The sequence below is a fragment of the Aphelocoma coerulescens genome, chromosome 4 (genome assembly GCF_041296385.1).
Source record: "Aphelocoma coerulescens isolate FSJ_1873_10779 chromosome 4, UR_Acoe_1.0, whole genome shotgun sequence".
In the NCBI taxonomy this organism is placed as follows: Eukaryota; Metazoa; Chordata; class Aves; order Passeriformes; family Corvidae; genus Aphelocoma; species Aphelocoma coerulescens.
Window position 1 is genome coordinate 24,724,122 of NC_091017.1, and position 72,089 is coordinate 24,796,210.

At 39.8% G+C, this 72,089-nt stretch overlaps 1 long non-coding RNA gene across 2 annotated transcripts; it reads left to right on the forward strand.

Annotated features, from left to right (window-relative positions):
• The first annotated feature begins 4,310 nt into the window (after positions 1 to 4,310).
• Positions 4,311 to 41,460, forward strand: LOC138109524 (uncharacterized). Of its 2 annotated transcripts, XR_011150539.1 has the most exons (5): positions 4,311 to 4,395; positions 4,735 to 4,826; positions 9,011 to 9,168; positions 40,886 to 40,932; positions 41,385 to 41,460. It is a non-coding gene; the product is annotated as an uncharacterized lncRNA (long non-coding RNA). The 2 variants fall into 2 exon arrangements; XR_011150540.1 differs by lacking the exons at positions 40,886 to 40,932; positions 41,385 to 41,460 and adding an exon at positions 9,529 to 10,021.
• Positions 41,461 to 72,089: the final 30,629 nt, after the last annotated feature.

Genomic DNA, 72,089 nt, shown 5'->3' on the forward strand with positions numbered 1-72,089 from the left:
TACCCTCTGGAAATACAATGCTTTACAGACGTCATCTTTACCATTGATTTAATTGACTCAGCTGTCTTCAGATGTTAGAGCTGTGTACCAATGACTATGTCATTTAGATGTTTTTTCTTAGTTCAGAAGTTAAACAAATATAAACTATATTCCTTACCAATCATCAGGACAGATTATTAGATGCAGTGCTAAGCAACCATCCCTGCCTTTGAAGATCACAAGGTATGTGCTTTTTTCTTTTTTTCTGTTTTTTCCTGTGGGAAGTTTCCTTGCGTTTGAATTTGAATTTGCCAAATTAGGTAATCTCGTTACTTTTTTTTTTTCTTTCTTGAATTTAACTATGTTTTAGAAGCTAATGAAATATTAGAAAGTCTTGGGGATATTGGTTTCTGACTCCTAAGAATCTGCAATATCTGTGATGTTGAGGTGAAGAGCAGAGAAACTGAAGGAACATTGATGCTCCCTCAGGAGTGTGGCAACTTATATACATGTGCTATTCCCTATGGCTGTCCTCTGACATCTCCCTGGTGGTAATAGTGGCATCCTTTACATCTCACAGGAAATTCACAGTCATATACTGAGAAATTCTGAAGCCCAGTAATGATATGCAGGTAAAACTCAGTGTAGAATTCTCTATGCTAACATAGAGAGTAATCTAACATTTTTAAAACATGAGCTTATGAAATTGGACTTGCTGTGATTTCATAGAATCATAAAACAGCTTGGGTTGGAAGGGACCTTAAAGATCATCTGGTTTCAAACTGCTTGCCATGGGCAGGGGTGCCTTTCACTAGATCAGGTCTACTTCTTCCATTAAATTTGACAATCCTTTATCTTGGCCTTGTATTATGGGAAGTACATTTGAGTGAAAGAGTTAATCACCTCTCTCTAAAATGCACATGGACAAAATACAAACTACAAGCTGAACGGTGTTTGGCCAGTAGGAATCATAGGGTAAACCTGTCTTTTTGGTGCTTTTTGCTTGCCAAGACCCCTGCAAACCTCAGGCCTGTTGTTTTCTGCCAGTCAGCACCGCCACCACCATGTTAATGGTCATCAAATGTCAAGAATCACTTTCACCTTGGAAAATACTTGGAAGAAGAGGATAATGACTAAATAAGGCTGAATCTTAGGGATAAATATGTAATTTACGATGTGGCACAGAAGGAGGATTACCTGTATAGCACTTCCCTGGGTATTTGTATGCACACACAGAGAGGAGAATCTGTTCTCCTTGTCATGGTGCACATTTGTAAATGTTAAAGACAGGGAACAGATGACTGTTTAACATGGCAAAGAACTATAAAAGCATTACTGCCTCTCCTTTCTTTTTCAGTCATTTAAATTTTTTTTAATGAAGTATTGCAAACTGACTTCTGAAGTCATATGGTATTTTAAATACCTACCAAGGGAAGAGATTACTTTTATATATTGTATTTTAAGGCTCACAGGAGACAGTTTGTTATTCATTTCAACCTAATGCAAGCAATAACAAGCTTGCTGGATTAAGTGCCTACTTTCTGAAATAGTTTGACTCTCTAATGTCCATTATTAATTGTTTTAATATATAGAATTCACAGCAATTTATTGTACATGTCTGAACATTCTTTAGGAAATCAGGATAATAGAGTTTCTGGACATTAAAAATGCCCTGGACAATGTATTTTATTACTTCTCAGCTATCTTCTGTTTTGAAAATATAAATTCAAGGAACTCTTAGAAAGGAGGGATCATTAAGAGGGCAAAAATAGCAGGGTGGCAAAACAATAACATTCTTCAGCTACTAATAGTCTCTGAACTGCTAGAAATGCTTCCCGCCATCTGCATTTTAGCAACCAAGGTAATGCTATTGGTGTTTTGTATCCTCAGGATCCTCAGTAGTGTCATTAGTACAAACAAATCTCAGGAAGAGTTCTCGGGGTAGCAGAAGGAGCAGTCTGGGACCTGGCTGCTGCCACATCCCCCAGCTTGTGCAGTGGGGATGCTGCCTTTGTGTGTCCCATTGTGCCCTGTTTGTTCATAGTGTCACATGCTGAAGCTGCACCAAGGCCTTGCTGGGTGCAGGAAGAGGTTGTTATCATTAGAGCTGACTGAGCAAAACAGTGTTGCACATGACAAAGTCTGTGGAAGATAGGGAACATTTTACCTGCAGAATTTCCTCCTAATTATGGTAAATCAGAAAAGCACTTTAATTTGTTAACCATGGGGCTTTCTTGTGTCCAGGAGCTCTGGTTTTTCCTTATGTCTAAACAACTCTTAGCACAGCACAATGATGGCTCAGCACTTGAGCTCTCACAAGTTACAGTGACAGAAGTAGAAATAACTAATAAATATAGCAGTGCTCACAGCTCTCAAACTATTGATACTTGCTGATTTTGGAAGCCAAATTAAAAACAATTTCTCACATTTCAAGCACAATAAAATATTGGGTTTGTAAAACTTAGGGAGAAGTAAAACCCCTTGTTGACCTTTGTCCTTCTGGCACTGCTGAATTTAGTAAGCCTAATCTTGAGGCATCTGACTGGCTTAACCCTCCTGTTTTATTCTTCAAACACCACTGATTTACTTGGTAGTTTGCCTTAGACAGGGCAGTTGGGCTTTGATATTTGATCCCCATGGGAGTGTTGATTAATAAAGCCTGAGAGGAAAAGTTAAACCTGCAGAAAATGAGCAAGTGAGAGTCCTTTGTAAATGAGAGTCCTGGGATCTGCAATGATTTCAAATTACATTTCTGTGTATGGGGAGGGTGGGAGTGTAGTCACTTTGGCATGTCACTTTGGCTTTGGCATGTCAATAGCTCTGAGTGCACTTTAGAAAAGATGCTCTGAACATTAATAATCTGTAGAGCTAAGCTATCTTGGCTCAGGTGATTGTATAAAAATAGCACCATCACCGTGTTAGAATTGAAAAGAGAAAAAGAAAATAAACCTGCAAAAAAGGCACTGTAAAAGCAGGGGACTAAGGAAAACAAAAATTATAGATATTACAGCCAAGAACTAAGAAGTTTCTCCCTGAAGGCACAATAGCAAAAAATTAGTTCCTTTAAAAGGCAAGATCCAAATTTGGGGCATCAAGATATTTGAGAAGTAACCTGTAGGCTCGACACTGGGGCCAGGCACCTGACCTCATTGCTGTGGGCTGTTCGAGAGCAAACAGAACTTTCTGCATTTCCTGTATTCCAATTCTGAAAGGGTCACTGTGTGCTCTAATAGCCCTGGCTACACAAAGCATCTGACACTTTTTCATATGACCCCACATGGCCTTTCTTAGTGTGGAAAAGACTATGAATCTACCAATTACTACTGAAAACTAATAATTAGTTGTGTTACATGCATGTAATAAGACCTCCACTAAAATTTATTGATCAGTGTTTGTAACAAAAACGGTATCAAAATTTCAATAATGTCTCTAGAAATGAATGTCTTGAGAATTGTGGTATGCTCAGATTTTGCTGGTGACCTTCACTGAACTGACTGTAATTTGGAAATACTGTGAAATCTATAAAGGCTACACTTTGCAACCAGCCAAATGTTGAATGTGGGTTATGATTTCCACAGCATGTGAATAGCTTAATATTTTTATTTTATTTTACCTCTGATTAGTTGTACATGGAACATTAAAGCTGGCTTTTTACAGTCAGTGTAGCTAGGGGTATTGAAATCAGAACATAGATCTCTAAGTACAAATCAGAAGGACAGACACTTAATAGTTTTGAAACTTATGGTTAGTGGGCCTATATTTTTTATTTATAATTCTATGATTATATTTTATTTTTCAGTTTGTAGATATTGGGAAAAGAATCTTCAGATGGTCCTTAATTATTTTTAATTTAGCTAATGAGATATGTTGCCGCAGTCCAGACTCTGGGCTCATAATAAACAAAAGCCAAAAGAAGGAAATACACCCATTCTTGTTTTTTTACTGAATGTTATTTAGAAATCTTTTTTGTTTTTTCTAATTTTGCAACCACTGAGAGGGTTGGGTTGTTTTTTTTCTTAATGGTTGTTCTACATCTCCAAATTTCATTGCTGCTCTGTGCTGGGTTTTTGAGAGACCTCAGGTCTCATTCCTGCCAGAGCAATTGGTATGATTTGGTGAAAAAAAAGGCAAAGTAGCTCAATGTAGGAAGAAAAGGCTGACCAGAAGTAATCAGCTGTCAAAGCCAAGCCCTCACGCAGCCACTCTGACTGGCTGGGCAACATCGGTGTCGTGTTTGCCCTCATTATCCTGCAAGGCAGGGAAACAGGCCCATCTCATATTTCAGCTCAGGAGCTGAGGAGGGGAAAGGATTAGGGTGGGGCTATGCTTCAGGCTGAGCACCCATCCTGGATTCAGAGTTGCCCCTGTTCCCATTAGATGAGCCGCAAGCTAGATCTGCTGTGGTCCCTGGACAAGGTGGGATGGAATGCTGGCATGACAGACCCCAGGAGGAATATGTGATACATCAGTGCAGCCAGGGTCATCTCTAGTGCCACCACTGTGACTGAGGAATAGGGTCTTGGACCATGGGAGACAGATGGTTTGGAAGAGAGCAGGGATGATGCCTTAACTGGTGTTCCACTCCTGCTCCCAGGAAATGCCCACCCAGCAGATAAACTGAGTATCTTTCCCATGCTGCAGGGAGTGTCTGACAGAAACATAGGGTGATACGTGCTTAGGGCTGGTATCCTGTCTGCTGAACCACAGATCTTCTGTACTCACAGCACTGTAATTGCAATAATTTTCCTTTTCCAGTTCATTTAATGAAGATGGGATCTTGTGGACCATTCTTTATACTTCAGAAATGCTGCATCTCTCATGGACATAAGGCATTTGTGACCAGCCAGGTGAGTATGCCTCTAGCACAAAGCTGTCACTCAGAATTTAAGATAGATATCATATATGCACTGTATACTGCAATGCCTTTTTTTTTTTTCAATGTATGTTTTAAATGGTACAAGGAAAACATGGAACCCTGTCAACAGTGCAGCCAATTCCATTTCACCATAGCAGGTTTGCTTGTGGTTTGGTCACTGGCTGGACTTCTCCTGACAGTTTACCACAGCTCTGAGGGGTTCTTGGCTGTGTTGTTTGTGCTGTTCCTGGGGATTCTGTGAAAAACAGATTAAGGGATACAACAGGGAGAAAAGGGTAGGTTTTTTGTTTCCTTTCATTCACTGTTGACACTCTCCAAAGGAAAACTGGCAAGAAAGGGATGTAGGTAACACAGGACTTGGCAGAAAGCCAACACACAGGAGGGCTGCAGGGGTTGAACACTAAATCTTTTGTCCATTTCAAGTATCCCTATTTTATTCTGTGCAGTACAAGCTGTACAGGTCCTTATTTACAAAGGCCACTTATGCAAGCTGGACCAGCAAAATTTCATGTTTTCTGTTGTTCACATCAGTCCTGATGTGCACTTCAGGATCTCATCTGTTATCCTTGCCACTGGAATTGCTCAGTGTATCTCAAAGTAGTTTGAGGACAGCTGCTCAGCCTCACAGAAGACAGTGAATGTTAGATGTGATAGCTACTGCTCAGGTGTTACTGACTGACACTGGATTCACACCATGGTGCATGAACTGCAGTGGCAACAGTGACAACAGTGGTCTGATCCCTGAAGTCATCATTCTGTGTCATTTGTCCCATGTTTGGTGGCATTGCCAGGATCAGCACTTTTTAACCTCCCACCACCAGTCTTCCTTGTTCGCTTTGCTTCTCCTATGTGCATGTCTCCTTAATGCAACCTTCTGAATCCTTCAGGAGACACAGGACAGGCGCATGATTTTGTTTGTCCAAATGGCAACCACTTACCAGAGTGGGAACTTCCAAGTTTTTGGTAAAAGGCTCAATTACTGTAGCACCTGCCTTTTACAGGAGTTGTCATGTTCTCTCTCTGGGTTGCAAGTATGGGTAATTCTCATCTAGGCAGGTAATATGAGTCATTCCTGGAGCTAGGTCTTTTCAAGGATTTTGAATTTAACTGTATTTCCTTTCAATCTCCCAAATAATAGAAACGAAGGATAATATGTTGTTATGAATAAATTATCTTAGACACATATTTTGACTTAGACTTAAACAAACTCTACTAATAATATAGGAATGGGGAGAATGGGGTTTGACATGAATTCCAGCAAGGTATTTATAGAACTGTTAGAACAGATTTCACAATAATTAAAACAGAGTATAGGTTATGTTAAAGTAAATGAAGTCAATTTAGTTCATCATCATTTTTAGTGCTGCAAATTAACATAACAATGACAACTATGGTTGTCACTGACTTGAACAGCAGCAGTTAATCATTGCAGTTAATCATTATTAACACATAATTCATAATGATCAATCATGCTTGACTCTAAGATCATAGTGGGCTTGTATTAAATATTATATAAAAGTATAGGGCATTTAATAACTGTCCAAAACCTAGGAAAATCAGGCCCCCATTTTCCATTTTGATGTAGTGTTATGAGCTATTTCTGTCATGTCTCTGAGTTTGTTAGGACTTGTTAAGTTTGAGTTCATCTTGACAGGTAAGATTGCTGCATGTATGTGCAAATAGCATAAATGCCCCATATTTGTCTAAGGTAGTTGTGCTACTGTTCTGACTGCTGAGTCAGTCAGGCAAAACTCTTCTGCTCAGCATTGAACTGGTGCTTTGTCCTGGCAAGTGCCATCTAACTCTCTCCCCATGGCATACAGAACTTCATGAAAAGTAACCTGTGGTTTTCAAAATTACTCTCAGTTCCTCCTCAGCTGCTATGCTCAAAGTTGGTTGAGTAAGGGCTGGTTCCAAGGTGAGCACTGTGCTGTGGTTTATACCTACTTGCAGTACTGATGTCCAGGAGCACAAGAACCTCTGAAAAGTAGTTTTGCAGGCTGCCTGTATGGCTTAGCAGGCTGCAGATTACCTGTATTCTGAAAGGTCACGCTCTAGACCATGTTTAGGTTTAGGTTTTTTTAACAATCTCACTATTTATATGCTCATTTACCTCTCTGTGAAGGAGAAAAGCGGTGACATAAATTAAGTCCTTTGTCAAAAAGCTTTGGAGTACTACTTTTCAAGTTAAATGTGCCTGGACATTGTAATACATCTTCTTAGCATGAAGGCTAACCGGAGTGATGGTGTTTGTCTTCCCGAGTAACCTTTCCATGTGATGGAGCCCTGCTTTCCTGGGAGGGCTGAGCACCTGCCTGCCCATGGGATGTGCTGAGTGAATACCTTGTTCTGCTTTGCTTGTGTGCATGGCCTTTGCTTTACCTGCTAACCTGTCTTTTTCTCAACCCATGAGTCTTCTCAGGGTTACTGTCCTGATTCTCTCCCTGGTCCCACTGTGGAGGGAGGGGGTGAATTTAGTTGCCAGTTGGGGTTATTATAGAATCATAGAATATCCTGAGCTGGAAGGGACCCAGGAGGATCATTGAGTCCAACTCCTGGCTCTGCACAGGACACTCCAAGAATGATCCCAGGTGCCTGAGTGCATTGTCCAAATCCTTCTTGAACTCTGTCAGGCTGATGCTGTGACCACTTCCCCAAGGAGCCTGTTCCAGTGCCCAAACAACCCTCCGGGTGAAAAGCATTTTCCTAATATCCACCCTCAACCCCCCCGATACAGCTTCATGCCATTCCCTCAAGTTAAAACATGAGACCATGATTCAGACATATACTGCACCCCAAAACAAATCAATATTTTCCCTTGAAGAGTGAAAAGCAAATAAGTATTTCAATTGAAATTAATTTAAAATATTTTAGTTTGCTCTAAGGCAAACAGGAGACAACACTGTGTGCATGTCCATAATGAACTTCAATAACAGTTCAAAATGAGTGTTATTACAGCATACAACAGTGCTCAAAGAAAGCCAAAAATTCAACACAAACAAAATAAAAGCATTAAAGTTTGAAAGCTGTATTATTTCTAGACAGAGGGTAAAGACCCACTGGAGAAGTTGCTAAGTGCCCTGGTACGGCAAAGGATGTTTGAAAGTTCTTTTTTCTTAACCAAACAAAATATTTCAAAAGGAGCAAACCCCTTTTAAATTCCTACATGAAATGAAAGTCTCTTCAAGGGTAGTTTGGCAGAATTAAACCATTAATTCATCAGATTTCAGCAGTGTCTGATCTCTGAATATTATGCAGACTGTTTTCTGCCTGAAGGACAAGCAAAGCCATGTGACTCCTGAGAGAGGGTAGAGCTTACAGCAGCAGGTAAAATTGTGCTGTATTTGCTTCAAAACCAGCCAGGTAACAGGGCTCCATCCATTGTTATGTAATGAATTCAAAATTAGTTCTCTTGCCACAGGTGTATTTTCAATCCTTTTTTCAATCTTTTTTTCATCTTGCCAATAATTTTTTTCCTGAGTTTGAGGATCCCTCATGAAACTGTTATTTTTATGATGCTGCATTCCTTTTCCTCTGGGAAATCATGCCTTGCTCTACCAAGGGCACAAGTTCACTTTTCAGCTTCAGTCCAGTCCTTGGCTATGTGTCTCTCCTGTCCCACCGATGACACTGCTACTTCTGTGACTGCTGTGCTCAGAGAAGGTGCTACCAGTGCAAGTGATTTCTCTGTGTGCTGCAGCCATGCACAAATCCTGAAACACAAGACATGGAAGGACTGGGAATAAGATTCTGATGTGCACCTTTTTTCTGTGCTGCCTTTATCCCTCTGCACATTCTTACTGCTTAACTGTGCTAAAATGATTTATTACCTAAATCAAATTAGGAATGGATCCCATTTTGTCCTTCTATTTTTTGCTCAGAATGACACTTAGAACTGGAGGCAGGTGAGCAAAAAATACTTGAAAAAAATGTTGCTATTAAAAAAATACTTTAAGCGTCTCTCTCCCTAAAAACTAATAATTCCAAAAGATTTCAGAAAAAAAAGTGGCTTGAAATAACTGAGATAAAAGAAGGTAATATTAAAAAAAGATATTAATAAAAGATTCTATTGGGAGTTTGGAAATTGCCTCCATTGTGGGGTTTTGTTTTAAGGATTAAAAAAAAGCCCCTCAACTTCAACATTTAAATTTTCAGGTTCTGGCATCTGAGGGAAGGATCACATGCTGAGTGCCTCAACTTCCTGAAGAAAGTGTGGGAGGGGCAGGAAAACTTAGAGTTGAATCCAAAGCAGCTGAACTTCCAACCGGGAGATCTGCAATGGAGGGGATGAGGAAAAACCTCGTCAGTGGCGGGTAAGTACTCTGTTGGTTTGGAGCTTCACTCAGTGTTGCAGAGAGGCCCTTTTGTCCAGCTGGGGTCCAGAGCCTAAAAGATACCACCAAAACATTTTTTTTCATGCTTTGGTGATGAAGGACTGAGCAGGGTTCACTGCTGTGTTTGAGGAGAGCAGCAGAAGCAAATGTGCCTGTACAGGTGTGAGCCCCAGTGCTTGGGGGATTCTCAGTGAAGGGGAGAACAGGTCCCTTCAGGTTGGAGTTGTGTCTGGTTTTGAATTGCAGTTTCTGACTGAGGGGCAAGTGGTCCCTGTAGCCCCTCTTTGCAATGCTAAATCTTTTCTTGTACCCAGCTCTCTTATCACTCATCTCTCACAGATTCAAGATGAAGAGGGCAGAGCCTCTTTCTAGGCTCATTTCTTTTCTGTCTGATTTATTTATATTGGTAACTCTTCCGTTGATGAACTATTATTACCAAGATACAAAGAGCAGAGTGAAGGACTCATCAAGATTGATGCTTTCAAGAATACTGGATTGTAAATAATAATGTATGTGTGTGTTTGCCTTGTCTAATGTGTTTGGTTAGAAAACTAGTTGGTTTCTGAAATGCAGTGAACCTGTACATTTTTCAGGATGCTCCTGTGAAGAAAAGTTGAGTGGAACTTTAAAAAAACAGCCAAATTACTTTCTTCTAAAGAATTTCTTTTTTTGTTTGTGGCCCTGAATATAATAATCAATTTATTTCCCTTCTGTTGTATTTTCCTTTGCAACCTGGTGAGTCTCATGAGCAGAACAATGGTGATTATTTTAGGAGCAGATTGTAAATGCAAAGTGGGGTTTTTTTACAATTGAAATAATAAAGCTCTGTAACAAATGGTAGGTGAATATCCTAAATATATAGATAATAAAAATAAGAAACAAATAAAGAAATTTAAATTTTAATTATATATGATTTTTCATCTCCAAAAAGTCAGGGATTAACTTAGGAGTACACAAACCAATTAGTGTATATGAGAATGAGTGGCACTGACACATTGCAGGCGTGAGGAATGTGTTATGTTATGTTCTTCTATTCCTCATGCCATATAGGAGTGAACACAAATTATTTTAAATCCCAACAGTGGTAAATTAATGCATATTACTTGCATAAGAAGCTACAGGCATCTGTTTCAGTAAAATGCATATACCTATACACACAGCAGAATATGAATAGTTATTTTTCACTCTTTGTTAAAGTTTTGGTAAAAATCTTAGCTATTCAAAACTGACCGGTCTTGATAGCCAAAGCTAGGAATGAGAACTGTAAAAAAAACATGTATTTCCTGTGTGTCCTTCTGTTTGGGTTACCAAAAGATAGTATTTCCCAGATGCCAGCTTGCTGTGGGCTTTTTCAAAACTTAGACCTCACAGATATCCTGTGCAGTCTCAGCATTTCATTGCTCTTACAAGGAGATTGAATGATATGAAAATGTAGTCCAAGGGCTGGTCTTCAAAAATTCAGGTGCTTCTTATCTAGAGCCACTTACCAGTCAATACTGATAAATATTTACTTGATAAGATTCAGGTGCTTGGAGGGAAAACTGTGTGAATAGTATGTGAGCAGCATCAACAGGAAAACTTTGTGTTCCAGTATTCATGTTGGATGCACTTTTCCCCTGTCCTGAGGACCTCTCTCCCTTCTCTTCCCTGCAGTTATAATTCAGTAATGACTCTCATGATATCTGCTCTCACACACATCAGTTTTGGATTCTTGGTTGTTTGGTTTTTTTACAGAGATATGGTGCTTGCTAGTGACCTTCCTTTACAACCTCTTTGTTGTCTTAGTCACAACTCCAGACCCCTGGCAGTTTTTGAGTGAGAGGGGCCCGCAATATCTATATAAAATTTGCAGTACAGCTTGACCTAGATTTTACTGTTATTATCATTTATGCAAACAGCCTTCCTCACTGCTGAGTTCCTGCTTTGACAATGTGAGCTGAAAAACATCCATGGATGTAGAGCAGGAATGCTAAATTCCTCATCTTATTGCAATGATGGGGAGGGATGAAGGAAGCATAGAAAGCACCTTGATTACTGAACCAAGGTGAAACAGCCGTGATGTTCTGTGCTGCTGGGTTCCTGTCAGGAACCAGCTGCTGGGGCGTCCTGGTGTCGGCGTGAATTTGAGTCTGCAGCCTCCTGAGAAATGCTGTGACCTGGTGAGGCCAGTGTGGCTCAATGGGGGCACTGAGGAAACAGGTGGCAGAACTCCTCGAAAGCTTCCCTACATGGTTTTGCAACCCCATCTGGTTTGCAGCTCAGAGACTGGTGCTTAGACTTGGGATTCAGAGGTATGAATACACTCATTTGTTCCTTACCTGTAACCACAAAGAGACCACCATTGCTGTGCCTGGAGCTCTTTCCACACCCAAGCCCCATTTAAATTGCCATTTATTAGGTTATTTGAAGAGCAAGGCACTGTCACCTTACAGGTAATTATACCTTGGACATGGTTAAAGATAACCTCAGTTATCAGTCACCTCGGTTGATGAGGGTCTGTGATGAATGATGAATCCTAAATACTCCTTTATTTCAAGGGGGCTGCTGGTTTTTGTTTATAAAAAAACCAGCAATAATGAAGGGGTTTTGACATCTGCCATTGTTGCAGCATATGTTTCCAAGAACTTCTTGCTATACGTGTTGTGAAAACAACTTGTTATGATAAAATATATTTCCTCCATTCAAATGCAATTTAAGAGTACTCTTTAATTTGGTTGAATTCTTCTCGAGTCATTTTTCCATTTAACTGTTGTCATGCAATAATCTTAAAAAAAAAAATAAAATCCCTTACATTCTTGTTACAGCTGAGAACAGGTTTAAAAACTGAAAGATCACATAATATTCATTAATTGATCCAATGAAGTTTTGAGCGAGATGTCAGGGGTTTAAGGTTGGATTATTCTATATGCCTAAATTTATGCACATTTATAGTTATATTTTGTCACATAATTTGTCGTTGTACACTACCACATTTTCCTTTTAGCCTAATTTACTATCCCTACTTTTAACACTGAGTGTTACTTTGTACAAAAGTGGTCTCATCCAGACCTTCCCAAACACTTTTTTCCTTCTAGGTCTCATTCTACCTAGAGAGTAGGGTTAGATGATTCGGTTCAGAAAAGTTTTTACAGACTAAAGAAGTTAAAAAATTTTTGCTCAATTTCTGGTTGAATAGGCTTTTAATTTTTAAAGAATTTTGGAGCTGGCAGAGCCTGCTGTACTGACAGGGTCTGAGGCTGCCATCATCTACACGAGCAAAGGTGCACAAGGCAGCAGAGCAAAGTTTGGGTGAAGGTTTGTGAGCTTCTATTTCATCTGAATGTGTCATGCAATCCCATTAGAAACTATAATTATGGGCCAGAATCTGAACCTTTTTTTTACATCATTATGAGTCTTGTTCATAAATTATCCTCTTTACTCTGATAAGCTTCTCTACTTCCAAACTAAAGGAAGTACTATCGAGCACAGGAAAGAGTGGCAGAGCTGTTGCCTCATGCAAACAACTAGATTCCTAAAATGTATTTATTACCAAAGGATTCAGACAGAAACTACTGAGACCTGAGGACCTGGGCACTCACCCTGTTTGTGAGTCCAGATACATCCAGCAAACGGAGTTTCTGAATCCAGGTACATCCCAAAAGCCTGCCCCAAGGCAGACCCATCACTACCCTTGTCAAACTTCATGACCACTCATCTGTGTGTTACCCCCTACATTTTTTTCTTAGGATATTCTGAGGATGCTGGCACAGGTCTTCAGCTCCCTTTCCTTTTCTAGATGTTTCCATTGATAATGAAATAAATCACCAAGAAAATGATACTGCAAATTCTCTCTTCTTCATCCCAAACATGTTTATCCTTGTATTTTCTCCTACATGACAATAGCTCCCAGAGTAACTATACCTAAACAAATTAAAAGTATATGAATATTCTTCATACTATAGTGAGTTTGGAAATAGGAAATTTTTGCTATAAGTGTCCTCATTCCCAACTTTCTTTATTCTAATCTCTTGTGTATGCTGCTATATTACAGAAAACATTAAAGTAAATTTAGATAATAAGTAATTAATATGATCCATTTATGGGTAAAATAGTAAGTTTAGATGTTCTTTTTAAGCTCTTATTTTTTTTTTTCCAAGTCATGTTATGAGAAGACATAGCAGAGTACTTGTAACGGGCAGTTCTGCAAGATACACTAAAAGCTTTCAGATAATTTATATACATTTTCCTTGGTAAAAAATATATATCACAGGTCAATTTTTTTTTTAATTGGCTTTTTGGAACCCAATACCATACATGTGCCATAGCCAGACTTAAATGTTAATTGAAAGTAAGATGAAGAATAGGCCTTATTTTTAGATCCAAGGCAACAAAATCCTGATAGACATCATTTCACTTTGAGTGCAATTGTAAGACTCTCCAGTCCCACAGGTAATAAATAACAACTCGACAAGGCTCCACTTCATGCTATGGGTATTGAATCATTACAAAAATCAAGCTCTTAAATGTCATCTTTAATTTTCTTTCCTTTTTTTTGGTAACAGAATTTTGTTGATTTTGTTTCTAAACTCTGATTATGGAGTTCAATGCGGCTCATTTGGCATTTCAGGGTTTGGAAGTTCTTACGTTTTATTTGTTTCCATAAAGATTGATGTAGGAAGAGAAAATGCTACTCTCTCCTATACTCTGTACATGTTAACTGATTATGTAGTTGAACTCTATGCCCTATTTATCTTCCTGAAAGAAACAGAAATGACTTTGTCACAAGCTACAGAATATATGCAGGACTGCACAGTTCTCAGTCTCTACTGCATTCTGAAGAGTGATATATTTTAGCATCTAATATTTATGTTCATTTCAACTTGTATTCTCATTTTTCATCTGCAGTGCCCTTGGTGATGGTAGAAATTAGTTTTATTACAGCTTCCTCTAAAGGACATCCATGCTTGGAGGAAAAACAGGGAGGGGAAAAGTCATCCAGAGGCATGGGCTCCAAATTGATATGTCAGGGAGGTATATCCATGAATTTCCTGTTGAAGTATAGTGATCCATAATCCTCTCTTGTATTATAGACTTATAAATTACCTTCTTTTATGGTATGTCATTTAACTATACATGTCTTTGTATCAAAACTCTGGTTTCAAGCCTAGGATGGAACCATCAGTGTTGTGGAGGTCACCCTGGAAAAACAAAATAGATAGCAGTCTTGATAAGCAGAGACTTCCCTTCCATCAGGCACGGGCATGGCCGTGGCTGCCTCAAGTGCCTGGGAAGTGTTGTGGCGATATTTGTTCCTGTTCCGTGGGGCGAGGCTGGCACTGCCATCTGTCCCTCACTGCCTCACTCAGGTTGCGCATTTTTGCCTTGTCTCACTTTTTCCCTCAACGTGCCCTCCCTCCAGGCTCCTGCAGCCGAAATCTTAGCAGTCAGGTGCTATTTTTCCTGTGTCTAGCCTGTGAGCCTGCATCTTCATAGAACCTCCAGCAGGCCCTTTTCTCCTCCCCACTTTTACAAGAGTGACATTTTGAGTAAGTCAAGGTTCAGTATGTGCCAGGAAACAGATGAAATTATAAAGCATCCTTCTAATGCCATATAAAGTTGTGGTAAAAGTGTAATGAAGGAAAGAGTAATTAAAGGGGAAAAAAAGTTCTACATTGCATAATCTTCTACATTCAAAATGGCTAAAAAACCACATAATTCTTCTATAGCTATAACATTTTTGTAACACAGGCCCTATTAATCTGACACTTGGTCAAATTGCCAATATCTATTAAATATATATGAAACTGTTTTGCAATATTTTGAAAAAAGCCTTGCCCTTTAGAATTCTTGTTGCAGAGATAATGATTTGGTGCTTGGTAAACATTTCATACATGTTTAAAACTTCTACAAGCTATTTTCTTCTGAGAAAGAACTTCTGAGTTTCAGTAGTGTCTCTATATCTCATTATGGAGAAGGAAAACAGACAGGAAGGCACAGTGTATAATCCAAAGCTATTTACGAGAAGGTGAGTGAGGGAGTGAAAGAAATTCCAGGACTTCCAAATACACTGAAAAAAATGCAGGCTTGCAGTCAGTGTGCCTCTTTTGGCCACATGCACCTGGACACGAACAGTGGCCATTTTGCATGGGAAAAAAAGCTCATTCCCCCAGTGTCTCAGGGTCAGGTGAGAGGGGTTCCAAGAGCAGCCAGAGTCCTAGGTGCTGGCAGCTTTGGTCTGGGAGAAATCCTGTGCCATTCACCATTTTAGGAGGCAGCACCCCACTGTGGGCCACATGCGCCTGGACGCGAATGGTGGCCATTTTCCATGGGAAAAAAACCTCTTCCCCCCAGGGTGAAGAAAAATGTGAGCTTCTGAAGTGCAAAACTTAAACCTGACTCCACTTCCCACTCTGGAGTTCAATGACTTTCCTAATTTGTTCTTTTCTACTGTGTGCAGGTGGGGAAACTAATACAAATTTCCAGGAGTTGTGCTCCTCTCACCTGTCTGCACAGAATGCAGGTCTCAACAACAATCTTCAGTAATAACTAAGCATTTTCTAAAATAATTGCAAGTCATGACTCCCCAAAAAGTGAGGGTACTAGATGAACAAAGTCACTGAATTAAATTTTTGCATCAGTATTTTTTGTTGCCCTTCCCACTGCACCCCTCTCCCCATCCCAAGGGGTTCTGCAGCCTGGATTATTTCAGTGCATGCCCCTAAAAGCTGCATTAATTCTATGAGGAGGAGGCAGTCTAGGTGAGATATAGATGCAGGACCAAGATCCAAAGGTGATAAAACCGAGGATATTTTAAGCCAGGTTTGCTGCTAAAGGACATTTCACACTGGAAGCTGCACAGTAAATCTCCAGAGTCTTTGTTCAGTCTGTGTTGCATGTTATTTCCCCTCCTTTTCACTTAGCTATGCTGAATACATAAGGGTCACTTTGGAAGAAAAAAATTATTGGTATGTTTAATGTCACTGCTTTATTAGGGAAAAACTGACACAAAACTCTTGCATTTCAGTATATCAAAGGTAAGTTGTTTGCCCCTTCCAGTGCTGATTAGTAGGAAAGTCCAGAGGTGACCCTGTCTGGTCTCCAGGACTGTATGGTTTATCACTGGGTCCTTCAGCTCTGTCTAGGCTTTCTAAATCACAATACTCAGAGAGAACTCAAGCAGAGTCTCTCAGTGGTGTTTCTTACAAACTGACTTCTTGCAAAACTATAGAATAGAATCCTGGAAGGTAGAAAACTATAGAATCCCAAAGACCAAGCAGTAGGCAAGAAACAAAAACGCTATTTTTAGCAATTCCCTGTGAAGAACTGAGGAGGAGTCGCACTAAGGAGGAACCCACACAGCCAAGTGCTTGATGCAGTGCTTGAATAGGCAGTATTTTTTTTATTGTAGGGAAAAGTTCAGACTTGTGCTGTTAGGCTGCCTGGCAGAAGCTGTGTAAGGCAAAGGGGGTTCTCTGTTGGAGCAGCATGGGCTTGGGGTGCTGGTGAATTATTGAGGTACAGAGGTAAATTAGAAATACTGCTGGGAGGCCAGTGAGTGTTCCAGGCAGCTGTTTTCAGTACAGGCAGGACATGATTGACTACAGGCTTATTTTCCAACTTCACATCACACTGTGAAATACTTTGTGTGTACCTCAGCTGTACCTGTTTCAGAAAATCCCAGGCAGGAAGGAGGATTGCAGTGCTTTGTGACTGCCATAGCTTCTTCTATGGCTACCCAGCTGCTGCAGGGAGGAGAGAAAGCTCTTGGGTGCTGCCCTGCCCTGCAGGCAGAGGCTCTGAGGAGGATGAGTTCAGCCAGGTGCCAGTGCAAAGGTCAGGCCTCAAAATTTCTGCACATACAGTAAAATCCTATCAGCAGCAGACCCTCCTTGTGCACTGCAGATGGTTCAGCTTTGACTAGTGCCTCCCAAGCCCACTGGGAAGACTGGAGGGAAAGATACTGTCTTCTGTGAAGGTGTGCTGGAGTGTAGGCTGGAAGCCAGATCTAAAAACATGAACTTTAGTGGTTTAGGGCATGGCCTTCAGCAAAATGAAAATGAGATGTTCAGGAGAGAGCTGCGATACCACGCATTGTATCTCTGATGGAAGAAAATTATGGTCCAGGGGACACACCTGACCATCTTCATCTTTATGTAATTGTTAATTTTTTTTCAGATTGTATTTTTGCATAATAGGGCTAACTAACTGTATTCTCTAAATTCAGCCAGACAAATTCTTGCCCAATATGAAATTGTGATGATGGGGGAGTTTAAGTTATGGTTGTTATACTTGTGTTTAGGGACTGTATTCTGAAATAAGTAATCTAAATGAGATACAGAAAGACCTTGTATAGGAAAGATCCAAAGTGGACAAGGAGTAGAATGAAGATTGGGAATAGAAATGAACAGGAAGATGAGCAGGTAAAGCAGTCACTAGAAGGCAGCGTCATACAACTTTGGAGAGACGTGCAGCAAGGCAGAAGCAGAAAAAAAGAGATGTGGAAAGAATAAAGAACAGGGAAGGTATGGGAAAACAAGTATTGTCCATATAGCATGAGAAGAAGTAATCTAAGTCCAATATAAAATATGGCCTAGAAGAAAGCCAGATATCTAAGTGTATCAAAGTCATAACAAAGAATCATAAGAGAAGTGAGATATTGAAGAGAGCTGTAGGAAGTAAGACAATAAATAAACTGTAGAAACACTGTAGGGGTTTGAAAGATTTTTTTTATGTCTTCTTCCTTATTAAGCCTCATCATTAACAGGAATACTGTTTGATCTTATTTATAGCATCAATATACCGCTGCTGTAAAATCTCCTCCAATACTGTATCAGCAGCAGCAGCTGCAAGTAAATTTGAAACCTTCAGCAGAGCAGTGCAAGGTAAAGCCATGATCAGCCATTGTTTTCTCTCATTTCCAGTGATGCTGATCCTTTGGAGTTCAGCAGATCAGTTCTCTGAGGAAAGCTGAGGGGTTTTTGAGACTCTCCAGCACCTTCATTGGAAAAATGTGCAGAGCAGGCAGTCAGAGTAACAAGAAGCCCATTATGGTAATGATTGATTCGGCAGAGAAGAGGAAAGTGAACTGCTAGGGAACCCACATTTGTTGATCAGTGCTGAAAATAATGGGATTAATGCTATAAATTAAAAAATAATCGTAAAAGAGGGCTATGGCTAATAACAGAAAGAGGAAAGGATAGAATGGGGGAGGGTAGGTGGGAACACTTTAAATAATGGGAATGAGGTGTGAAGGCAGAGAATAGATACCACATGTAAATGAACCTTTTGGAGTAAGATAAATACTGCCATACACTGATGTCAGTTTTGACAGTAATAGTGATTAGTGTGAGTTGATAATTGACAACAAGGAACTACAGCCAGAGCAGAAACTGTCTGCACGAAAGTCCTGTGACACTATTACTTAACTCAATTAGCTCGAATTACAGAGGTGTCGCTGAATAAGCAATATTATGAACTGTGACTCACATAAGCATTTCACTCTGGGAAGGTAATTCAGAATCTACTAACTAGAAGCTAATAGCTAGCAGGAGCACATGCACAATTTATGACTTTCATTTAAATGGGGCTGCTTAACACAAAATAGCTACTTTAAAAATGAGAGTGCTTAAGTCTGTTTTAACACCTTTCTCAGCACTAGAGAAAAATCTGTGTTAAATCAAAACCATCTTTACAACCTATAAAACTCTTGTGTCTTGCTATTAGTGTTGACAAAACTAGATGCAGCATCATCAACATAGATACTTCCTTATGTCAGAAAGGTGCCATTAGCTTTACTTCAAACATCAGCTAAGCTGTGGTTTGAAAGAGGTACTAAAAATATTTCTGAGTACACATTGTTTCATCTAACACCTGACATTGGCTACCAGGTTCAACTTTCCCACCACGTTGATTCAGGTGGTGTTTCTAGTGACTCTCACATCTATTACCTCAAGCCGAGTCAGGTCAGTTGAATCTAAAGGTGAAAATATTAATGTAGTAGTGAGAAGTTTCTCTGAAAAGCTCTTCAAAACTTACCCCAGAAGAAAAAAATCTCTCAGTATTTATAATTGCTACCTCATATTCACCAGCTATACAAATCACATTTCTTAGAGTAGGATACATTTTTCTCATCACGACATCAACTGTCATGTATATCCAATCTGAGAAAGTCATTGCTTCTGTGGTGATCAAGGAATATGAGATCTCTTTATCATCTCTTCAAATTCTTGCCTCCACATCCCCAGGACTTGGAGGAACTTGGATAGGGGCAGGCAGACTCTTGTTGATTTGTGAGGTTTTCTGCTTTCAGCTCTCTTCTCATGGATTATTGCCTAAGCTTTCTTTCACCGTGTTTTGTGCGTGCCACGTGTGAAAAGATATTTTTGGGTTTAATCACAGTATAAACTGAGCCTTGAACTTTCACAAACAGATGTGTGGAGCTGTACACAATGCTGAGAGAGGATCAGATTGTCCTTAGAACATCTGCCAGATGTGGCATGCCCCAGCGCACACCATCCCATTGATCCCATTAATTGCCAGTACAGCCTGCTGTGTATTTCAGTAAGTCCAAGTAGATGGCATTAGAGCACGTAGTATTTCCTGCAACCCACTTTCTCCTTGGTTTCCACTCGTTGTGCTTAAAAATGTAATCCTTGCTTTGAATATGTACCTGAAATGATGACAGCATAACCTTCTTGTTTTCATGTATGAAAGACCAATATTGTTACAAACAAACAAAACAAACCAGAAAAACCTATTATGTCACAGGTGTGCTTCTCATTTAATAACTTCTCCACAAAGTCTCTCTCTAATAACAATTGCAGCTGAAGTTGCATTATCTCATTTTGAAGTACTAGCTCAGAAACTATTTTCATGTAGTCTTTCTGCCACACTGATAGCTTAGCAATAAAACCAAAAAACAACAGGTTAAAAGTGCGTGAAAATCTTTAGTGGAATATAACATAACGTGTAGATCAAATCTAGGCTGATAAAAATTTCTGGAGCTGGGCATCTAAACATATGTAATGATTCAGGCCTAAACTGATGATTTCTGTTGTTAAAAAAATCACAAAAAATGGATTTTGAGACCTATGTCTTAATGGCTATCCTGAGGTCTCTTTACTTAGTATCTGGAACGTTTGGACATCTGAGGAGGGACTTGTTTTTGCACTTTAAAGTTCCTCAGGTGCCTGAATTTGCTTCTCAGCATTGTCTCAGCAATTCTGACCAGACTCTGACTAGCAGCATCAAGGGTGTGTGCAAACAAGTTGGTGTTCAGACACCAGGCTTTGCCTTATGCCCTGTGGAGCACATTCTAGTAGGAAGAGCCCAAGTATGCTTGCTGGTTTGATTGACTTAGGCTTCTGAACTGAGACTGGAATTAGGGATTGCCAGATCAGGGAGATGGAGATCCTAGTCCAATGTATCCCCTGGAAAAGGATTTTAAACACCTGTGTGTCACCTTCCAGGGTACTGACCTTGATGTTAAAATGATCTAAAAATGTGTCTGTAAGATTGCTGTAAAAACCATGCTGTTGTGCAAAGAATGCAGAAAGGAGGCAGAGTCTCTGCAGAGAAAGAGTTCTGCTCACAGCCTGGTTTTGCTAACCTGGGAGGAAGGGAAGAGAACTGGGATATGTGCTGCTGTGATCCACTGCTCCAGTGGCTCAAATAACTCAGAGTAGCTCATGCATTTTTCAGTGTTGACTACCCTTGTTCTGCAGGTGATGAATTACAGACCTTTTAGCAGCTATGACACTCTCTCTAATTGTGTTTCCTCAAATTAGCTCAGAGCTCTGAGAAACTGGCATGCAGTGAGACAACCCAGTGGGAGTGTGGGATTTTCCTGCCCTTGCATAGTGTATAAATAAAGGCTCTTTTCTACAGTCCTTATAAACACATAGCCAGCTCCTTGCCTAAAGCTGGTCAGAATAGATCCAGGGACTTCGGTGAGACTGTGCATGTTCACATCAGCTGAGAATCTGGCCTGAAGTATTATTAAATTACGTATTTCAGTTCTGTAAACAGCCCTGCCCTGCTGAGATGATGTGCCTGATTCATGAGGCCTGTTTTGCTGTGGAGGGCAGTTGATGGGCAAGATAACCAGTAGTGAGATCATTAAAACACAATTAGACAGAAGGAAGCCAGAAATTCAGCCGCGATCCTCCCTCCCCGTTTTGTGTCCCATCATACGCTGGCAATTCCTGCGGACAGCTGGAGACACACGAGGATGTTACCTCCTAGCTGCCGTGCCATACCTTCTCCAAGGAGAGCAGCAGCTGAAAAACAGATTGCCTTCCTGAAAATGGGACATCCTGTCAGCAGGGAAAAGCAAACTGAACAAAAGTCTGTGCGAAAATAATGCAGTCATCCTCCAGCTCAAGGTGTATTCAGACCAACTCTTCATTAATTCTTTTAGATAACTGGTCCAAATAAAAGCAAGCAATATGTGAAGCAGCAGGATATATGTGGATATTTATGGACTTCTGTTCATTTCTAAACCAAGGCTTTTCTCATAGGTAATGATTGTTTCTACTGTTCACAGCAGAAACATTGGAGCTTCTATTTGAAAAGAAGCAAGTTAAAACATACCAGAATCTTTTCCCCAAGTGGTATTTCCCAGAGCTATGTGATGGCAACATCTCTTTCCTAGACAGTGAACTGTGAGGGCCAAGCCCATTTTTGTATAGATGGAATTGAAACTGTTTTCTCTAATATATGGTGCTACTTTTATCTAAATTTAATGTCTCCAGTCCTTTCATCTCCAGTCAGTGCTAGAGGTCTTTCTGCACCTTTACAAATCTGCTTTCCCTTTTTACTACCTTGGGCAAGTGAGTATTGGCAGCTGCCTTTGTCACCTCGGTGTTTGTGCTGTTTTACAAATGACCTACGAGTAGTTATCTTGCATAACTTGCTTTTCTTCAATAAAATTGTGCTAAAAAAATGTACTGCATTGGTTGAGACCCTTTTGCTCTGCTGTCAGTAGAGTTTTCACGTTGACGTTAATGGGGCCGGGGCTGGACACATCGGTATTAGGTTTTTCCAGCACTTCCTTTATTTGATTTTTAGAAAGAAATTAACATAAATTTTAGTTCTTCTCTTCCTTTTTTTGTTTTTTTCATGTCTATAAAGTCATAAACAAGAATGAATCAGGTTTAAGAGAATGTAACACACTCGGGGCCTTCACCATGGTTAATATTTTCTTGCGCTGTTCTGCCTTGCAATACATCATTATGGATAGTTTGCAAAATTTCCTCCTCTTGCCTTTAAGGTAGGCAAGGTTTCACTTTTTGCAGTTAGATGATGCAAGCACTGGTAAAAGTACTGGAGAATTATCTAGCAGAAATACGAAGTCATTTATGCTGTGTAAACTGAACTTACCAAGGTCTGAAATTCCTCTTTGTAGTAATGCTTAGCACTTATATGGTGTCTTACATCTTCAACAAAGAGTGCAAACATTCACTAATTAAATCTTCACACTCTATAGGTAACCTGGAGCTGCCATTCTTAGTTTACACGTGAGATGCTAAGTTAATATCCCATCTCCTATCAGCTACAGGCTCTTTGCATCTCTCTGAGGGAAAAGCTAAAGATTCTGGACTTTTTTTTTTTTTTATTCACACTACCTGCTTTCAAAATTGTCAAAGTCTAAATTCTGTCGCTTCTTCTCACCTCATCACAAGCTGTAAATAAAGACTTTACATGTTTAGCCATTTTTGGAAACTCGCTATTTCTTTTTATAAAATAGGAAGTATGAAATAGAATATGTAACTCAAAGAAAGTGTAGGAACTTCAGCTAGAAGAGATGTAACAGTCTGTGAAAATGTTACTTTTAATTTTTAATTTAGAAAATGCATAATGACCCACTTTGAAATACAGCTACATGTAGCTGATCACTTGATCCTTCCTTTAGGCCTTATTTTGGCAACAACCAGAATTTCACAAGTATTTTCCAAATATTCTTTTCCTTTCTAATAATTAAAAATTTTAATTAAAATTAGTTTCAAAGCTATTCTAGATAAAGTTTCCTACCCTTACTACCAGTTAATCTAATATTAACTGCTTTTATATAACTTTCCTGTGCATTTATGATTTGAAGTGTCCAAAGTCTACAAGTAGCTCTTCATTATGCCAGGAGCCCTCTTAATATCAATCAACACTGCATATGTTTTAAAGCTGCAATTTTAGTGCTTCTTTAGACATTTCTACGTTCATGTTTTCTGGCAATAAGATGGCATGTATTAGAGTGATGAAAAGGAAGGCAGAGTAAGAATAACTAATAATTATTGCCAATGGGCTCTATATCTGAGGAGAAGGGTGTAGCAGGGGTAGTCATCTCTAATGTGAGCTCTTTCTTTTTCAAATGGAAAAGACCAGTGTCTGAAGTGGTGCCCCAGATATTATTTCAGGGTGAACACACGCAATCTAACTCACAAAGTGTGCACATGGGCTCAGGTTTTCAGAATTGATTTCTCAGTTAGGGAGGCTGCTCAGAGAGTGCATAACCTTACTCTTCAGGACCAATTAGTGGACTCTGTTGATGAAGGCTGCTTTCATTTTTATACACTACTTCAAGCACTTCATGTGTGAAGGACAGGGATAGGTATCCAAATACCTCACTGTCCCATCTGTCCTGTCTGCTCTGCATCCTACCCAAGAACCTGCTTTCCATTTCTTTACAAAACTGCAACATGTTGTTGTCAAAGTTATCATTTTCCTGTTACCCAAAATGTATCATGTTTTAGGATCCGATACTTAATTTTGTCTATACTTGTGTTTCAAGCTGGTTTTTCTCTGTTTTATTTCTTGGCATCCATTAGACCATGGTGGTTACAGATAGCTGTGCATTCCTTATGGTGCTGCTACTGGTGGTAGAGGTGACCTGACATGCTGTTCTCCATCCTTCTCATCCCAAGAGGTGCTGAGTTTTTCTCCCATTCAGTGGCTGCCATTTTCCTCATGGTGTTTGGCATTTGCCTTGCAATCTCCAAATGAGCCAATGAGGTCTTCTTTGGTGCCTAGCCACTTCTGATAAAACAAGCATGTTTTTGACAGGTAAAATCACTGTCTGTCCTGTGAGTGCTTCACTGACCCAAATGACAGCCTCTCCATACACACTTCTGGGTTGTAGTTGTTGTAGGATGCAGGAGACGTCAGGAGGAATGCTGGGTGGAAATGAGGCAGACATTTCTGATTAGTCCAACATTTTGAAAATTTCACAGTAGTTCTTTACTTCTGCTTGTGTTGCCATGGTCACACACACACTCTTGATGTATTTAATGTTACCTTCATCTTAAACTGGTCCTTGCCAAAGGCAGCATAGAAGTACATATGGTTCAAATTTTGCATGGTTGGTGATCTTGATATCCTAAATATTGACAAGCATTTCAAAGGAATGTTTGAACTTAAGAAGGGTTGCCCTTCTTAAGTTTTTCCATAATGCTTTTATATTGTTCACTGTTGTAGCACTGTTGTGAGAGTTCACTGTCACTCAAGATTATGCAATTTTTTAGAAACTGTCCCAGTTCCAGACAAACCAAATCACTGTTCAGTGCTACTGGACTGCTGCAGGTTGAGGAGTCTTTAAAGCCCAGGTCAAATGTGCAGCTTAAGTAAAGCAAAGTGGCTTTGGTTGCAGTTGAAGAGACCCAATACCAGCTTGCTTGTAGGAGGTTGGGCTGTGATCTGAGACCTGCTAATGCAGTTCCAGTGAGAAGATACTTGAGAGGTAAATGAAGTCACACTCAGATAAGTAAATACAACTGAGATTATTTGTAAATGAGATTTAACATATCTCAGGGGGTCAGGGGCTGAATATGTAGGCTGGGTGATGGGCTTGGGTATTTGGGCACCTTCCTTCAAAGAAACAATCCTGGTGTATGCACTCTGTACATAGTATCCAATAACTTATGCCTAAATATATGGAATTCAATTGTCCTTGGGAGTCTGATTCGTGCCTAGCACAAAGCCATGACTGACAGGGTATGTGGAAAGGGAGAACACTGCAATAGGAAGGGGAAGATGGTGAAGCTGGTAAGCCAGTAGGCTTCTGGGTTCTTACATTCTTCCTGAAAGCTGTTCAGGATTTGTGATTTACAGAGAAGGGGCTAATTTAAGGTCTTTATAAAGTTTCCTGAAAGTCAAATAGGTCCTTTCACAGTACAGCTATTCTATCTTTAGGGGCGGTGATATACTTCTTCCCACTCTTTGCAGATCTATGAAACACTGAGGTGAAAACCATATTTTGTAAAAGGATGTCTATCCTACATCTTTCATATACCTTGACTGGATTCTTGGCTGAGCCTGTGTGGAGTAATTTTCTAAATTACTGCTCAAAAACTTCTACAACCTGACAGAAAATGTGTGGAGAAGGGGAAAAAAACCTATTTAGTTTCTTTTTTCTGTCCACAGACCTCTGCTAAAAAATATCAAATGAATGTAGTATAGACTTTTTACTGTCTGACAAGAAGTCATCTTTGAATTCACTTCAGTAAAGTTTTAGTGATGAATTGTACTATTGGAAAAACAAATATTTAAAATCAGAAAACCATGTATGCATTATTTGAATGTGAAAACTACTTCTTTTGATGTCCAAGTTACTACCACCTGGAACTTCAGCACAGTCTTTTAAAAGTAAGATCTATTAATAAAATTGCTAAATATCTTTAAAATCTGGTCACATGCTTAGAAACTGAATATGGGTTTAGAATTTTCTGCTAATAATTTGGAGTTGTTAATGCATAATACAGAGCTGTTGTTGTGCAGAGAACAGATTTTAATGTGTCTTGCTTGCATGAAGAGAGAAACACTTTTCCCACCTAGTCTTCTGAAATCAATTTCACATTTCTAAAACAAACTGATGTGCTTTTTATTCCTGGAGCATACACAGACACTAAAAATTCAGCAATGTCTTTTCTGGCAAGACAGGAGCATATTAGTCAGAAAAAGAGTTTAAAACCTTCAACCTATAGCTTTCAACCTGTAACTTAACATCTCTCTTCTGGTGCAAGGCCAGGGTATTTGATTCTCTCCCATTGACCATAGGAGTTGAAAGGTTGGCCCTGCTTCCTTTGTGTGATTTCAGATCCATGTCAGACTTCAAATCAAGCTTCACAGCCAGTACAGCCAAAAAAGGCTTTTCATCACAACACTGGAGAGAAAAATAGTGCTCCAATGAGATCAAAACTTTAAAAGTCATCCCTGTGTGGTCTGAGTGCAGTAGCCAAGCAATCCTGGCCAGGTCTCCAGCATCGCAGTCCATTATTCTCAGCAAATGATTTCCTGCTGACAAGATGCCCCTTTGCTTCTCTGTGTGTTGTAAACAATTGCTAGTTAATATACAGATTAATTACTGCCTCTTTATTTTTGGGCACCCATGGGCATAAAAGACCAACTGCATACTTGAAAAGATACTCTCATTAGTGTCACCTTAGTATTATTGATCATTCTGACATTTGTAATCTTTGATCCCACATGCCTGGGGTATGTCAGGTTGACAAACCTAAGTTGAAAGTGCCACCAGCACAGTCTTATTTTTCCAGATAAGATTTTTAAAAACTCGTGATGGAAAAGTTCTTCATCCTGCCTAGCTTTCTGCAAGACTGGGTCCCAAGAGTCTTACTTGAGTTCCACAGATGCAATAGATTCACATATTCAAACATAATTGGATCATTGCTAAAGATGACTAAGTATTGGAAATAATTAAAAATTTCTCATGCAGTACTGGAATCATTACTTTTTATTTCCATGGAAACTTTTTAATGGATAGTAATTGAGATTGGCTGGCTGACAGAGACAGCAAGAAGTCTGTTACTGCAATACATCAGCAGTCTTATTCTTGATACTTGCAGGCATTATTTAAGTATTTACAGTAGAATTACTTTGCAAAACTGTAATCTGAGGCTGATGAGTATAGCAAGTTTGGGTGGCTGTAGACTACAATTTTTTCCAAGGTTAACTGTACTAAGTTTATAGTGCACCTGATTACTTTTTGGTTATTAAGCATGGACTTGGTTTACAAAAGAAATATTAAAAACCAGGTAGTCCAGTGGCCAGTCCCTGATTGTTTGCAGAAAGATAGAATGATCTGCAGGGAAAAAGAAATTGTGGCCTCATAAAAATGGCAGGTCCATTACATGAACTGCACGTGTTTCCTGGCTTACACATTCAGTGAAAGTTCAACGGCGGCATTGGCACTACGGTTATAGAGGGACTCTTAAGATTCATTTCTCCGAAAAATTTTAAATCAAAAATTTGGACTTGTGACCTATAATTTGCACTAGACTTTTCGATTATGTTTATTGTACAGATGTGATCCTGCCCCTCTGCTCAGCCCTAGTGAGGCACATCTGGAGTGCTGTGTCCAGTCTGGGCTCCTCAGGACAAGAAAGACCTGGAGGCCCTGGAGCAGGTGCAGTGGAGGGTGACAAAAATAACTAAGGGACTGGAGCATTTTTCTTATGAGGACAGGCTGAGGGAGCTGGGCCTGTTCAGCCTCCAGAAGAGGTGACTCAGAAGGCAACCTTATCAATGTCTATGTAAAATGCTATGTAAAAATGTAAATGTATGTTGCTGATAATGCGTAAGTTTTATGATATTGTAAACAGTTCTTAAAAAGTCAAAGAACAAACTACCTATGGGACTCTCCTTTTTTCTGACTGATAAAATTTCTAGCAGATAGAAAAGATTCTTCTCCTGACACTTTGTAAGGTCTGTATTTAGGATTACTCTGCCCTGGACATACGTTGTTGCACCTGGAGAATGTCAATATCCTATCCTCAGGCTGCATGAAACTCCCAGCAGGAGCAAAGCTCTTTGCTGTAGGGACTGCTCCTTTCTTTATCAGCCTCTGACTTAATGAACAGCAGGCAGGGTTTTATGGAATACTCAATTTGTAAGGAAAAAACCATTTTGAAAAGGAATCTAAATCACAGACTGGATCATTTTTACCCTGGTTTCCTCAGAACTCTGAATCTCTGGATGACCCCATTCTGCTTTTGATCTGCTCCTTTGCCTCCCCAGTGCAATGCCTCTGCTTCCTCAGAAGCAGATCCCTGGCTGTATGCAACTACACAATATGTGACAACATAAACCAGTTGGAGAATTCCCCAGCAGTGAAATCCGCCTCAAACACCTCCTTCCTCCTGCACAGCTTTAGGGGACTCCTGATGCCCCAGGTAGCTGTGCAAACATACAGGGTTCTAGTTATGGAGCTAATTAACAATTATATATACGTGCGTATTTCCTTTTTATAGCCACTGCCATTTGGCTGACTGCCTGCTTGTGTATTCTATCTTTGCACTAAGGAGGAAAAAAATAAAGGAAGGGAAAGGAGAATGAGGGACTCAAGGGTCCTTTGTATGGAATATTGCACTACTAGTAAAGTAACATGACTGAGTGGTGGGATCTCTAGCAGTCCCTCAGTATCCACTACAGTAGAGATTTCATTGGTTTTAAGTTCTTAATTAGTTTCTTAGCATTTTTTTAACTTATAAAATCTTATTGGTGATTTTGAATTCAAAGTATATGTATATCTAGTCAGAATACTAGATATTGTGCTATTATTTAATCCTTTTTTCTACGTAGAGTATCTGCTTAAAACATGTTTCTATATTTTTCTAGTTTCAAAATCAGTATAGGTATGGAAAATCGATACAGGTATGGCAGATGCCTTTGTCTAGTGTGTAATAGAGCTGGCTGAAGGACTACAGTCCCTTTTCAAAATCTTAGAGATTTTAAAATTTGTTTTCCTTTCTTTTTTTCTCAATTTTTAAACTAAAATTACTTCTGCGGTTTTAGAGAAAAAAACCATTACTTTAAAGGTCAGTTTGTATGCTTTCCTAATAGTTATGAAAAAAACCCAAAACAAAACAGAAAATAAGTCAGCCCACAATTGATCTACTTCTGCAATATGTAACCAGTAGTAAGCAGCTCCTCTCAGATAATAAGCTGTGGTTCATCCAATATATTTTATGACTCAAAAGTCTGTAAGGACCCAAATAGATTTCATCTGTGAGCCTATTCTGCAACATGACATATTATTCCTCTAATTTATTTTCTTATTAAATAACTAAGGGAGACTCTTGTGATTTTCAGTGTTGATACATGACTGAATAAAACTGTGCACTGTTTTCAAAAGATACAAGTTAAAAAAAGAAAAAGAAAAAAACAAACAACTTGGCTGGGAGGCTGACCTATGACAGAGGCATAATGTACTACCATTTGAATAAGAAGATATTTTGACCTTTTCCTTTCACCCTTTGCACTTTCATTTGATTTTTTTTTTTTGCTTTAAATTATTTTATTCTCAACTATGGCAAGTGGTCCTCTTGAAGACTTTTGACTTTTAAAAAATTTGTTTACAGACCTTCAAATAGATTTTTAGTGTGCGAGAAAATAATAGCTGTATCCTATCAACTCTCACCTGAGCCATTCTTCCCTCAACGACTGTGATTTTCTGTGTGAACTTTTAAGTGACATATTTGCAGTAGCTGCACAGTGACAGCAATACTGCCTGTTTCTGAACAGAAGAAAAGAGCTTCCATTGAATTTCTACTTCTCCTTGCCTTCTTACCTCTGCAAAGCAGAGACAATTCGCAAGTAAAATCCATCAGCATATGTTATTGGAGGAAGTGAAGGACACAAGACTTGTATGTTTAATATCAGAGACAAAAAGTGCCTCTCTGATTTCTACCTCAGCCTTAAGGCTTTATATGTGAGCCATTAAGTGCTGTACATTTTTAAATCCCCTGAGCCTTCATCAGTCTGATGCTGTAGAATGCAGAGAGGAAATTCAGATTTCTTTTTAAAAATTACGTTCTTAATGCTCAATTGGAAGAGCACAGTATAAAGAAACATGACTAAACACCTTATAGAATCACAGAATCATAGAATCAATTGGGTTGGAAGAAACTTTAAAGACTGTCTTGTTTCAACCTCCCTGCCACAGGCAGGGACACCTTTCACTAGACCAGGTTGCTCAAAGCCTATCCAACCTGGCTTTGAACGCTTCCAGGGACGGGGAATCCACAATGTCTCTGGAAAACCTGTTCCAGTGTCTCACCACACTCACAGTAAAGAATTTCTTCCTAATAGCTAACCTAAATCTACCCTCTTTCAGTTGAAGCCATCACTTGTTAGAGGATGTTTTGTCTGTTCTGAGAGGAAAAGTATGGGCAGTGGAGTATCTACAGGAAGGTTTAAGGGCGTTTTTCTAAAAACACTTTGTGGGGACTATATGTGTGTAATGTTATTATATATTGATTTTAGATAAAGATCAAGGTATAATGACTCACAATTTTATAGCCTGCCATAAGCAGAAGAAAAGCTTGATGTGCTTGAAGTAGTTGTGTTGCTAAGGATATATTGTATGGTTCTAATCCAGCTGAGTGATGATCAAGGAAGTAATAACCTGTTATTATCCATCAGATAGGAGTCCCTTGCCAACCAGAGACAGAAATCATAATTCAAAAAGGTTGCTATGTGAGAATTTAGTTTCTGGAATCTAAATAGGCACAAACCAAATTAATAAGTTGTTGGTGTCACTGTCTATGAAGAGCCACCTTGAATCCAAATTCTTTGAATTTTTTCCTATGCCCAGCAATAAGATGTATCTCTTATCTGGGGTCAGTTTTATGTGCTGTCTGTTGTCTATGGATTATGGACCTGAAGATTTTAGTGAAAAATAATAGGAACTTGTGTTCATGGGTAAAAGCTAAGATTAAAGCAGTCCAATGAAGAACTAATTTATTTGAAGTGCAGAAAATTTTATATGGCTGTCTTTCATCCTTCTTGCTATTAGACACCAAACCTGCACCATAAGGACATGTTGGGTTCTGCTCAGGAGGTAGAGAGGGAGTTACCTCCACAAAGTCCCCAAGACCTTGGGTATGGCAAATGGTCACGAAGGTCTCTCATGATATTGTGTGTTACTCTTTCTTAAGAAAATGGCGTGTTCTGATTTCACAATGAATAAAACCTTTCATCTTTTCTCCTACAATGTTATCTGGAGACTCAGGATAAAGAGAGGGATCTGCTACTAGCTCTAGGCATGTTGTGTGCCAAGGGTAAAGCTGTATTTATAGGAGCTCCTGGAGTGCAAACGCCAAAGGTTGAGGGAAATAGAGCGGGCACAACTCAAAATATCCAGGAAAATGAAATGTTAGAACAGACATATTGTAGGATTTGTCTTTTCTAACAAGCACACTTATCTGTGTGGACTAAACAAGGTTAGTCTGGTAAGATCACTTGGTGCTTCAAAGAAACTAATCAGGAGAAGCCTGTCCACAGGCCAGTGATAAGTTTAGCTCATTTTGTGGTTTTAAGTGGAGTAAAGTAGTAAGTAAGGCAGATCTGCACCTCTGTAGGCGCGGGTCTTTGCAGCAGTCTAGTGTAGATACTGCAGCAGGTTTGCTTCTTGAGCACCTGCCATTCCTGCCAGCCTTGTGCTGGGGATAGCGAGAACAGCTGGAATAACAGGGATGTGGCCTTCTCCCCTCCATCTGTTTTACTGATTCCTAGACCAGTTACATCTTCCTCTGCTGCTGGGTCTGATGCTTCATGGTTTGTGTATCTTTTGTAGTCCCTTACTGTGACTGTTGGCTGTGAGTGCCAACCTTCCTGTTTATTAGGTAAGGAATTTACCTAAGGAACTTTTAAATAAGAAGCATCATTTCTTCTAGTCTTTGCTTAAGTACAGGTTTTCCCCTTCTCTTGAACTTTATCTTCTGTTGACCAAGACTAAGAAAGACGTAGGGATTTTGGTTGCAAGCCTATACCTCACTGGCTCTAATGCTGTTTCAAGCACTCAGAGTATCTCTAGGATAAGTTGTGTTTTGCATGTATAATTTCTGTAACTTTACTGAATCCAAAGTGAATGTGACTTTGAAAAGCAGCTGCTTCTGGTTAGTTTAGTAATTCTCTCTCAAAGCACAAACAGATTGGGGAGGTATATTCTCCAGTTCATCCCAAATATTGTTTTGTTTCTCCTTGCCACTGTGGCTGATCAGACAATGATAAATTGCAAGAGAGTTATGGAAGATCTCTATTTTAGACTGGTATTTTTTTGTTCACCTGAATGAACTTGCCAAAGATGGATAGGCCCCTTTTACCTGTGTGTGTCTATGGCACTAACGCTTTGAAGTAAGCAGACTTCCATTGAGCATGAGTACAGTCCTGCTGGTTTCCTTCCCTGTGTGAATGTGCCTGTGAGAGAGAATATTTATTTATAATTATGCTTGTATCTGTAACAAAAACACTTATTTAAATGAGAGGAAAGGGAATGAGTGACAGTAGGTGTTCAGCCCATGGGGTGAGTGACCAGAAAAAGGCAAGTGGCTCAGCAGCCCCGCTGAGCTGGCGCCTGCAGAGCGTGTGCTGCCAGGCAGTGCTGCCTGCGGCTGCTTGCTGGGGGCCACTGATCCATTGGATGAACAAGGCTCGAATCAAAGACCGGGAGACAAGCCATGTCCTTTCCCTTTCCACTCCTTTGCTATCCATTAACCCCCACAGACTTTCCTCTAACAAAAATGCAGATATACACACACACAACCATCTGTCCTTCTCGCTGTGTTTCATTTCCAAGATGACTGATGAGGGAAAGAAGCCTCTTCCGAGATGTTCACTGATAACATATCACATATAAGACACAAAAATAAGCTCACTGTATATATTTCAGGATTTACTTTTTCTGTAATAGGTGGCCTTTCCTGTCATGAAACAAACTAGCAAAGAAATAGGCAGGTACCTCTTTAGCTGCGATGCTAACTGTGAGTGACTTTTAGTGCAAGAACATTATGGAACTTGAAGTAGAAAATGCTGCTTCAGAGGAAGGTAACTGATGGATTATGGCATAACAGAGCTGTGTAACACTTTGAACGCAGGTCTAAGTGACCTTAGGCCCATATATTGGCCTCTATTTGCTCAATGATAAAGAAAATGCACTGCTCATACTTAATGTACTTTTCTGCCATGCATCTGAAAGTGTTAACAAAGAAAACCATTGAATATTAACTTTAGTGCTGTGCATGAGAAAGAATGCCTAAATCCAGTGCAACTCCCTGTTACCTCAAATTTTGAGAGGTGTTTGAGCCTTCTTTTAAAATCAATTTTAAATGTTAACAGATTTTTTTCCTATCAATATTATCAGAACTATGACAAATACATCACTAACATTAAGCACAGGAGTGAGGATAAACAACTTGGTTTTGCTAAAATCATGTCAATTGGAGTGGACTGTGCTACAGAGGTGGTATTTATTATACCTGTTTCACCAAAAAACCAAAGTGTGTTTTTTGAAAATTTTACTCATAGAAGAGAAATTCAGCACATCTAAGGGCAGGATAAGATTGCATTGACTGCTTACATTTTATCTTGTGAAGGAGAACAATGAAAATTAGTACAGGCAAGCTGTTAATTTGAGGTTCATGATTACTCAGAATATGCTATGCTGGTTTTTGTTGATTGTATTTCACATGACACGGATCTGGTGAAGGTTAGGTTTCAGGGTCAGAGGCAATAACTTTTCTCCAGAGAGTTTTGTAATATTCAGACTGTGACTCAAAGCCAGACTCCTCATTACACAGACCTGATACAGAATTCCCAGGCTGAAATTGGAGCATGTGAAAGGGACTTGCATCTGTGCTTCTGCTCTGCAGTGCTCAACCCTTCATGGAGAAAAAGGGGCAAAAAACCTTAAGTTATCAGCAGAAATGCAAGTGCTGTGAAACATATGGTTCTGTGGGAGACAGTCCCTTAGTAACAATCCAGATTTCAAAATTGATATTTGCTTCTGGCAAGGAGTTCAAAAACTCTAGTGTCTCTCAGTTACTGTAACACTGGCTTTGGCCATGACTTTCAACGGCTTTGAGGGACTTTCTAAGTCAGGATCCCAAAAAGAAAAAATAATTAGTTCATAACCTTCAAACTAAGCTACTTCCTTATATTCCAAGATTTCCTTCAACTTGGAAGAGTGTGATCATAGCAAAGTTACTATCTTTAGGTTTCTTGGGGATTTCCTGAAGAGAAAAGAGAGAGAGGGATCTTTGCCTTCCACATTTAAGTGATTTGAAGTAGTTGAATGAAAATAACAGGAAATTAACTGTTTTGGTAAACATCTACAGTTTTCAGAAAATTTGAATCAGTTACTGAATTGATAGCAGGACATAGCTTAAGAGAAATGCAAATTATATTTTGTTACAGTGGGGATACTGCAACACGTGTATCAGACAACGAGGCCCGTGGAAAGGAAATATATATGGGCCAATTCTTGGTAGATATTTTCAGAGATGTTTATTTCCCCAGCCGCATGGCTGAGGATGCCAAGGAAACTGCTCAGTCACGGGACCAGAGGGTCCTTCCTGGGCAGGGGAACACAAAACAACCAATGGGGAACGAGGCTGACCAGGGGCAGGGAAACCCCGTGTCTGTCCCCCAGGGCCCCTCTCCCAGGACCCCATGGCAGGGGGAGGGGCCCAACATTTCACCCGTTTATTTTTAATAAAAGAGATGTAAAACTTAACATTGAAAACAACTGGATAAACGTAACAAGAACAGTTTCAAAACAAAACAAGCCACCCTCCTGAGTCTTTAAATGTCCAAACAGATTCTCTGGAACATCTTAAGGCTGACAGAAGGGAGACAGGACTCTCTGAGCATGTGTTGTGGGGAAACTGAGGCAGGAGAGGGTTTCTTCCATTTGTACCTCTTGGAACTTTAAACAACAATAGTTAATTTCTTTCTCTCTCCCTTGTCATCCCCCACTCGGCATTGGAAACAATTGGCAAAGGCATGGTTTTGGGAGGGAAACCATGGGTGAATAAACGGATTGGGAATAACACTGAGGTAATAGGATATAGGGTAAAAGGGAAAGATGGGATTAGGAAAGGGAGACTGTAGGGGCTGATTGTATTGGGGATATTGTCTAACATGACTACGATTTTTAGCATATATACTGCCTTTTACAGAAACACCATCAGGCCCAGTGACCTCGCTGCTTGTAAACCTTTCCTTCCTTGGATTATTTTAAACTCTACTATTACTCCATTTCGTAAGCTTGGGATATATTTTTCAGGATTATTCTTTTTAATAGCAGTTCTAGGAATGAATATGTCTTCTTGGTTGTCACATCTCGTTATAAAACCACAATTTTGTTTAACATTATACCATTTTGCTATTCCTAAAACCTTAGCTATGATGATTTTTTCCTTTTTCCGAGTGGCTGCTGTTTTCTGTCTCGCTGCGTTTTTGCTTTCACTCGCTCCCGTGTTGGAACTGCCAGGGCTGCCGGGGCCATCGGGGCTGCTCGTGCCTGCGCGCTCTTCCCGGGGTCGCATTCGGGGCCGTTCAGCTCCCTGTGCGCAGCTGCCTCTGCTCTCAGCTGTGCTGCCCCTGCCTAGGGCTGCACCCACGTCTCAGCCGGGCCTCCAAGCAGTGGTCCCCCCACACCCTGCTCCAGCGCGCGTTTTGGCTGGGCACGGCTCTGCTCCACCGCTGCCCGCGTGCCGCCCCTCTCACAGGGCTCGCTCCACCACGCGCTGCGCGGGGCCGGGTGGGCACCACCGGGTCGCGCCTCTCCCGCTGCGCCTCACTCTGCCGCCGACACTGCGGCTCGCGTGGCTCCGCCCGCGCACGGGAACCGTCTCGCTGCTGCTCGCAGAGCGCTCGGTCCACGTGGCTGGGGTCGCACGGTCCCTGAGCCAGGCTTCTCTTCACCAGGACACAGCTGACATTGCTCAACAGTCTCGGTTATTAAATAATATTCACGAAAATATTCTTCCATCAGCATATATTTTGACTCAGAAATTAACTGTGTCCAAACAGTCTTCCAAAAGTCTTTGGTAAGAATTAAATCCCAAGAAATGTAGAAAAAGTTCTTAAACAACCATGCCAGGAAGTGTTTCAGTTCCTTTTGAGCTTGAATTAAGCTAAAATTTACAAATCGTTGTTCAAGAATCTTTTCAAGTTTAAGATAAATGTCCATATGTGGCTCTGAGAGCCAAAAGTCTTTCCACAGTTCCTCCATAGTTTAGATATGGAACAACAAAACAAAAACAAGAAGAGAAATCCGGAGTTTACTCACAAATCAGTCGCTGTCCTTAGGGATCGGGGGTTGTTCTGCTCGCAGTTCCTCACCATGTGTTACAGTGGGGTTCTGCAACACGCGTATCAGACAACGAGGCCCGTGGAAAGAAATATATATGGACTCATTCTTGGTAGATGTTTCAGAGATGTTTATTTCTCCAGCCACATGGCCGGGATCTGCCGAGGAACTGCTCAATCACGGGACCCGAGGGTCCTTGCCCACGCAGGGGAACACAAAACAACGAATGGGGACTGAGGTTGACCAGGGGCAGGGAAACCCCATGCCTCCTGTCCAGGGCCCCTCTCCCAGGACCACATGGCAGGGGGGAGGGCCCCAACAATATTTCACTAGCAATATGATGTTTAATTATGCTGCTTATCTTTCTTGAAATATTTAACAGCAATGGATGATATGCAATGTCCAGTAGAAAGGAAAACTGATCCAGGGAATACTGATTGTATCCACTTTAATCAAATGTTAAATACTACGGTAATGTGCCACATAAAGGAGGCACTTGCTCAATGTGCCCGATCCTAGCACTGACTGCTCCTAATTTTCTGGCATAACCTTGGAAACACTGCAAATTTCTCATATTCCCTGCATCACTAAGAATAGAAAGGTAATTTGTACCTTGCTCTGCAGTGTTTACATCCACCTCTAGCAGCACTGCTGGGGAGGAGCAAGTCAGTTCAGGCTGGTTTCCAAAGTTGCACTGGAGTAGCAAGATGCATTTTCATTTTTAAGACATTGTTACTGAAATATTACCTGGATAACAAATTGACTTAACCTAATTGCCATTAATGGGTGCCAGTGCATGTAAGTCATACTTGCATGGAAAAAAAGAACATGAAACCAAATAGTTCTCTAGTTGTGACAGCTGAAAAGCAATTGATGTCTTTGTCCAGTGGCCTTTTGGCCTCTCACTTTTCTCTTTTTGAAGAACACTTGTTGACTGGGGCAGCTGTGATGGAGAAGCCTGTGTGCAGTAGCCTGGGAGAGAAGGAGCATCCTCCTCCTCTCTGAGGTTCAGCCCATGGTTGGTTGATGAGCCTGAACAAATCACGTTACCTACAACAGCCCCACAACTTCTCCCTAAAATTTAGAGGCAATAATGCTTTTCTGCCCTGACTGGGAAACAAAAAATCCATATTTCATTACCAAGAAGTGCTTAAGGGCCTGTTTCATGCAGTAAGGGAGGCATGTCTGCATGCAGTAGAGGGTACTCTCCTGTCAGTATTCATCCATAACTGCTTCTCTGCCTCTTTTTTCCCCAGAACTGGGCAGACTGTTCTACAATGGTTTAGACTGAGGAAAAAAAAATCTGTAGCAACTTTATGGTTCAGTTAAAAGTGCATCCTTGTACCTGTCTCTGAGAAGAGAGGCAGTCGTTTATGTCACTCATATCTCTTTAATATGCCAACAAACTATGCTACAGGTTTTACTTTTTCACTTCATCCTTGTACTTCAGAAGTGAGTTTGAAATGCTTTCTCTGAGAAAAATGTAAGCTCATTTCACTAGATGGCCATGTATATTACTGACAGATGTCAAAAGTGCAGTTCACCTGCCAAATAGGCTCCTACTTACCTCTAGTGAAGAATTTTTACTGTTCTCTGGCTTGTATCCTTTTGTCCACTGCGTTGAGACAAAGATAACTATAGATTTAGTGTGTAAAGCCTTGGTTTTCCACCTCTGGGATAATGACTCACATCCAACTTGACCCTCTTAAGTGCAGTCACTGAAACAGATGGAGATGAGGCTTGGCTGGGCATAAATCTGACCAGTTATGAGGATGGTTTGTAGCAATTTGAACTCACTAGACACAGAAGGTAAAATATACATGAATAATGGGAACCACATTGAGCACATCATTCTGAGGAACACCAATACATGCTGGGGAAGAAGGAGGAATAAAAAGGTGTTTAGAAAACTCACTAATTAGGCTGGCACATGTTTTCGGAGGAACATGGAGTGGTGGCCAGGTAACAGGGTTTCCTGTTATGCACTGCAGCATCTGAAGTCAAAGGGGATTGTGCTGAACCTCCATAATCTTCTCTGTATGATGCTTCTGATGATCACAGTGTGGAGTTCTGATTAATTTAACTTTAATGTGCTTGAAAAAGAGATGAAGGAATTCAGAACTGAGATACAGGGAGCAAAAAGGAGGTCTGTGTTATACTTGTGGCTCTGGAGACAGCTGTTGGTTTTCACCCTGAAAATTTTGTAGGGAATGTTCAAAGCCTGAGCAGTAGTGGTCTTGATAACCACTCTGCATATCCTTGGATATGTAGAATTATTGCTATTTACTCCATAACTCATCTACGAGTTCCTTATGACCTTTCATGGGCTTTAGTCAAAAATAAAGTTGTCTAATCTGAGTAGTTTAGGGTTTTTTTTTTATTTTTGTATAGGCCCAGTAGAGACACTTCTGCAAGTTTTTAAAACTGCAAGTTCATGTTCTGTGATCTTTGAGAAGTGCAGCTGACCTTACATGGGGGGGGGGGGGAAGAATTTTTTTATTTAAATACCTTCAAACTCCTACTCCCTGCCTCAGGTAGCATTTTAGCTTTTGTTTGGGGTGGAGTAAGGTTGGTTTGTTTGTTTGTTTGTTTGTTTGTTTGTTTGTTGGGGTTTTTTTTGCCACAGATAGTTTTTATTTCCCACCCCACGACCCTGAATTACCACAACTAACATACTTGGGTTTCAGCTCTGTAGCCTTTAATTGCTGGTGTTATCCATTCTCTTCTTTTTTTATTTTTTTGATCCCACATCTGCACTTTTCTCTTATTCTTTAAATTGTCTTTTGAATGCTGGTATAATTAGATCAGTAGCTACCAGGTGAGGAAAGTTGAAACAGCCATTTAATCAAGCTGAAAAAACCCTGGCTTCGTGAGGGGCTATGTGGTGTGCTGGTTTGTTTCCTTTTCCATTTTTTTTTTTCCTCAGATATTTCTCAGAGGCACCCTAAGGATATTATTTTGTTTTTTAATGGTAGAAAAAAAAATGTTACTATTCTCATTATTTGTGTACAGACATATTTCTTGTCTGTTGTTTCATATAACAACATCTATAGGCCCACTTTGAGAAATTTATGAGCACTATCCCAAAGAGCACTAGTTGAATTATTAAAATGAATAATCTACAGTTTGAGGTCTTTTAAGATAGGTTTTGTTTCCCTCTAACCTCCCTTGTATGTGCAAGGAAGTAAAGTTTTCTGAAAGTCATTCTTAGTTAAGAGTAAACAAACAACCAAGTGAACACACTGCAGGCAATGTGCTGCAATTAATATGAGAGCTGTCAGGGGGGTATATTATAATAAGATGAACTGACAATGCTGTTCAAAGGCTGAACCTAAATTTTCTACTCTGAGGAGAAAATTATATTTATGCTGATTATAACTTGCTTTTCAATGACAGGCTTCTTTTATGAGAGATAAATTTATTTTGTGTTGTGAGTAAATGAGGAAAAAAAACTGTTCCTTTCCTTGAAGGAACTGGCTTAGAACTTTAAATTACAATGGCTGAAACATTAGGGAAAAATAGAAAGCTCACAACAAACACCAAACAGCTGCTTCTCCTGTATATTTAATATGTACAGCTCTATTAGATTGGTTTATTAATCCATCTGCAGGTATCCAGAAACAGGGGCCAGATGGCTCAGGAGATGAATAACAGCATAAAATGGTTTGCAAGTAGCAATCTACTGCAGGTCAGAATCATCCATATGATGTTGCCTTCAGGTGTCTATTCAGTAACCAGCAGAGATGGCTCTGGAGGGACGGTCTCACTCCTGTGCCTTGTCCTGTACCACCAAAACTGCTCCAAGATTTTCTCCCATCTGAAGAGAAAAACAGAGCACTATAAATGGTGACAGGCAATCAGGCAAGTGCTGCCTACACATCAGTGATGATGCTCCCTGGTAGGATGCCGCAGGATGTTTTATTTTGGGATAAAGCACAGCAGGTGACTCCATAGGTGGCAGTGGATGCGCATTCACAGCTGTCTCCTGGGCTCTGAAACATGCACACAGCAGGCTTCCAAAAAGTGGCATCAAGGTCTGTGCTGGAAACCTGCCAAGGGATTGCATGTTTTGTACACACTGTAATACACACATTTGTGCACACCGTAATTTAATAGTCTCCATTTTTAAACTTACGTGATCAAATCTGGTCTTGAATTGTAAATTGAGGTGCATTCTTTTAGCTGGGTTCTCTGAAAACGTAGGCAAGAAATATTTGGAAAAAATTAGTGCTAGGCTTTGTGCCTGGTTCTCTGCATTTGTTTTCTAAAAGTTTAGAAATGGTTTGCTGTTTTGAATTTATGATTATGGAAACTGGTATTATTAGGTAACAGCAAAAAAAAAGAGAAGGCATGGTACCACAGTATTAATAAAGCTGGTATAAAATGAGTTATACAGATGCAATACAAACATGATCCTGCTTTCTCTATTTGATGGGATCATAAAGAACCATGGTAAGATTCATCATATGACCAAACCTCCAAAAACTCTGTTTCATGGTCAGAGCATGCTGCAGGTGCATTTCTCCAGACACCCTACCTGTATGTGGGTATTACTTTATCACGCAGTTATAATACAATGTATGAATTGTATCAGATCACTCATGTCAGTTCTGGTTTCAGGCATCAGAAGTGAAATGAATTTGTCCTGCCTCTTGGGCCCCACGAAGGTAATCATTTACCTTTAATCCTTTGAACTGCTTTTGGAATTAAGGGAGTGGTACTACCTGGATTATAGGCTTGCATTGGAGGCCTGTTCTGATGTCAGCTAGGCCAGACATACCACATAACTCAGAGGACAAATGATGCATATGTGTGTAAAGGGATTAACTACAGCATGAATACAGACTATGAATGACTTTGCACCCAGATGAAGGGGGATGCTGCCTGACACTGGTCCATTTTAAGTCTGGAGGTGTGCTTAGAAGAGCTGTTGAGGGTGGTCTAGGGAGATATCCATGACACCAAGATAAGTGGTTCTTTGATATCTCTGTTGTAACACTCTGAGGGTATTTGTACCTTGTATCTCGCTTTGTAATAAGTCACTTTGATGACTATTTAGTACAACCATGTCCTGTTGCTGTACTTCAAATTCAAATAATCCCTTGGTCTTGCTTTTCAGGGCATCCGTTGAAACTTAAATTCCTCATCCCCAAATGCTAATGGATATGGCTGCCAAAATAAGCAGAGAGTCCCTTAAAATAAATTATTATTTTGGGATTTATTTAATACTGGTTCTTTGTGTGGTTTTTGGTTTTTTTTAATTATTATTTGTTTGTTAGGCTCTTCCTCATGCTTTTTTCTGGCTAGTCTGGTAGATTATACCAAAGATAGAAAATCCTGAGATTTCAAATAGAAGCAGGGACAGGGCTGGATTCAGAGCCACAGCTGCATGTATATAATTCTTGAGAATGATTCTGTTGAAGCACATCAGCTTTGTGTCTGTGTGTTTCTTAGCTCATGTAGATTAGTGAAGTCAGTGATGTTAAAATGCAGAAATAAAGGCCAGATATTTAAGTGGTTTAAATAGATTCAACTTCATAGCTTCCCTGGACCCATAGCAGTTTGCATTTGCTGAGGATTTGACTCAGTTTACTATGTCCAAATATCTATAAAAATAAAACCTGTAGAAACAATAAAAAATTAAGACCCCTGTTACATAATTAACTGTAAATCTTAATTCTTCAATGAAATAAGATAATTTGACATGAAAATACAACTTTAATACTGAAGATGAAAAGGATGGTTATTAATATTGTTGTTAATATGATGAAACAGTAGAAACTATTGAGTGAAACATGAGCTGAAGGACTTGGGGATGTAAAAGCAGTTAGCATTCAAGTCCAAAATTACATCCTGTATGAATTCAGGTGGAAGAATCAGATTTGAGGTGTTAAACCTGAACACAACAAGAATTTGTTTCTACTATCTAGTGATATCTAGCTCTAACAGATAAGTAATTACATATCTAAAAACAATCCCCCCATTTTATTTAATTATTTATTTATTTATTTATTTATTTATTTATTTATGCTTTCAGGCTGTCATCTACCTTAGATAAAGTAAGAGAAAGTAGACCAAGAAGGTTCTTGGCTAAAATTGAGTATATTTGCCTTTACAAGGCAAGAATCTAATCAAATGCTTTACTAGCAGCTCCATAAATACAATTTCATAAATCAATACTTAATTCATTTTTTTAATTGCTGCATCTATCCTTCATTCATTCTAGGTGTCCTACCTATAGGGAGCTCTGAAGCTGCCTGTTTGGTGTTCCCTGAATGGCTGCAGATGGTCACTCTTTTCTCATCTGTTAGCTCCTTTAGTTTCCATTGAGTGTTTTTATGGAGACTCTATTATGTCCTTTAACTTCCCCCCTCTGTTCTCTCTCAGAACTACTTATCTTCATCACACATCTCTTTCAACCTGTCCCAAAATTCACTCTTGCTTTTTGCTGTATATCTCTTCACTGTTCACACATGGGTAGTGCTTCATTCTTCCAATCGTGTGTTACTACGTCACTTTTAGTGCATGGGAATAAAAAAGGCTTTTCACGGTGCCTGCTGTCAAGTGCATTTAAGGGACTGTATTCATGGCAGAGAGTAAAAGCTATGGCTGGAGGCAATTAAATGCACTAGTGAAGCAGAGGAGTTTCCTGACTGTAGGGTCCACATGAGCATAATCTGTCCAAGAGCTGAGAAAGTCTTATCCTTCACTGAGGCCATGGGGAGCTGAAAGTCTCTGAACGCTTTGCAGGAGCACATAATGAAATTTATGGAGAAGCCAAAGAATATCTCATAAGGATGACTTTATGAAACGTTACTCTTGCCTTGTAGTGGCCCACAGGTTTTATGATGCTGCCTTGTTCAAGGCAACACCATTGTCAACATAGTAAGAGCCTTGGCAGCACATCAGTTAAGAGATAAAAATGGAAAATGCTCTAGTGAGATCTAGATTTTGTTGGTTTCTCTCATGCCTTACTACAACAGTGGCCCTGCTCTACTCTTCTGTGATGAATAAAAGCAAACACCACATAACCATGGCAGTAGGAGTGTTGTAAATGTACACAGCTGTGCCCTTTTTTAGTGCATGGGTTGAGGTGGTTATTGTTACACAAATAGCTGGAATGGCATCTGACAGTCTGATTCTATAGTATGAATTTGTTAATAAGCTAATTGGAGTGCATAAAAAGATTCTTAAGATATTTACACATGTACAATAGAAGATTTTCAATGGTTTATCTACTTGGCTGCAATAAAGAAAATCAATGAAAAACTGCCATTTACTAAGGATTAGTGCTTGAAGAGATTTTATTGCAGTAAAGATTTTTCAAGAAGAAAAGCTTAAACTGGTAGACTTGGGGGATTTTGTAATTTTTTTTGTCTTAACTGGCTTACATATTTTCAGATGTGTTTCAGTTAATTTAAGAGTTTCATTTAGGTTTTCCTCTCCCCATCTACTTCTGTGTTCACCAAACAAAAAATTCATGTACTAACCTGGAAGAATATTGTAATCCTTACATTGAAATCTTGAAAATGTAAAGAAGCAAATATAAGAGAGGTTTCAAAGATATGCAGCATGCTTCTAGTAAGTGTGGATAAAGTGCAATAGAACTGTTTCAAAATAGACTAGCTCCAAAACAGCAAAATACTGCTCTATCTTCCTTCCAAAAAACTTGCTTAGATCATTTCATGTGAATGAAATGAATCTGGAACACCAGCTTCGTCCAAAAATCATGCTGTTCTGCTTTCTTCATTCACATCTCTCAATTTGCCTAGCTGACCACCACTGGGCAGATTTAGTGTCCAGTGCATTTCTGTACTCAAAAATATTAAATCTCATGATACACTGTATATCCAAAGGTGCTGTGCCACTGTACTTCTTCTGGTGGTCAGAACAGCGGTTTCTAACATCATTAATTCCTCAATTCCCGCTCACCTGGCCATCCACACCAATGAGAAAGGTGTCCCACATTTGTATCCTCTCCTGCATATAGGGAGAGTTCAGACCTGTTGTGCACAGACACAGATATTTAGAGTTGACTCCTGGCTTACAAACTGGGTGAGTTTGATCTCTAACTGTAAAAATTGTTAGAACAAGATGGTCCTCAGAAAACAGTTAATACGATACTTCGGAAAGATAAATATGCTGCTGATTTAAAAAAATGACAGCAAAGGTTTTGCTAAGTGGAAAGGTAGCTCATACTCATATGGAAGGTTTTTCTAACTGAATTTGCTGCTGAATGTTCTCAGATGACCTTATATACCGATTTAGCTCCCCGGTCCAGCCTGCCTGAATTTGTATCAGTGTTTCTGTTGCCTTTCCAGAAGTGTGTGTATTGTGTGTATGTTTGGACCTGCATGGCCACACTCAGTGAATGTGATTTTTTTCTTTAGTGAAATGGGGAAGGACTTGAAGGAACATCTTCAAAATGAGGTTGGATTAATCATCCCAACCAAAAAGTTGCATTTCTAAGAGATGATTCCATGCCTGATGGATTCCTATTCAGTGCAGCTTATGTATGGAATATTCAGATCAGAATTATACTACAGGAAAGAATAGTGAAACATCATGATTGTATTGAGGTGGAACAATTGTAATACAACCAACTACACTGCTTAAATATTAATTTTTATGAAAGACATTCATTATACTCTTCATCTGGTAAATTGCTCTCACTTAAGACTCATTCCAGTGTTCAATCTCTGATAGAATATTGGAAAAAAATCATAAAATATTTAAATGCTCTCATTAAGTTTTGGGTAGCTTGTATTGACAGTGAATCCCACACTTCATTTACAATCAAGCTTACAATTGCCACTTAGACATAGCTGCAACTCCTCTGAGTCTTTGCTACTAAGAGTTAAAATGAGAATTGCTATGAGAGAACAAAATGAAAACAAAAAGGCCCTTGACTGGCCTACCATTTTTGAGACCAGTGCTGAACCCTTCTCTTAATTTTTTGTGCAGATAACAACAGCTAGATGCTCTGTATGGCATCCAGCATTGTGTACAAGACCATCCAGCATAATATGTAAGACCAGATAAAAATGGCATGAAATGGTATCCTTGTACATTACAGCGTTTTAATCTCTTATCTTGTGCTTTGTTCTATCTTGTTCAGTGCAGCTTCTGCCAACTCGTAGTAAAAAACCTAACAGGTACATCTTCCCTTTTTAACCACCTGTTGTTCAATGTGTGCCTGTCCTAAGGCTCAATTGCAGTGCTAGCAGTGTTGTTACTATGTGGCTGTCTTAGATGTCCTCCTCCCCAGCAAAAAAAGCTTTCATTTGGCAGGGAGAGTCTCAGAGATATCTCGATCGCTTTTGTCTTCGTGCTGATACCTTCTCTGTAAGAACAACACGTTCTTTGAAGAAAAACTGAAAAAAATACATGTATATTACTGGACAGGGGCTCTGAGGCTGCCTTTCAGACAACCTTTTCAAAACTGAATTCCTTTCTGAATATTTTGAGGAACGCTGAGTTTTTCTAGCTACATCTGCCCCTGCATTCTCTGTAAGGTCTTCCAGAATATTCTAAATGCAGAGGACAACCATGATTGCCAGCCACATTAGAGATACATCCTTGGACCCTGTCTAATAGCTTAAAGCACAGATGGTGAGTTTCAACAATTTTTCTGTGAATTTATAATGAGAAAAAAAAGTTTTAAATGAGTATAACTTGTATAATGACTTTGACTTCAGCCTTCTCTGCCCTCCTTCTGCATGTCACACATCCTGGAATATCGGTTTTTCAGGGTGAGGCATTGTATTTTCACCAGTATTTGCCTAATGCTTTGGCCAACAGTGTCTTATTGTCCTGAAGGTCTAGGTATGGCTGTAATGTAAAAATGAATAATAATTTAAGCCTCTGAGAAGGTAAGAAGTGGTTTTCCCCTTCCTAAGGTAACAAGAGCAAGGAATGGTCACAGCTGCTTTAGCAGTATCTGTAGTCAGATAAATGGAGATGAAGGAGCCACTCAGGTTTTAGTAGCCATGGGGAATTCAGTGACAGAAAAAATTCATTGATTGAAGCTTTCTATTCAGAATTTCTCAGTGATGCTTTAGGACCCATCTTAACATATGTAAACTTAAAATCCTCTCTGTCATGAACAAAATGACAGGGAAAGGATACTTATTCTGTAATGATGGAAATGCTCAAGAAAATTCTGAAGAGTACCAAGTAAAACATGGTGTCAGACCCTTTCTGGAGCTCGAAAGAACTATGACAATACAAATAACAGGAATACTCTGCTGGGAACTTCACTGTGAGGTGAATTGACAGAGAATTTCCCAGAAAAAGCTGTTGCAGAGTAAAATATGATGGGATCCTACCATCAGAAATACCTCTAGCAGGATGAGTGAACAATGAGTTCATGCCCTAATTTTTGAATCATGCTGTCCACTGAAACATGGCAGGATTCTCTGGAAGGGAGGAAGGATCAGCACAGAGGTGATGGAACATGAGGTTATTGGACATTTGCACTGGAGTGTGATGAACAAACATAACTCATTATTTTGTCCTGAAACCAAGGGTTGCTTTTTTCCTTTCACAGATTTTTTATCAAGTGCTTTTTATAAGCTGCCCTTGTGATTTTTTTTCCTCCTCCACTAAGGTCTTTTTCTTTCTTTATACTTATCACTTACAAATGGGAGTGCATTGCTTATCAAGTGTAGCTTACATGCTAATTAGTTAACCCCCAAATTCCAGATTGATGAACCTGGTATCATTTCAACAGGGAATATTCGATGTTTCTACCCAGCCTTTGTGGCAACAGCTGCATCTAACAAAATGGTTATAATAATAAAGCATTCCCTGCTTGATGCTTTTGCAACATTGACTTATTCAGCAGCAATCATGAAGGATTATTCAAAGCACAGACCAATGAGCAGCATCAAGACCAATGCCTTCACAAATGCAGGGTAATCAATGATGTCTATTTTCTGAACAAGAATATTTTCAGTTGTACTGCAGGCAGAATTCCCTCTGGTTGAATAAGCTGCTGAAGTGGAAAATTTTATTTAACAGCATTTGGTAAGAGTCTTGCAAGTCTCCAGTGAGTCATTAGGAGTGCTAGAAAGAGTCCACTTTAGCTGAGAGTTGAATTTTGAGTCCTTCCTAGGTGAATATTGTTTTGAGAGGTTGCAATAACCCTGCCCATCCACACAGAGCAGCAATGTGAGTCTCAAGTAGGGACTCCTGGGTAAAATTGCCCAGCTTTCTAAAATTCACCAGCTGTGTCTAAAAACTAAAATACCAGGATATTTAAATATGACAGAATTTGGGTTTATTCTGTTAAATCAGTGTTTACCAGAAGCCCCTAGACTTCACTGATTATCTGCAAGATCAAATGTTTCAGCCAGACCAAACATGGTTTGGTAAGGGCCATGTTGACCAGTGATCCAGGAAGCTACTGAGGGCTAGTATCAATTTTACCCATGTTTTTCATTTATCTTTCCAGGACCATGAGCATTACATACATACATACATACATTAAGAGCAAAAGGTTGCTGGATGATTTCCTGTCATGCTTCCTATTGCTTCACTGAGGTCTGTCCAAACATGTCAGCTATTATCAGAAAATGCCAACTGACCATACTTGGCCTTACCCAGCCCAAACACGTGCACAGGACAAGAATTTCCTTAGGAAATGGGAAACAAGTTTTCAAGTTCTCCTACTACTTGACTGAGCATAAGCTTTCAAGGCCAGACTCCTGTGAGTGGCTGCAAAAGAAGCAGGTGTCTCTTTTTGGGGACTTCCCACCCTGCATAAAGCAGCTGCTATTTGTCTCCCTTGGTGCAAACTTTTGTTGATCCAAACCACTGGCTGAACTTACTGAAGTCCTAGGCAGTCTGTCCTTCTGTCTGATTCTTCTTTGACTCATATTTGGGGGGTGGAGGGAGAAAAAGAAGATATTACTGTGAATATTTTGATTATGTCTTGACATTGGAGGTGAGAAAATATATAACAAAGTACAGATGGGAAGGGAAAACACTTTCTGAGAAACTGTATTTCCAGTACAAATTTCACTTGGTTGTCTGGGTGAACTAATATAGTCTCTTTCTGGTCAAATTAGAAATCTATGGCTAACCTGTTGCCAACACTTTTATAACATTTGGGGAGATATGACATCATTGAAAAGATGAGCAAAGGCATCCTACAGCTTTTACATCAACTCAATTTGATGGCCTCTCTCCAGGTCCAGCTGTAGCCTGGCACAGGAAGAGAGAGCAGCAAGACAGCTCTGTCCTTTCTTCTCTTCCTTCAGTGTCAGGCTCTGCATTAGCTGACATGGGCTGGGGCCAGAGCCCCCAGCCTGAGCTCCCTTGAGACAACTCTGCACTCACACCAGCCCCCAGGGCCAGAAGACAAATGAGAGCACCTGAGGAGGAACCTGACTGAGTAATAGCAGAGCCAGCTGGAAAGGTTAAAGGCCACCCACCATTTGCAATGCAGTAGGTCTCCTGTACAGCACAGCCACCAAAAAAAAGCAAAACTTGTGATGTTTAGCCTATTATTTTGAGTTGCCAGGATGCTTTAACTGAAGCAGAGCAGGCAAAGTCAATTCAAAATATTATAAATGTTTTGTCTGCACAGGAGACATCCGGACAGCATGCTCTCCTCTCCTGAAGGGATACCCGAGCTAGCTCTCAGAGCTAGTTCAGCTACTGCGAGTAATAGAACCAGACTAGTGTGGCACTCTGCCCAGACTGATTTATCTGTCTTTCTGAAGGCAGGGAGTCTGACAGGTCTGCTTTATTCAGTGTCTTAGTTGTCACTAATGAGTGCTGTGTAACCAGAGCCTCTGAAGAGCACAGTAATCAATTTAAAACAGCTCTCGCAAGAACTCCTTGAAGTTGAGTTCTCAGCCCTGTTAATGATTCCAGATGAGAGTCCATCTATGTAGACTGGCTGTCTAGAGCAGGCTTGCCTGAACACTACAGAAGCACAACACAAGGTAGAAGCCAGGTCTCTGTGGCTGGAAGCAGACACACCAGCTTCAGGTCTGAAATACCAGGGCTGACCCACCTGTGCACCTACTAAAAACCAAAGCTAAAACATCAAGGACTTGAGAGAGTGCTCAACCTGTGCTTGGAAAATCCTGCCTGCTGTCTGTAACGACCCTGTTTCAGCTATTACTGCATTTTAAATTCCTCAGCATGCTGTTGAGTCAAGCCATCAGTGAGAGGGCAGCAGAGATGTTAAGCCTTACAGTCTGGCCCTGGCACTTTGCTTTGACATTTTTATCAGTTTTTCACTTCTTTTGTCTGTTTAATCTATTTCATTTTCCAAAGCCATCATCTGTCTACCAGCCTTATTTTCTTTCCAGGCATTATTACTTTTTTTTTTTTTTTTTGAGGTGTTATTGACAGATATGATGCAGGCAAACTGATATCTAATAAATCAGCTACAGCTGAATCCCATATTCCTGATATAATCATATTGGAAGAAAGTATTGTGTTATACACATGAGACCCTAATGAAGTCAACAGCTCCTCATGTGTAAAACCAGCAGAATTTGATCCACTGAGTTCAGCTGGATCTGGCAGCTCTCCAGATTTTCTGAGCTGAACTATTTTTGTTTCGGACTTCACAGTTGCCAGTAGGAGCCATAACATTCAACATCAGAGCAGAACTTCCCAGAGATAGTCCTCTCTAGAGGTGATTAAAATAACATAACCTCCAGACATATAATATCAACAACTGTATTTACATTTATTGCTTGAGGGGATATTAGTTTACTGTGCATTATATTGTAACATTCAAAATAATAGTTATCATAGCCTGAACCAATTCTTTGCTCAAAGCCACTTGTAAAAGTCAATGGAAGCATGAATTAACCTCCTAACTCTATTCTAATGGTTCAGAAACCTCTCTGTCCTTTCTTGAGCTCTTTCCTCTAAACTGCAATTTTAGTTTGTGCTGCTCACCCCACTTTTTTTCCAGTTTTCATATTAAACTCAGAAAGAACAAATTTGATTATCTAATCTTCCTCTTCAAACTCTGCTATTCCCTTTCCAGAAGATGATGACTCATAATTCCCTCCTTCCTTTCATGCTCTTTTCCAACCTGGCATCTCCATGCATGGCAACCAGGCTATGCCTTCTTCAGAGAAGTTTGAGATTTTTTTTGTCCCTAAACCATAAAAGCAACTCTAAGACAAGAGGTTTTTTGCTTCTCTAAATGCCTGATTCGCTCATCTGCTCTGATCACACCTCAAGTGCTCCAACATGCTTTTCAATGGTTTTGATAAAGTATATCTTAAATAAGCAGCATCTTCCTGAAAATGGCATTTACCTTACCAACAGCTACTTCATTCATTTCTTTCACATCTAATCTCAGATGTGAAAATATACACTTAATTTTCTATGATGCCACAAAATTTTTTAGTCTGTTAAAGTGATATGATTTTCATAATAATTTTGGCTATGCATTCTTTGCAGGTTGCTACCTGCTCACATTATTTGTACATGGTATCTTCAAATTTATTTTGACTCAATTCAGTAGGATAGCATGATAGATCCTTTCAGTCCCTAGCCTGAAGGTTTTCTAATAGCAAAGATGTACAAGCACTGCCCAAGTATAAATTACAATGTCAACAGTATCTTTAATTTATACAGAAGGAATAGCAACTATCGTTTCAGTGGCTTTTTTACTGCATACATATTCTCATGCTTGCCCCTACTAAAATAGGTATCAAGAATGTGGAGCTTCTGAATAGTGTGAGATACTGGAAATGCAGGAAATTATTTTAAAACAAATGAGCAGACAAAACCCAATCAAAGAATAATCAATATACTAAGACATAAGCAAAAGCAATGAGAAATAAATTGCTAGTGATATTAAATGCTCCCACTATTTTCTTCCACATTTTCACACTACTTGAATGGATGAAACCAGAGAAAATTCCACTAAAGTTAGATATTTTGTCTTGTAACATGCCAGGGAATCTGGGAAAGTTGTTTTGTCCAAGATACATATTAAGTCTTGATTATACAGTAAATCCAACACTTGTAGAAGATGGAAAAGTGCATCAGCACTACTCCTACTTGCTGAAACACATGTGGGCTCAGTACTTAAAAATGTGTAACCCAGCAGCTCTGAAGGACATGCCACCAGAGAGCTGCTTTTGGAACTAATACCCTGGCCTTGGAGAAGAACATACTAACACATACTTTATTTTGTAGGTCTTTCTCAGAATCCTTTTCCTGCCATTATGTAAATAAGATGCTAATCAAGAGGTGTGCAGGGAAAACATATTCTGACACGTTGGCACATGGCATTTTCAAGCAATACACAGCACATTTATCATTATGTTAATGTGAGATCCCAGAGGCAGCACTGCCTTTAAGGCGTACTTGAGCATGCCAAAGTTTTCCCTTTCGTAGGAGGCAAAACAGAAGATAGATTTTTCATTCATGAGAATGTGAAGATTCCCTGAGTTATGCACAGCAGCCAGAAACCCTAAAATAAAATAATATTTTGCATTTGTGCATAGATTTTTTTCCTTTTCAAAACGTGAGCAGTTTACTATCTGCATTATTTTCACCCTTTTGGAGATGGCCTAACTGAGGCAGAGTTGAATGCACCATTTTTTCAATAATGCTGGCCAGCATTTTGGCTGCTAGGGATGTTAAACACCAATAGTTTCCTTGTCCTTTTCTTTTGTAACTTACACCTGAAAAGAAGGTTATCTAGATAAAGCAAACAAACACAAAATCAGAGAGAACTCCTGAAGTATTTGCCCAAACCACTTGATCAAGGTCATACAGCAAATCAGTGCGAGGGCTGGGAAAATATTCATGACTCCTGTTTCTCAGCTCATTCCAATCCTCAGGTCAGATAATACTCCAAAAGCTTAAAAGATGTTCAAAATGTCATATGAATTTTCTTCAAGAAAGGATGCAAATCCGAAGGATGAAGGAATAGCTTTTTCCTGTGAGCCTTAGGTGGTGAGGTTTAGCTGTATTCCTGTATCCATAAATGTTCTCAAACTTTCAGGTATCCCAAGTTCAATTTGAAAATATGATTGATAATGACTTAGCCTGTATCTCCTTGTGCTTCTTCTACTTCTTAACAAAAAGTAAGGCACAGAAATAACAATGAAAATATACAAATTTATGGTAAAGGAAACCATTTCAATACAGAAACTCAATGATTTGGAGGCTGAACCCATATCCCTCCTGCCAAAATTGAATATACATAACATGCATAAATGCACCAAGCATCATGTTAACACCAGTTAGCTGTCTTAGCTTTCTTCTCTCTTTATTAGAAGGCTACTCCAGAAAATGAGGTGTCACTCATCAAACGTAGACTCCACATCTCTGCAAATTATTAGCTATTCTCAAATCATTCAGCCAAAGGCAAACAAATCCCCTCCAACAAAGAACAAGCACTTTGTTCCTTCACCTCCAGTGAGAAATTGCACAACAGGTTCAGAGGACATACTGGACAAAAGTGTGTGCTCTGTTTCTAACCAATTACCCTGAACCTCTTCAAGATGCAGTTTGCTTCTGTTACGAGTCACTGCTCTGCCTTCTCTCATGTTGTTTAGTGATAGTGGGCTCAAGTATCAGAAATATGTTCTGGATGATTACTTATCCATTTGGACCAACTTATAAATTTATGTCATTTTGCTGAGAATATAAAGAGTGGTGAAGACATGCCAGTTAAGGATTTAAGATGTCCTAAAAGACAATTAAATTCAAAGTCAGTAAAAACATAAAAACTATAAGAGAAATCAGATCTTTTTGGTTCTTGATTCCTTTAACACCTTAACCTCCATGTGATTGTTTAAGGTAGGTTTAATCATGGATCATTTATATGTACAGGGTTCAGTTAGGCAGCTTTCCCCACAGTACAATAAAACTGCACAAAATCAAAATGCTTCTGGTCGGCAGTGCTAAAATTTGTAAATGTTACTTGTTTTCATGTGATCATGAAAACTATTTTGCTTCATCCTACATTGCTTTGCTTTGCTTTAATCTTATCTATATGCATTAAGGTAGACAGCAATGGCTTAGAATGGCAAACTTGTCACAGTTAACCAAATCAGCAAAATCTGTATCTGAGAATGCAACATTCACCAACAATTTTGGCTTGGCTTTCTCTTAGCTGCCAGTAACCTTCAATAAAATGGGATGAGGAAAAGCAAAACTGACAGTCAACCCTTCTAAAATCAAACATAAAAGAGCACTCTGTTTTAAGAGGTTTATGAGGAATAATGTAAGCATTTGAGCAGTGGGACACCTTAAAACCGTACAAATACAGGGGTATCTATTAAAAAAAAAAAGAAAGCACAAGTTAACAAAGTAATTGAAAGCATAAAATAAATGGATTGTTAGTTGGATAGAAATCTCACTAACAAAACAACAGCAACTGTGAATCACTTTCATTAGTTGTGTTCTTTACTAAAATGAGGCAATTTGTAACAGCACTGCTGCCCCAGAGCAAGTTTTGAGCCTTGATTTGCTCTTGGCATTAATGGGCTCAAGCTGAAAACTATGAGTCTGTATTCCAGGTGCTTCATAGTCTACATTCAGTTTATTTACCTTCATGGCAATCAGGTGAAACAAGCAATTATTTTCCCATTTTCCATAATCCTCTTATTTGCCAGTCCTTGAGCCAGTAAATTTTTATAAAATTAATTAAAAAATAATATAAAATCTAACTATAATTTGATAAAGCAAAGTAAGGTTCTTGGGAAGGCAAAACACGCATTCTCCTAGACAGTACTTTCTTTGGAAGCCCTGCAGCAGGCATTTTACAGGAGTGAATAAGGCTCTGCCACACACACCAGCAGAGAAGGCTGAACAGCTGCTGCTGGCTCCGACAGTGCTCAAGTTGCTGTTGTATCAAGAGAGAAACCTCACCTTATTTTCCCTAGACCTTGTCACAATGCTCAAACTGAACTTGAGTAGAGCTTAGAGTACATGTCATCCTCACAAGTGTTTAGTTGAAGAGCCTTTAAATGCCTGCTTCCCAAGTTGTAGAACTACCAAGCAGATGCTTTGCCTGAATTGATGAACAATAAGCCTGTCCCTATCTACCTGCACAGGTGAGTGCCCAGCTTCACCAGCTCCAGCTGGAAGGTATCACCCACCCAGCCCAAAGGAGCAAACAACAGCAGAGCTTCAGGCATCAGGGAAAAATTCACACTTCCTTCTTCTTTATTGCATTGAATTGTAGATTTCACCCTACTTACAGATGCATAACTAAATCTAAATAATTCAGAAAATGAAAGTTGAGCTCAGAAAAAGTTGTCGTGAGTTCTCTATGTTGCATTACCAGCTGCAGGCCCTGACAAGGAAGGAGGAGAGTGAGGTAGGAGAGCACAGAGAGCACAGCCACTGACACAGCAACATGAGCATGCCCATGAGCAAACCACTGCCTAAATGGGCAAGGTAGATATGGGGGGAAGGGGGAGGCCAGCACAGGGAGCAGAGCTGAAGGTTAACAACAGAACCAGGGTCCCAAGCCCTGACCGCCACAGTGCTCAGACTGGGGCACACCACTGCCAGAGTCCTTGGCACAAGTAGCTTTAGGGCTGGCAGTGGTGTCTCTGTCACCCACTGTGACTCTTTGTCTCAGGGCACGGGGGTTAATTGCTGGGAATGTCAAATGAGAAGGGTTAATGACGAGCTGAAAGGAATTTCAGTATTGCTACTGAACCCTCTGATTACTTGGGTAGCACTGTGGGAGTAAAAATCTCTAATGCTATCATCATTTTCTTCCAGGCAGTTAATTCTTTTATATATATTTATATATTTTTCTGTATAAATACATGCACACAGACACATTTTCTAATTCCAACAATGCTAGGACATGAAATAAGAAGCCTAGCACTTCTTGTCAGTGCTAACCTGCCAAGATGCTACATCAGCAGCACTAGAAGTGAAGAGCTCCCTGAATCAGTTTTACCTCTTTGTTATGGTTGCCTCAATAGTCAATCTCCCATCCTATTATCCAAAACTTTTATACATTTATAACATGGCTGATACTTCTAGGTCGTGTATGTCTAGAAATTTTCTGAATTTTCAGCACTTTTAAGGATTATTTTGTGACATGTTCTTATAAATAATAATTTTTGTTCTTATTGCAGCTCCAGTGCCTCCTCTTCATCTGAACTGTTATTTGAGTGCTAGTGAGATAACTGGGTGTATCAACTATTCCTACAGACATTTTTATGCAAGTAGTGATTCACTCTTTCAACATCATTGCTTTAAATATAGCTAAAGAAACAAAACATTTTTCAAGGAAACTTCTAGAACTGTGAATAGTATCACAAAGGTGTCTTTCTGTATGCACCACAAATAGCCAAGTGTAGATACTCACAATCTAATTCAAAATCCATGTGTTTTTCTCTCATATTAAATACCATTAATTTTTTGCTACAGAATGCAAAAATCCCTTTTTGCTTTAGCTATTCTACTGCAATTAGAAAACTGTATTTTTTTTTCATTTTAACAGTACTGCATTTCTCAGATTTAACTTATTGCTATGTAATTGCCCAACATTTAAAAATAGAATGACATTCAATCCCAGAATATATCACAGAGGAGTCTTAGCCAGCAGGAGATATCTATTTAATCACTACTTTGCATTGTTACAGCAACAGCAGGAGAACTATAGAAAGAATTGCCTTAAAAATTAAACCATGCAGGATGTTAGGACTGCCAAAGAATGGATTTCTAAAGAAAAAAAGAAAACTCTGACACTCACAAACAAACCTGTTCTGTTTGTTTGTTATGATAATGCCTTGCATGATCATACAAATGATATTTAGGTATTTCATTAAAATCAGGATACCCCAATCATGGAGACTCAGATAATTTTCTAGCTCCTTAAGACAGATGTTTAACTTACCTGCAGTGTTCTCAGGCTGTAGTCCAGTGTTGCAATGCTCTGAACACACACTGTCCTCACAGTCACCATCCACCTCACATGGTCACTAATGTGACATTCCTAGTCCGGCAATGGTTCTAAATGCACGGCCAGAGAACTGGATGAAAACACAGGATAAAAACACCAGTATTTTAAAACAGAAGTAGTATTATTCATTAGCCTGCAGTGGCTACCCTCTGTCTTAAATAATACATATTCCTAAAGCTGCTCAGATGCTCTAAGCATCTACTCAGGGGGCCCCAATGACTCTGAAAGAGCTGCAAACAATGTACTTGCTGCCAGACTTTATTTTTCAGTGAATTTTACAAAAAATTTTGTACCTTAAAGACCTTAGGTACAGTGAAGACTCTTTTGCTTCTGTGTTATACCCATAAGACAGTTTTGTTATCAAAGCTTCTTTATCAGAGAAAGAGACCTTCTGAAAGCCTAAGTAAGCTTGTCAGGATTTACCAGGAATGCTTTGTATTTTCTCAAAGATCCAGCAGAGCACACAGGAAAAAGCTCCTTTTCCTGGGAAAGGTAGGACATACCTTCTTGCTTTGCACTGCATGCAAGTTTTGCTGGTTTTTCTTTGTTAAAGTGTCAATAATTTTGTTACTAGAAAGTCATCAAGTAGCATATTTATCATTTACACTGTTTATTAGCACATGAGTGTAATCCCTGGGTGAACCTATGTGTGGCTGTAATACTCCAAAACTCCATGGTCTAGGATCAAGTAGAGCAGGCAGCACAGCTGTCGACATAAACCAGCATCCCTCAGTGCTTGTGCACTACCAGTACCAGAACTGATTCTTTCCAAGAGCAAAATTTAAGATCCATGATCAATGATGTGCTGGGTATTTGCTTAGAAGAGGACTGCATCAACTCTTACAACCTCATTAGCCACCAGGGAACTATACTTCTGTCTACACGATGGTTATCCCTGCACAGCACAGGGAAGGAAAGTCACCCTAAAACAAAGAGCCGTGGCGAGGCTCTCCTACTGCAATAAGTACTATATACTGCTTAAAATGGACTAGTGAGTTCATTCATAATATAAATTAACCATTATTAATAATCATAGAATCATTAAGGTTGGAAAAGACCTCCAAGAATATCAAGTCCAACCTTTGACTGAACACCACCATGTTAACTAGACCATGACACTAAGTGCCCTGTCCAGTTTTTTCTTGAACATTTCCAGGGATTGTGACTTCATCACTTCCCTGAGCAGCCTGTTCCAATGCCTGACAACCCTTTCAGTGAATAAATTCTTCCTGATGTCCAGCCTGGACTTCCCCTGGCAAAGGCAACTTAAGAATTGGCAGCTTGAGGCAATTTTGTCTCATCCTGTCACTACTTGCTTGGCAGAAGAGATTAACCCACATCTTACTAGAACCTCCTTTCAGAGTTGTAGAGAGGGATAAGGACACCAGGCTAAAAAATCCCAACTCTCTCAGCCACTCCTCACAGGAGTTCCCTCTAGACCCTTCTTGAGCTCTCTTGCCCTCTCTGCACTCACTCCAGCACTTCCATGTCCTTCTTGCAGTGAGGGCCCCAAAACTGGACACAGCACTTGAGGTGCAGCCTCACCAGGGCTGAGTACAGGGGGACAATCCCTGCCCTGGTCCTGCTGGTCACACTATTCCTGACACAAGCCAGGATGCCACTGGCCTTCTTGGCCACCTGGGCACACACTGGCTCATGTTCTGCCACTGTTGACCAGCACCCCAGGTCCTTTTCCACTGGGCAGCTTCCCAGCCACTCTGCCTGGGGTTGTTGTGACCCAAGGGCAGTGACTTGGCACTTGGTCTTGTTGAACCTCATTCCACTGGTCTCAACCCATTGATCCAGCCTGTCCAGGTCCATCTGCAGAGCCTTCCTATCCTCCAGCAGATTGACATTCCCACCCAACTTGCTGTCATCTGCAAACTTACTGAGGCTGCACTCAATCCCCTCACCTAGATCAACAAAGATATCGAACAGGACTGTCCCCAGTGCCAAGCCTTGGGGAACCTTACTAGTGACCAGCCACCAACTGGATGTAGTGCCATTCACCACCAGTAATAAAATCCATGGTATTTCTGCATGCCATTACATTACATTGTCTAGCCAAGACTGCACAGCATCGCTATAACTGCACCTCCCAATCTGCCTAAAGATAGGGGTCTGGTCCTCTTCTTGCATTTAATTGTCTTCTGAAAATTATGCTTTTATTTTTCACATTTGAAAACTGTATGTTTTTTTATTTCATCCTAGAGCTGGTATTGCCTTTCCTTCACACACACCCACCCCGCCCCCATCCCCTTCACCCAACAGAAAACTTTGCAAATAGAAAGATACTGTGGTTTATAGTTAAAGACCTTTTGCTCTGACAGCATTATTTAAACAAAGGGTTTGTTGCTTTGGCTGTAATTCCACTGGTTAATTGGAGGATTTGCCCTTTTTTTAATTTAAGCATTCACGTCCTCATTTGCAGTGAGTGGCTGGAAACTTTTTGTTGAAACAATTTCTGTGTGAGAAACACCATTGAACTAAAACCATTTTCCTAAACATATAATACCTTTGTTTAACAGTGTTGTTTTATGGGGAAAAAAACTATTTTCAACACTTCCAGACATTCATTTGTTCGGCTCCTTTGGAATATGGATTCTAAACAATTAAGAGTAGTGCTCCATTATGTAAATTGTAAGGATAGAGTGGAGGAAAAAGGTTTACTAGAAATTTTAGCACTGTCAGTAAATGGACTGTGGCTGTGACACTTTATTTCAGATGTTCTTGCCTTTATGAGAAAATAATAAATCCATGCACTCCCTTTGTTTTCAGGAAATGTAATTTATGGATGTCTTATAATAGAGGTGGAAAAGTACTCAGCAATGCACAGATTTAATTCCTATCTACTTGTATTCAGGAGAGTTTTCTGCAGCATGTGCTGCTTCTTACAAATCTCCTGTAACACAGCCGTGCATTCAAGTCACCAAAGGCTTGGAGCTCGGTTTTGCTCTAAAATCCGCATTGTACACCACGACTTTTAAGTCTTTGAGGCTGTGCCTGCAAAACAGCTGGGCAGTCTTAAGGAGGTTTAAGGGCTTTAGATTTAATACTGGACTATATATCCCAGTGGACTTGGGAGTGACAAATGCTGAGCACAGACAGTCCCATGGAGCATGCTGCTGGCACTTAGTCTGAAGCCCCACACTCCAGGCTTTTTCTTATCTCCCACCCTATAGCCAGTAAGGTACTTGAGAAAGGGAATTTTTGGCATTGAAAAGAACTTGAAAATACCATTTTACCTCCTCTGACACCTGAAAAAAAAAGGATAAGTCTTTCCTAAATTTGACACAAAGCCAAAGCCTTAGCCTTCTTGATGCTGTCAGTGAGTGGAGAGACAGGGGAAAAGCTCATATTGATTACAGAAGGTTAAACCCAAAGGGACTGTGAAAATGTGAGTTTTCACACAGATTTAAGAAAAATTGTTGTGCTTCAGAGATTCTAGAATGTTGGTTTGAAGTTGTAAGCCATGGCTAATGGCTTTAGTAACATTGCTATGTAAATTTGGAGCTGCAGAAGTTACTTAACGTATATGATCTAGATGTACACAGGAAAGTATATCCTGTGTGCCCTACTCTATTCATAAGACTCCCTCCTTTTTTCAGTTGATTAGATACAAGAGATCAAAAAAAAATCATCTTATAAAAACCTGGACAGCCTCCCTGTGGAAACAAAGCGGTTTGATATATTGTGTTTGTTTACACACACACCCCTTTTATCTATGATATGGTTGCAGTATATATTTTGCCACTCAAAGTTTGTGCACACAACTTTTTATCTAGTAGTGTCTGGAAAAGCTGCATTAAAAGTACTACATGCTTCTGAAGTTCTTTTCAATGTTTTCCAAGAGGACATGTAAAAAATGTTCTTGTCTGATACTGGAAGTGATCCCTATCAGTTCTACTTCATAAAATTCCTAGAGCTTTCATTTTCATGCACCTTCACATTCTTCACAACCAGTGGTATTGATATGCCATATAACAACCTCTCTCCAGGATGACTGCCGCAAATAAGTACTACTAAAAATATCACCAAGATTGATCCTTTTTCTCCTGCCCAGTTATCAATGTTCAAATGATTAGATAGTGCCCCTGGGCATAAATATGAATAACAAAAAGAGGCCTTTGAGAAGCAGCATAGAACACTCTGGACAAGCACCAGATTTTGCAGAGAGTTGGACAAACCTTAACCAAAATTATATGTATTAAATCACTCTCTCCTATGTGAAAAGAGTACAAGATCATAACATCTATGGTCCTCTAGTCTACCCATGGGTTTCCATGACCAGTTTGTAATGAAATTGGTTTATTGCTACGTGAGAAAACAGGAGGTGGGTTCTGACACAGACTCCACTGGCACCACTATGAATGTGTTTGCTTCAAGGCTACACAGTTTCATTACACTTTAGATGAGCTGCTCTAACCTGTAATAACAGATCAATGGGTCTACGTGCATTAGCCTTGATGTGGCAGTTTATCTGATCCGGTGTACCTACACACACCGGTGTGCTTCGTGTGTGTCTCTGACACGTTCTTCTCACTGCACATGCATGCATGCAAATAATTCCAAGAAGCACCCAGAATTTTTTTTTTTTTTTTGCAGTTTACAAGTCCTCAGTGCCCAGAAAGCTAAGAATACGTTTTCCAGCAATACCATTACTCCCTGTTGAGTATAGTCTGCTGGTGGAAAAGAAGAAACATTCAGTCTTGATGTATAGATTTCAAGGGACTGCATGAACATGTGACAGCACTTAGCAGACATGTATATTTACATTGTCATAGAATCACAGAATGGTTTGGATTGGAAGCGAACTGAAAGGTCATCTAGTTCCAACTCCCTGCTGCCACGGGCAGGGACACCTTCCAGTGGACCAGGCTGCTCAGCATCCCATCCAATCAGGCCTTGAACACTTTGAGGGTTGGAGTATCTAAAACTTTTCTGGGCAACATTTTCCAGAATCTCACCACCTGCACAGTAAGGAATTTCTTCCTAATATTCAATCTAAACCTGCTTTCTTAAGTTTAAAGCCATTCTCCCTTTTTCTATCACTGCACACTCTTGTAAGAATCCCTCTCCAGCTTTCTTGTAGTCCCCTTTATGTACTGAAAGGCCGTGATAAGGTCACCCCAGACTTCTCCAATGTGAACAACCTCAACTGTCTTGGGCTTTCCTCATAGGAATGGTGTTCCATCCTCATAATTATCTTCTTCTACATATATATTTATAAACAACAGCAGGAACAGAAAAAAATAGAATACATGCAGCCCTGTTTCCCGGTGTGATGACTTTTATAAGCTTGGGACTAAACTAAGATTATTATGAGCATTTCCATTCCATTCTCTTGACTGGGCTTTTCAGATGTGTGGAGAAGTCAGATGAACTACCCCATATCTAAAAAATGGCAGAGAAGAAGAGAAATACCCTGGACAGCAGCTAGGACTTAAGTTACGTCCGACAATGCTTTGGTAATGTTGAATACCAACTTGTTTCTAACAGCAACTTTACTCAACCACATGCACCAGCAACAGATTCCACCTCCTCAAAACACCACACTGGGTACCTGACTTCTACCCTCCAAGAAAAAGACTTGTGCTTTCCATTCAACCAAATGCACCCAAGTCCAAGGCAGCCTAATGCCTTTCTTTCTTTTTCTGTAGCAGACGCAACAGACATCTTGCCATGCCCTTCTTCAAGAAGGGAAGGAATTTCCACCAGAAACTTGAGTTGGATGTGCACTGGGTCTTTGGGTATAGAGGGATCAGAGAGCAGAGGCTGGGAGAATAGAGTGGGGAGAAACTTCCCAGGGAGAAGTGTGAGGCTTATGGAGTTTTTTTCTCTGAAGAGGGGGAATACAGCAGCAATGCTTTGAGAGCAGAGTATATAGGATTAGTGGATTTAGAGTAAAGCAACAGAAGCAAAAACTGTGGAGATGCACCTTTGCTTAAATATTAGCAGGACCTTGCTTTGGCTTACACTTCCTGTATTAAGTATTGCCTTTCAGAAAGGAGATGCAGCAGTTTGATAACTTTGGTTTAGTAATAGATGATATAGCACTAATAAAAAGGTAGTGGTGGGGGAAGCCCATTCCTCCCAAATTCCTAATAGCTAATGAAAACTGTGACAGTCATTACCACCATAGGGGTTGTGATTACATCTGTTGATACAAGATTTTTACTGGCCCACAGTCAAATGCCATCTTTGCAAACAGCTCACAGCAACACTGCCCCTGGGGGGTCATTTTGGAGCCACTGACTTAGGTGGCATTGTTTGGTTTACTGTTTTCTCGTGAGTGTTCCCAGACATTTTGGTGCCTGCCTAAGTACTGGGCTCGCCAAGAGCAGCCAATACAGGTCATAAAACACTGTAAATAGAGGATTTCCATTTCAGCTGTGCCTCTGTCCTGAATTCAGGATGGCTGCCTCTGAAGCACTATACTTAAGGGTGCTTATGATTCACAAGTTTCCAGCCCATACAGTACCTGCAGCTTTTATCTCTTTGGCTTTGATCTCCTCTGTATTCTCTTAAATATAATTAAACCTGTCACATCATTTCACCATCTTCTGGATTTCTCCCTGAAACAAAACATTTATGCACAAATTAGGAATTTTAAACAAAGACAGTTCCAAAGAGCAATAAAATATATTTGGGACATTTCAGCTCCACCTCATATATCATTTGCTGACAAATGTAGTGCATTCCATTCTGACAAGCTCCTGAACCAGAACATTTTATTTCATTTTTTCTGGTACAGTGTATTTTACTGCAATATTTATTAATCTCCACCATTGGTAACCTGGAATCTTCTTGTGACATGAACTTGACAACACTGGCATAAAACAAAGCGCAAGTCTCACTGACAAACTGCATAAACTTCATCTTGCAGTTTGGCACATTGATTTAACTAATGCAAAAGATTTTTAAGGAAAAAAATTCCTTGAAACTTTCAACAAATTTGTGCATTGTTCAGAGTTTTAAAATAGGCCAAAGCTGCGTTTGTCCCCTTAAACTGCATCTAAGCTCAGTGTCTAAGGACATATGAAGTGCATAATATTTCTATGAACCATTCATTTTATTCCCTACTGTGTATGTGGTTTTGCACAGCAGAAAGAAACAAAACCCAAAAAATTTTTCAAAGCTGTTTCACTTTTTTCTTTTTAAAATCTGAATTCAGTCCTCCAGATTGTTGTATCTTCAGCAAGAATTCTCCACTTTTTATCGGTAAGATCTTTCCTAGCATCTCTAATTGCAATATTCCTTTACATTCCAAGTAGTTATGGGTTTATCCTCACAATGCTCCTTCCCATCCCATAGCAGCAAAATTATTACCATCCTACATATGAAGACCTGAGGCACAAAGTGATTACATGATTACCCACTGTAGAAACAGGATTTTGAAGCATAGCAAATTGTTATCCCATGTTGAAGGAATGCTTTAACACTGACACCATAATCCTGTGCAATAAGAAGAAAAATTAAAAATAGCATATTAAGAGGGACACCTGGTATGATTAACTCAAGTGGACATAACAGATTACCTGAAAGAGTGATGAATTACGTGAAGGACTACAGAAACTGCTAAATGCACTGTGCTGAATTTCATTAGAAGTGTCCTTGAGTTACAGGAAATGATGGCTCCCTCGGAAAGGCAGGAGCTTGTGGTTAACACCCATAACAGATGAATCACAAAATGGGCAGTACTTTGTCTTGCTAGATCATGTGAATTTCTCTAAACTCCATCTGAACAGGGTGTTTTCAACTCAGTAGCCCTGTCCAAGTGACCTGAGCCAGGTAAGGGCAGCCAGGATGAGGTAGAGTTGCTGTGCCCTGCACTTTGGGTGGGATTGCATTAGTTCTTGTGTTTCCCAGGACCTCTGGGGCAGTTGCACACATGCAAGAGCTTTGCAATGATCCTGAATGCAGCTCTCACTTAATACCAGCCAAGTGACAAGTCTAGAAACCAGAGATCCTGGATTTAATTAGTTTATCCATAAGAAGATTAAAAAATGATCTGTTTGGTTTTAAGAATACTTAGAGGGGAAAAAAAAATGAACATCAGGTATTTCCTCAAGCTAACAAAAGAAGACACTGCAAGATGTTGCTGGTATATGGGAACAGGAGCTACATAAATTTCAGAGGCTTGAATTGATGTGATTTTTTTGACCTTTAATGCAAGTCCCATGATATAAGGATTTTTCATAAAGCCTCCAACTGCTGTAATTATTTCATTCCTAGCATCAGTGTTTCCACAAAAAAATATAAAATTGTTTTCTATTCCTCAGTGGCTCCACACAAAATACATTTAAACTGTGAACACTGAAGTCTAAAGTACAGAACAAGAATGAAAAATAATCCACACCTTTTTTATGTATGACATTGACAATGGGGCTATTAAGCTGGGAATTAAATGCACAATAGTTTTAAGTGAATATGAGAGGCACTTAGCAACAGATTGTACAGATGTGTTGCCCCATTACAGGGAGTCTTTAATTTGCATGACTATCTGGAATAAAATAAAAGATGTTCATTCGGTTTCTTGGATATGAAAATATTAAAGGTACTTTGGCTTGTGCTGTGCAAAAAGTGGAATTAGATGCCTGCCATGGTTCTTCCCCAACTTTAAAAAATACCCACAGAATATGATTCCCAGCCCCGTATCCCGTTTGCAATGCATCCTGGAGAGATGCTCTGTCAGCCTCATGCTGCAAATACCCTGCAAGAGCTGTCTTGTACATTCTCAGGGGATTTGTCATCTTTCTGCCGCAGATCTTTGATTCTGCTGCTTAAAAAAACCTTTAAAAAAAAAAAGGAAAACAAGAGTAGATGCTCAGAATGAAGGGATGAATAAAAAAAAGCCCAGCACCTTGAGAATGTGTGACTACTCTGAGTCTGTGTTTTACACAGAAGGCTAGACGAGTGAGCACACAGCAGTCTTGAAGACAGCACATTCTCTGTTGGGGGAAAAATAAAAAAGAAAAAAGATACGTAATCCAGTTCTGTTAGCATACATCGTATGAGGGATTTTTTGGTCCTATCAGGCACTATCTGATGTAACAAGTTTTGTCACCAGCTTGGTGTGACAGCACAACATGACTCAAGAGAATCTGAAAGGAACTGACTGTTTCAGGTGTGTTTTGTTTAAAAACACAATATTTTCCCAGGTTCCAGTCTTCAAAATAGTGCCAGGCTGGAGCAGACTCATATTGCTGGAAGACACAGATACTTTTGCTGAGCTGACAAGAAGCTATTCCTTCTAGACATGCTCTGTAAAGCATGTGGGGCTGTCAGGTGTCTCATTAAATTAACTGAAATGCTGAGCTAGCAGCATAGGTTATTATTTATGGAGCCCTACAATTTCAGATATATACAGAAGATAGTGCCAAACATGGAGGACTATCCATACTTCTCAATTTGAGCACTGAACATACTCATTTTGGAGAGAGAATGGAAAAGGCAAAGTATGATGAATGGAGAAAAAAAGCAGGTGAACCAGTTGTGAACGCCACCTTAAGGCTCTACTTTGAGAGCACTGTCCATTCATTTCATCAATAAATTGCCTGATTTATCCCATCTAAACCAAAATTTTCTTTCCCTGTGTCCTTGTACTGCACTTGGTCCATTGCTGACATCTTGCCCTATGCCAGCTGAACCAACTCACTAATCACCAAGGACTCATTTGAATAGAAGAAGCATGAGCCACACATAGTTCCTCATTCCCACAGAAAAGCTTTCAAGGCATGCTGCAGAAACAGAGGAGAAAGTTAAAAGGATACAGAAAAATATCATCAGTTATGGCCTGTGATTTATTTGGGTAAAGATAATACCAATTATTCAGTTTTCCAAAGTTGGCCACTGTATTTCTAATTATTGTACAAAAAAGGGGAGATATCACATAGGAGGTGGGTGGGAGAATATTATTTTCAACTTGCCAGTTGTAGAAGGTTTAAGGTTATTTACCAGGTCAGGAAGAATGAAAATAATTGACATTTATCCCTTCAAACAAATAAGATCTAAACAATAGCCCTCTTTCTTCAGCAGCTCAGCATGACTTAGGAAGGGCAAAAGCCCTCTGCAGTGGCTGAGGTATGATGTAGACCTACACATTGACAGAAATATCAAAAAAGCTTCACAACCTACTTCAGATCACACAAAAAAATGAGATGAAATGCTGTCTTCAGAGAAATAGGTTCAAAAGCTATATCACTTGACCATTTTCTACTTGACTTATAGCTACAAAACACCTTCAAAAGATTGTGAGCAACAGTGTGACAAATAAACAGTGAGAGACATAGAGTAAGGGAAAGAAAAAATGGAATAAAAGTTGCAAAATTGAAAACATAATATAAATTGAATACATAATATAAATTGAATAATCTTGGCAGTCAATAATGTTTACAATTGTGGCATTCCCTGAGAGCTGTGAAGATTTAAGGGACATAATTGGAAAAAAAATTTAAAAATATAAAAAGCCCTACAATTAGGAGAGCCAAATTTTGTTTGAAAACTTTTCCCATCTCCCTGTACCACCTCTAAAGCTGGCTGAAGAAATCTGGTATTTTTATAGCTGGCCAAAAGTTGGTAGGAAAGCTTCACTCAATTCACTTGAATATTTTTAACTTTACAGCCTTTGGAAGAGTTTGCAGGACTTCTCTACTTCTAATGAATCAGTGCAGTTGGGATAACAGTCAGTGTGTTCCACTGAAGTTCTAAAAGTAAACCAGAATAAAAATGGGTGTGACAAAAAGGGTCTTGGAAAGCCACTGAGACACGTACAGTGTCACTGTTCTAAAACAGATAAGCAAGAAGAGCAGGGACCTAAACCAGTCCATAGGCTACATGCTTCAGCTAGGTCTGCTATCTTTGCATACTTGTCTCTTGACTGGGCCCAGGTATGGCTTATCCTACGTCCTTATTTCTAAATAAAGGAATATCTAAATCAAACAAGTCCTCTGTCTCCTGTTGCCCTCAATACCTGAGCATCCACCCACTGCGCATGAGAAGCCTTTCAAGAACCACTCTGTGTACTGACATCACTTGTGTTGGTAGTACAGAGAAAACACTCTTTGTGCAGGTGGCACAGTGTCACATACAGTGTAAAGGCAGCTGTGGCTTATTGCATTAGGTGGCTTTTTCTCAAAGGTCTTGAGAACAAACTGTGGGTCTTATTTGTCAGGAGAGCTCCAGATGTTAGCAAGGCAGACCCATAATTTTTTATGGGCTTGGCGTGTTGTTTCTGCTTTCACTGATTAATGAGATAGTGCCCCTTATAGCAGGTCAAAAATTGGATTCTGTGAAAGAGGACATTAGAGGTTTACAGCTTTTTTGGGAAAAGAAAGAAAAATCAAAAGCAAGCAAGTGCATGACACAGTGGGCATTGACCAGCTCCTTTGGAACTTTGGCATTATTGCACAAAGGAGCAAACAATCATTTCTTGAAGACTGCTGATATTCTGATCTACAAGGCAGACGCATGCAGGGTGTTTTCATGCTTGAGAGTTTATTCTCACTGAATCTTGCATGTAAACCTAGTAAAGGTCCCACTCTCTGTAATGTCCTTGGGAAATAGTAATGAGTATTTTGGACCAAACTACTACACATGAAGAGTTTCTCAGGAGCAGGCTGACTTTAGGTGCCCCTCCATCACTTCTGAGAAAGGACCACTTCAGTGCATTGGTAGTAGCATAACAAGATTAAGAACCTCTTGAAACCAGCTACATTACACAGTACATCACAGCTACTGACAAGGCACATTACCTAGGTGATATCCATCTGATCTTTCACTGCAGTGATGGCACTTTGGTGAGCTGTTAAGGTAGGAATTGCTCTTTTCATCTGCCATAGTCCAGCAGTTCTGCAGAAATATTTGGTCTTAACTAAATGATATGATGGTCAAATATGCTTTATTTTTAATCACTGTTTGGATGATTTATTTTGTGTACATTCAAGCTAATGGGCAAGTACTTCCAAGAGTAAACATATTAAGCAGCTCTTGAAAAACCTATACGAAACAAGATTTTAAATCTGCTTGCAGTGCATTAATCAAGTGGCAGAGTAAGCAAATATTGATATGTAATTTAATCTTACAAACTGTCCACAAATAAAGACATATAGATCCAGACAGAGGGTTTCCATATGTGTCCCTGGGTCCATAAACAAGCGTAAGGCCCACTGTGTTGTAAGACAGGGAACATGAGTTTAGGAATGTGCTGCTTAATCATCTGAACTAGAGAGTGCAAAAATATATCAATAATAGCTTTTAATTAAAAGTGGCATCACTGGGATGGAGCAAAGCAGACACTAATGCCAAAAGCAGCCTCTTGATCAGCACAATGTATTTGTGCATGATGGCTGAACACATTTTTAGACAGGTTGATAAGATTTGGAGTGGGCTTTAGGGCATGACTGTAAACAGCAGGGTGTTGCCAATCTGCACACAGAGCTCAGCAGTGTTAGAAAAATTAACTGCAATAAGTAACTGCAAGGAATGTGCTGTACTGCAGGGCAGAGAAACATTAGCCTCTACTGAGGCATGGATAAAAAGCTTGAAGGTGTCCTACTCCTGCCTAAAGGGAGCCATTGCTTTAATGATACACCGTGGCTCCGAGTGACCCTGGAATAGACCTGTCCCTTCCACATCCGAGCTCCCACAGCTCTGCCATGCCAAACGCTGCACAGGTACAAGAACTCCCTCCACATGGCTTGTGTGAAACCCTGTTTAAAAGTGCAGCTCCTGACAACAGACATCTCTGCAGCAGAGACTCCCCTGCAATGTCTATGGAGACCACACTGGAGCAGATAGATACCCACACTGCTGATCCATGCTGGAGCAGGGGAATATTCCCTGACAAGGAAAAGCCCATGCTGGAACAGATTTATCCTGAGGGAGTGCTGCCCATGGAGGACCCACACCAGAGCAGGGAAACTGTGTGAGAAGGAAGAATCAAAAAGGAGCTACCAGGGGGCTGATGACAACTGCCCGTTGTCCATCCCCCTGGGCTGTTGGGTAGGGGACGGTACAAGAGTGGTATCAGAGGAGTGAAACTGAGCCTAAAAGAAGCCCTGATTTGTGGAAAATCCTAATTTTTGGTTTGCTTAAACTCGTGCCTTGAACTGGAACACATAGAACAGGCATGCTCTTCTCCTGCCTGGGCAGTGCATTTGTCTGATGCTCACATAGGCGAACCACTCCTACGTACAATTCACAAGCCTCTGAACTCCTGCCTTTTCTGGCTCTCAATCAATAAATGGCACACAGAGACTTCTGATGTTTACTTAAAATAATATGATTTAAATACCCATTAAACTATTGCAAAGGTCAAGACCAAGGTTTGTAAATCGAGGGACAGAGAGTGCATGTGCAGGACACTAAGAGGAAATTGAGCTACAGGAAATAAATTCACAGTGCAATAATGAGACTTTAAACAGTTGATATGAGTATGATTGATGAGCTTTATCACAGAAAAATTGCAGAAGCTCTCTGATTTCTTCTAGAAAAGGATTATGGGTATCAAAACCTCAGAATTTATTATTCTGATAGGTACCACATGTGAATTACTTCAAGCATCTTTTAGCATAGTGACAAGAGCGTTCCTATCAGGACAACATGCCTTTCAAAGACTCAAAAAGCATTTAGTTTCCTTCATTAGAAGTAAACTGTATATACACAAATATAAAATATTGAAATAGCAGTACTGGGTATGAGTTCAAATAAAACCCACTCTTCCTTTTCATAGGCCACATGCAGATGAGGAAAAAAAAATCTTTTGCTTAAACTGTTTTTGATATTTCTATATTATGAAGTCCCAAATGTAATAATGTTTTTTTCATAGAATCACTAGTTTCTGCAGGAAACAGTATATGTGTTTGTCTTGACAGACAATGCATTTTCTGTCAAGTGTATCCACCAGGCCATAAGAGAATTGTCTCTGTAATCCATGCCAATCTACCAGAAGAATGCTTTTCTCTACCAGACTCCACAGCAAACTAAAAGTTTCCTGTGTCTAACTTCTGAGCTGTTGCATTCACTCATTGCTGTGATTTTTGCTGGCACATGCTCTATCTGTCCCACGGAGCTGCTCACCAGTGCTGCTTTGGCAATTCGGTGCAGGTGCAAGGCCAAAAAGTCACCTTCCTCTTACAAAGATTTAAATCATTTCAGGAACTGTTGGTTCCTGAGTGACTGGAAAGGGGCACAAGAAGGCAAAGCTGGCTGCATAGACCCTTGAATAAATTAGAAAAGCCTTAGGGCACCTAGAGGCAGTTCAAGAAGAAGGAGCCACCCACACTTTGTCCCTTGCACTGATGCCCTGTAAAATTTAGAGCCTAGAATGCAGCACTCTTTGAAAAGAGAAGTCTTAAAATGTCACTGCTCACAACACGAGATACACATTTAAAACTGTTCCCTAATTGCACCGTGTCTGTCTGCTGCCTCCCTTCCTTACACCTCCCAGTGAAGCAGTGATTTCCTGTGAAGAAGTGTGCACCAGGCGTGCTTCATTAGAGGCTGGGCTCTGCCTCATGCTCATGGGCTCGGGGCATCAAAGCAGGTACACAGTGGCCTGCAAGTGGCGCCTTGCGATGCCGCGCTCTGCCCAAAGCTGTGAGGGTCACTAGACGCTGTACAGAGCATGTGTTTGCTGCAATGCAGCATGAACCAAGGTCCTGTGCTTAAAAATGGTAGTTGTAAAAAATTGTAAACATAGGCTCTACAAACTGTGAGCCACAGATGAAGGCTTCCTAAAGTCCTTCACAAAAAATGCAATGCCTTGTTCCAAAGATAGAAGAAGATATAGCTCTGGCAGAAACAAGGAGAGCAACAGGGAACTCAGGTTCCTGAGAATGTCAAAGCATCTTTCCCATCAGTTCTGAATTTATGTATTTTTACAGTGTTGCAATTCACAGACAATAGCTGAATTTCCTGATTCTCCTTCATGGTGTCAGGCATTTTTGTAAGGATTTCTGATCACAGTTTGCCCCATCAGTTTCATTTAAGGTTAATAGGGTATGTGGTGTGGGAGCTGTACCTATCTAAGCTACCATGATTCTTTAAGCTGTGAGATAAACACACTGAATTATTGCCCATTGAAAGGGATCACCATGCAGTGACAGAGGAAATGGCAAAGCAGCAAAAATCAGGAAAGGATTTAAAGTAGGTAGATCTGAAGGGTGAAAGGTTGCACCTGGCTTCTGATATTTCCAGACTACTGTTTTAAAATGTGTGTAGCTTGTTCATAATTAGAAGTTTGAGAAGTCAGTTTTGATTTTTACTTGTTTTGGTGATTGCCAACTATACTGAACATGTTTTTCAGATGGAAAAAAAAAAAAAAGAATGATCATTAGTGGCTCCTGCACTGGCACTGGATGTCATTAAATAATTAGCATTTTCCAGTCTGCAGAGCTGCAGCATTGATTTCTCTGTCATTCTAGGTACAGTAAGAAAATCTCAGTGATTTATGGATTGTATCATATGTAATGAGTTTACAGCAAAGCATTTTCTAGATTCACTCCACTGATAACGTGTACCTTAGATGATACAACTGCATCAGTTCATTAACTGGCACTACCTTCCAAACACACCAAGTCTTCTTTTACAGGTTGTTATGGTCTTTTGTGACAAAGAGTTATAAGCCCAAATGAAATAAAATTTGAGGTCCATTTTTGTCCCAGATCCGAATTAACGTTCTTGTTTTTTAAAGAAATATCTTAATGAATTTTCTAGTTTTGTTCTCTGATATTACTTATCATTAAAGGATGATAATTTAGGCCCCTATTCTTCATGTATTTCAATCTAAAGTGGGTTTAACCTGATTCCTAATGAACTTTGTTATTTTTACCATATTAGGAAATGAAATGGCAATTTCTAAAAGAAACTGATGGGTTTTAGTTCCTACAAGCT